General features: G+C 38.4%; 6 protein-coding genes across 6 annotated transcripts; all 6 read left to right on the top strand.

Annotated features, from left to right (window-relative positions):
* The first annotated feature begins 5,029 nt into the window (after positions 1 to 5,029).
* LOC110866057 (miraculin) lies at positions 5,030 to 5,647 on the top strand. Its single transcript, XM_022115410.1, has one exon. The coding sequence runs from the start codon at positions 5,030 to 5,032 to the stop codon at positions 5,645 to 5,647; it is 618 nt and encodes a 205-aa protein (XP_021971102.1).
* A 6,820-nt stretch (positions 5,648 to 12,467) lies between these two features.
* Positions 12,468 to 13,200, top strand: LOC110866058 (miraculin). The gene has a single exon (XM_022115411.2). The coding sequence runs from the start codon at positions 12,468 to 12,470 to the stop codon at positions 13,059 to 13,061; it is 594 nt and encodes a 197-aa protein (XP_021971103.1). The 3' UTR covers positions 13,062 to 13,200.
* A 7,545-nt stretch (positions 13,201 to 20,745) lies between these two features.
* On the top strand, positions 20,746 to 21,348 carry LOC110866059 (miraculin). Its single transcript, XM_022115412.1, has one exon. The coding sequence runs from the start codon at positions 20,746 to 20,748 to the stop codon at positions 21,346 to 21,348; it is 603 nt and encodes a 200-aa protein (XP_021971104.1).
* Positions 21,349 to 35,734: 14,386 nt separating this feature from the next.
* On the top strand, positions 35,735 to 36,504 carry LOC110864346 (miraculin-like). Its single transcript, XM_022113392.2, has one exon. The coding sequence runs from the start codon at positions 35,735 to 35,737 to the stop codon at positions 36,323 to 36,325; it is 591 nt and encodes a 196-aa protein (XP_021969084.1). The 3' UTR covers positions 36,326 to 36,504.
* A 1,958-nt stretch (positions 36,505 to 38,462) lies between these two features.
* Positions 38,463 to 39,204, top strand: LOC110945136 (miraculin-like). Its single transcript, XM_022186763.2, has one exon. The coding sequence runs from the start codon at positions 38,494 to 38,496 to the stop codon at positions 39,082 to 39,084; it is 591 nt and encodes a 196-aa protein (XP_022042455.1). The 5' UTR covers positions 38,463 to 38,493; the 3' UTR covers positions 39,085 to 39,204.
* A 20,761-nt stretch (positions 39,205 to 59,965) lies between these two features.
* LOC110864347 (miraculin-like) lies at positions 59,966 to 60,586 on the top strand. Its single transcript, XM_022113393.2, has one exon. It carries the CDS (start codon positions 59,966 to 59,968, stop codon positions 60,584 to 60,586), a length of 621 nt encoding a protein of 206 aa, XP_021969085.1.
* The last annotated feature ends 11,503 nt before the right edge of the window (positions 60,587 to 72,089 follow it).

Raw genomic sequence — 72,089 nt, 5'->3', positions numbered from 1 at the left:
CTTTGAGCTTCTTCAGAAACGGAAACCAGATTTGTCCTATCTAGAACCGTTTGGAGCTCCATGCACAATCATCGATCCTAATGGAAAGTTTGGGGCAAGAGCAATTGATGGATACTTTCTTGGGTATGCCACCCCTAACTTACGAGTCTGGAATCTAGAGACTAAAAGGGTTGAGGAATGGTCTGAGGTCAGAGTACAAAGGCACACCTTGCCAGTCAAAAATCCGGGTCAACCTTGGATGTTTGAGTACGATGACTTTTTCAATTCGATCAATGTTGAAGCCGTTGAAGAAAATGCTGCGGCTAGGATGTTTTTCGAGAGTGACAATGCAACAGTTTCACCGGTGGTTCGTCCAATTCTTGTTAATCAAGAACCATCTTCTTCGGTGAACAATAATACTCTCAACAATGAGGATTTTCATGATGCAAACGAATTGAACGAATCTTCAGAGGATGATGAATTTCTAGATGCAGATCAAGAAGCTCCTACAACAGCAGTTCATGGTACTTCAGAGGGTACTCCTCCAGTGGATACACATAGAACAGCTGAGACTACTGCATCATCCTCTTCGTCAATTCCGGGTCTTGAATTGGTCGTTGATCTTAATCTTAACAACCTGGGTATAAATGTTCCAGTTCCAGATAATCCAGAAACAAGGATTCATAATACCCATCCTCAACAAAACATCATTGGAAATGTGCAAAGTGGCGTACAAACAAGAAACATGTTGCGAAACAACAACAATGCAGGCTTGTATGCAGCTATTCGAGAATCCGGGCAACAAAACGACTGGTCCTTCGCGTGTTATGTCTCACAAGAAGAACCAAGAACGTGGAAAGAAGCCTTGAAAGATAACGCTTGGGTTGAAGCAATGCAGGAAGAACTGCAACAATTCCAGAAGCTGGGTGTCTGGAAATTAGTAGAGAAACCTGCTGGATACAAGAAGATTGGTACCCGTTGGGTTTTCAAATGCAAAAAGGATGACCGCGGAGTTGTTATCCGAAACAAAGCACGTTTAGTCGTTCAGGGTTTTCGTCAGATTGAAGGGATCGACTACAACGAAGTCTATGCACCAGTGGCACGTCTCGAAGCAATTCGAATCTTTCTAGCCTATGCGTCCTTCAAAGGATTCAAGGTTTATCAGATGGACGTGAAAAGTGCATTTTTACATGGTGTGGTTGAAGAAGAGGTGTACGTCGAACAGCCTCCAGGTTTTGAAGATCCTATCCATCCCGATCGGGTTTGGTTGCTCAACAAAGCTCTTTATGGTCTTCATCAAGCACCACGAGCTTGGTATGCAACCTTATCTCACTATCTGCTGGAGAACGGTTTTCGTAGAGGTCTTATCGACTGTACTCTTTTCATCAAGGAACAAGATGGAGATCTTCTTCTGGTACAGGTATACGTTGATGACATTATTTTTGGTTCTACTAATGATGTCTTGTGTAGGGAATTCGAGCGCATTATGCAGGATAAATTCGAGATGAGTGCTATGGGGGAAATGACCTTCTTCTTGGGCCTACAAGTACAACAAACGGAGTCTGGGATATTCATCCATCAGACTAAATATGTTGGTGACATCTTGAGCCGGTTCCAGATGTCTGATGCAACGCCCATTGGTACCCCATTGCCAACTAATCACGGAATTACTCCAGACTTGAAGGGAGAAGCTGTTAGCCCTTCTATCTATCGCGCCATGATCGGATCTCTCATGTACCTCACAGCATCAAGGCCAGACATAATGTACCCGACGTGCCTGCTTGCCAGATATCAAGTTAACCCGAAGGCCTCACATCTTGCTGCTGTTAAAAGGATTTTTCGTTATTTGAAGGCTTACCCGGACACCGGTCTGTGGTATCCTAGGGATAATAACTTTGAATTGGTAGCATTCAGTGATTCTGATTTTGGCGGATGCAAAATCGACGGCAAATCCACAACGGCTGGATGTCAGTTTTTAGGAAATCGCCTAGTCACATGGCAGTGCAAGAAGCAGACGTGTGTCGCTACATCAACATGTGAAGCTGAATACATTGCTGCCTCAAGTTGTTGCTCCCAAGTTCTTTGGATCCAACAACAGATGCGGGACTACGGTTTTGAATTCCTAACTACTCCTATTTACGTTGATAATTCTGCTGCTTTAGATATCACTAGAAATCCTGTGCAGCATTCAAAGACCAAACACATCGAAATCAAATATCACTTCATACGTGATTGCTTTGAGAAAAGGCTAATCGATGTTGTTAAGGTCCACACCGATGACCAACGTGCCGACTTATTTACCAAAGCATTTGACAAATCAAGATTTGACTTTTTATTATTGGTAAACGGCATTAAGGTCAAGCAAGAGTAAAACCAACATCGGAAAATCATTTTTGTAAATATCTTTGTGTGTTTTTAAATTTATCTTAGTTTATTGATTTTAGGGGGAGTAAATCCAAAAATCTGAAAATCCAAAAACATCGAAAAATTTCAAAAACACAAAAACAATAGAAAAACAAAAATGAGTTTCCTGGCGAGCAAAAGAGAAAATGATAGTACATCAGTGGTCTACCCAAACCTCTTTAAACCTTAAATGAAAAACGATAAGCAGCTCTATATAAGATGTATCGGTAGGCTCACAATCATTTTAAAGTGTGCAGGGTGATATAAATCTTAATCGACTGAAGATCAGGTGGGAACCATTCATTGGCATATGGTCTTAGTACCGAAATTTCGTTTGATAGATTGCCGAGGTTCTGAGATATTCGGTCTTTATGCTGCTTATCATCTGGGTATCATGGTTGTATCTTTTACCGAAAAATAACGGGGACGCAAGTCTAGATCTTCCATGATACTATACATACGTGTACATATTGCATACTGCATTCGACCTCAATAAGTGATAAACAATCACATGTCCAAATCAAATAAGTGATAAAATATCACATTTTTCCGGGTGTCAAGTTCGTCTCTCTGCTGTACGAAAGTACTGACCTGTTCACGGACTTGCACCTGTGCCCTCATGCATACGAAAATCAAGTTCCTCATCAATAAGTGATTATATCACATAGGGCTTGTTTTCAATTCAAAATAAGTGAGTATCTCACAATTTATACGGTCAAACAGATGATAATCGGTATACTCACCGGTAAGATGAACTCTCGTGCATACCTTGATACGGGAATGTGTCGTGATGTGGATGAACACCGGTCGGTAAGTATAAATCACACATTAACGTATCCTCTAAACATGATTACATCTGATAAGTTGAGCTTAAGTGGACAACAATACCGATAATTGTTATAGGATGCTTATCTTAATGTTAACTAACTGAACAACAAGAGTGTTTTGGCATGACTGTACACTGATATGATTCTTTTACCCTCGAAACTCACAAAAAGAATGTTTGTATATATTTATTCATTTACTGCTTAACCTTTATTATTTCTTTTAAACAGTTTCATCGTTTGGTGCATATCAGCACGACATTAGCGGTGATGTCGTTTGATAACACTCAAAGGATTTTAAATTGTTGTCTTTTAATTTCAAAAATACCAAAAAGATTTTAGGCTTGTTTTAATATAAACTTTATAAAAGCCAAAAAGATTTTATTTCTGCTTTATTTTCGATCGTACGATGTTGGAGCTCAAGTCTTCGTTACCTGAAACCGGACTGAAAACCGAACTGACGAAATCTTCATAAACGGTCGAAATTTGCATGTTTTGAAAGTTAAAATTTAAAATTGATAAATTTATTAAACTTTCAAACTGTCGGACGGTGTTTGATTATGACATGGTCATTCGTGTGTCATTTGTTTATGCTAACTATATTCCAAGCAGTTGTTCTCATTACGCGTTTAGATTTCTTGCATGTGCAGATTCTAAAGGCTAGGAGAACATGGTCGATGACGAGCTTTGGAATGAAGACACGACGAGAAGGCGCTCAAGTGATGAAAATGATCTAGTTGCCGTTGGCCATCATCAACACCACAAGGATCTCACTTCATAAAGATAAAGTCTTTTCACGAGCATAACTCAAGGGGGAGCTTATGTTAAGGGGGAGTTTGTCAACACACTTCCTACATGATACGGGTAGTTTGTTGATACACTCTCTACTTTCAAGACGTGAAGACTTTGAAGATCCTCCGGCATTGAAGACATGATAGGACATCAGAGTCTTGAAGACCTGAAGACCAAAGACTGTCGAAGTTCCAGACAAGTCTACACTTTTAGAAGAACAAGACAAAGCTTAGAGATCAAAGACAAAGCTACAGCCAAGGGGGAGTTTGTTGGTGCACTTGTGTCTGTACTTTGTCTGTATTCGGTCTGATATAAACGATGTCCTGATTTGTGTTGTAAGTTGACCAAGTCAACCATCCTCCGGTTTGACTTGGACAACATTTGAAAGATGTTCTGATCGAAGGATAGCCTCGAAGGATACACCTGATCCTTCGAGGTGATCGAAAGATATGGTTCGACCATGGTTCGACCATTAGACCTCGAAGGATGATCCTTCGAGGTCCATGCTGATCTTTCGTGTAACATGTGGTCGACAGATGATCCTTCGGACCATCTGTCGAATCCTTCGGACATAGCATCTTGAGCTGGGTATAAATACCCATGCATGTGTTGAGTTTCAGTAGACACACAGACAGAAAGACAACCGAGAGATAGAGAGTTTCTTTGAGAGCATTCTGTCGGAACTCACACACACACTTGAGAGTTTACATGTTAGATCTGTAAACATTGAGCTTGTAACCGAACCCTCATTGCATTAATACAAGTTGTGTTAATCGGTGAACTTGTGTGTTTGTTTCTCTACTTGCTACTAACTCGGTTTGCTTGCTAGCTTGGATTCCGCACTCGCTAGTAGGTTTGTATAACAAGGTTTAGGTTCGTAATCCTCCGCGAAAAGGGACCTACAAAACCAACAATATGATAGTTTTTTTAATTTAAAACTAGCACACTTCCCACCATCTATAAATATGTTTTTGTCCATCCACCATCTATAAGTACCTTTTAATTTATATCATTCAACAATACTTTAAAAAATGAAAACAATCATCTTATTCTCACTTGCACTCATCTTCACAGCCTATTCAGCTCCTGCTCCTGCTCCTGTGCTCGATATCGATGGAAACTACCTCCGCACAGGGGCCTTATATTACATTATGCCAGCGGCTCGAGATGGTGAAGATGGCGGACTCTATGTGACAGACTACTGGCTTCATTGTCCAGCTGGAGTTGCACAATCCCGAAGTGATGAGACAGGCCTCTCGTTGAGTTTTGGTCCGGTCAACCCCAAGAAAGGCGTGATCCGTCTTTCAACAGATGTTAACATAAAGTTCTCAGGCTCCAACAAATGTAATGAGTCAAATGTATGGAGGGTGAAATATGATAAAGGTATGAAGCAATATGCTGTGATGGTGGGAGGTGTAGAAGGAAACCCGGGACCAAAAACATTGAAAAGCTGGTTTAAGATTGAGAAAACGAATGACGGTTATAAGTTTGTTTTCTGCCCGAGTGTCTGCAGCTACTGTGAGGTGAGGTGCAGGGATGTTGGAATAGCTATAGACGAAGGTGGTGCGAAACGTTTGGTACTCGGCGATGGTCCTTCGTCTTTCGTCTTCTTTCGAGCTAATAGTTCCCCCAGTTTTAGTATTCCATAATAAATTAAACATGTAACTAGCAACCATAATTACTTACTGTTTTATATATGAAACAGTATGCAATAAATAAAGTTCTTGACAGTTTGATGATCCTTTCCCTATTGACAAATAATTGTTGGATTAAGAAGCCTTTTATTAATGATAATAAATCTTTATGAAATTTGCACAATCAGTGACGCGTGAGAAGTATGAACAAGAAACACGAAAGTATCTTCTTGTGTTAAATGACCAATAATCGTAGAACATTTATTACACATATATTCATTACTTCTGATCACTTACAATCTTTCCTTTATATATAGTCATATACTACACCAATAGCCACCATGAATCATCACAAGTTCGCAATGTTTGGAATGATCACGGTAGTTGTGTTACCTATTTTGAAAGAAAATGTTCCTTACTAATGGATTCGGGTCCATAACCATGGGTTCCAGTGCACGAGATCTTAGCATCAATATCGTCACTAGCATCAAGATCATCAATATCGATATCATCAACACCTTGAGATTTGTTGTCCAGGAAAACGTGTTCAGAAATAACGTAATGAGACCCATTCTTAACTAACTTATTAATTTTGTCACATAATCTTTTGTGACATATACTTGTAATAATAACCTTACAACAAGTCTAGATTATAATATACCTTCAACAATAACAAATCCTAAAATGCCACAAAACTAAGATAAAAAAGTTCTCAATGACAAGTACACTAACCAAGACGGCACGACCTGTACCAACCTGTGCGTGTGGGCGTGGTGCACCAGCTTTATTGTTGGTGATGGGGGTTCTAAATAATGGATAAAGAGAGTTCCCATAACTAAAAACTCTCTGACATAATATGTATGTTTATAAGTATATACAAATTCAACCTTAATCCACATTATTTGTTGGTTCAGGTCCCTCCTTACACTCTCAATACACACAAGCTAATGCTCTCTTAAGAACTATGCGAGAATGTGTAATTAGTAGAAGAAAAACAACTACAACCTACTATTTATAATAAAATAATAACATCACATGCAAATAACTCAGTCCACGTCTCCTTAAAATCAGCCTCAAATTGCAACGTTTACTTCCATTTTACTCGGTCAATCACTCCCTATTCAACCGAGACCCATGACCCATGTGTATTCCGACTCATGACCCGTGACCCGTGAATGAACCCGATTAACCCAACAGCATTGTTATGCTTGTTGGTTAGTGTTTGACCAGATAAAAGGGAAGACCAGTTCAGAAAATAAACGTTGGAGAAAAAGAAAATAATAAACGTTTGCAGCAAGTGGGTCCCAGATTTTTATGGTGAACGTTGATGACCAATTCTTCAGCATATTCAGTTTCGTTTTCTAGTATTTATAGCAGCAGACATCTTGTTTTTTATTATTCAGTTTTCCTCAATTTCAATCAGTCGAAAAAGCTTGTAAAATCTGTGATGATTATTGTTCCAGTTATTCAATAAAGTTATAAGCTTTCGGCTCAATCATACCCTGTATTTCTGTTCTTTTGATCTGCATTTAGATACCAAATTCTAACATTTGGTATCAGAGCCAATACGAACCCTAATTTGTATGCCCAAAATTCTCCGATTAGATACCATGTCAGTGATCAATACGAACCCTAACCCTCCCAAAGATAACCCAATCACTTTTCAATCCCCAATCCTTACAGCCACAAATTACAACACCTGGGCAATAAAGATGGAGGCAATAATGGATGCCCACGGGTTGTGGGATGCCGTCGAGCCACCGACCGGTGTGGTCGTGGATGAGAAGAAATCTAAGCAAGCTCGTGCCTTCATCTTTCAGTCCATACCAGAAGAAATTCTATCGCAGGCAGCGAAGAAGAAAACGGCTAAAGAGGTCTGGGATTCCTTGAAATCCAGGTATGTTGGTGCTGAGCGGGTTAAAAAGGCCAGATTACGGATTTTAAAGAGTGAATTCGAAGGGCTATACATGAAAGATGGGGAGTCAATTGATGATTATACTGCAAAGTTATCTGGCATGATCTCAAGGTATTCCAGTGTTGGTGCAACACTGAGTGATGAGGAGTTGGTTCGAAAGCTATTCGACACTGTGCCGGAGAAATTTATCAACCTGGTGGCTTCAATTGAACAAAGCTCGGATGTAGAAAGTATGCTTTTTGAAGAAGCAATTGGGCATCTAAAAGCATACGAAGACAGATTAAAGCTTCGGAAAGGGAACTGTGGTGGAGAGAGCACTCTTTTACTCACCAAATCGGATAGTGTGGGAAGTCAAAAAGGCTCAAGTAAAACACATCCGACAGCTGGTCGTGGCAGAGGTGGGTATAACCAAAGTAGAGGCAGCAGAAGCGGATCAAGGGGCAGAGGTGCATCTAGAGGCAGGGGTGGACGCTGGGGTGGCGGGTCACGCCAAGATTTTGGAAACACAAACCGAAGACCAAAAGATAAGAGCCATATAAAATGTTTTGAATGCAATAACCTTGGTCATTATGCCTCTGAATGTAAACAGGGAAAGAAACATGATGAGGAGGTGAACTTGGCTCAAGAGCAAGAAGATGAAGCCACATTGTTACTGTCCGTGTGTGGCGAAGAAACTCTGAATATGGTTTTGCTGAATGAAGAAAAGGTGGTACCAAGTAGGTATCAAGAACCAAACACAAGCAAACACATGTGGTACTTGGATAACGGGGCAAGTAACCACATGACGGGCCTTAACGAAGTGTTTGCCGAACTGGATGAAAAGATAACAGGTCAAGTCAGATTTGGAGACGGTTCAAAGGTTGAAATAAAAGGCAGAGGTACAATTCTTTTTAATTGCAAGAATGGTGACCAATTCATTTTGCCAAATGTGTACTATATTCCAGCACTGCATAGCAATGTCATTAGCCTAGGGCAGATGACAGAAGACGGGTACAATGTGGGAATGAGGCAAAACTATCTAAGGATGTACGATGCCAAAGGAAGATTGGTCATGAAGGTGGAAAGATCTGCAAACAGATTGTACAAAATTTTGTTAACACCAGGAAAACCAATTTGTTTGGCTATGAATTTGGACCAAGAAGAATGGGTGTGGCATGCTCGAATGGGACATGCTAACTTTGGAGTCTTGCAAAGCATGGCGAGAAAGGAAATGGTAGACGGAATGCCTTATATCGACCATCCATCAAAAGTTTGTGAAGGGTGTTTGATAGGCAAGCAGGTGAGGCAAAGTTTTCCAGCAGAGTCAACATGGAGGGCAAAGGAACCTCTGCAGCTCATTCATGCGGACCTCTGTGGACCAATTACACCTTGCTCAAAGGGAGGTAATAAGTATTTCTTTTTGTTGGTTGATGATTATTCTCGATTCATGTGGGTTTACTTATTAAAGTCCAAAGACGAAGCCTTGATGAGATTTAAAAAATTCAAAGCTAAAGTTGAAAAAGAGAGTTCATTCAGGATTAAGATGTTACGAACTGACCGTGGTGGTGAATTTAATTCACACAAATTCAGTGAGTTTTGTAGTGAAGCAGGGATTAGAAGACAGTTGACGGCTCCGTATACGCCGCAACAAAACGGCGTAGTGGAGCGTCGGAACAGGACGATTGTAGAGATGACAAGAACTATACTGAAGAGTATGAAAGTACCTGATGAACTCTGGGCCGAAGCTGTTCGGCACTCAGTTTTTCTGCTCAATCGGATTGGAACAAAGTCAGTGAGGAATCGAACACCGTATGAGGCCTGGAAGAGCTCTAAACCAACCCTTGAGCATGTTCGAATCTTCGGGTGTGTGGCCTATGTCAAGAAGCTAAACGAAATAACCAAGCTTAGTGATCGAAGCGAGCCTATGGTTCATTTGGGTATAGAAGAAGGGAGTAAGGCGTACCGGTTATTGAACCCTAAAACGAACAAGATAGTGGTTGCAAGGGATGTGGTGTTTGATGAGGTTGAACATTGGAATTGGGACCCGGTCCCTCAACAAGAACCACCAGGTCTGGCAGCTAAATGGACTGGTGTATCTTTTGTTGTAGATGGAGAAGAATCGGGTTCAACACCACATTTAAACACTGATAACTTTTCTAGCCCAAGTTCCCAGTACAACAACGCGAGCCCTAATTCACAAGTTAATAATGAAGATTTTGTGTCACCTGTGTTTAATTCTGCAGGAAATTGTGAAGGCAATAATTCAACCAGGTCTGAAACTGCATCGGCTCCATTTGATGACACACCTCCCCAAGGTTTTCGATCAATGCATGACGTGGAGCAGAGATCAACAGCAATGACTGATGATGAAGTTCGAGATCTGTATGATAGAAACCCAGAGTTGTTATTACTCAACAATGAACCCATGAGTTATGATGAAGCTGCAAAAGACCAGTGCTGGCGAAAAGCAATGGAACAAGAACTGGATTCAATAAACAGAAACAGAACCTGGAGGTTAGTTAATTTACCTGCAGGCCAGAAAGCAATTGGGTTGAAATGGGTTTTTAAGTTGAAAAAGGATCCAAACGGTACAATCACGAAGCATAAAGCTCGATTGGTGGCGAAAGGATATGTTCAGAAGAAAGGGGTGGACTTCGATGAAGCATTCGCACCAGTTGCCAGGTTAGAGACTGTTAGATTGTTGTTGGCTATGGCAGCAAAGGAACGATGGCTTGTACATCACTTAGATGTCAAGTCGGCGTTTTTGAATGGCGATCTCAAGGAAGAAGTGTATGTGCAACAACCAGCTGGATTCGAGATTAAAGGCAAAGAAACTCAGGTATACAGACTGAATAAAGCTCTTTATGGGCTTAGGCAAGCGCCAAGAGCTTGGAACTTGAAGCTGGATCAGTCACTCAAGAAGATGGGGTTCACTAGATGCTCACATGACCAGGCTGTCTATAAGGTACATAACGCTGATTCAGTACTCATAGTTGGTGTTTATGTAGATGACCTTATAGTCACCGGGTCAAACGAAAGTGAAATTCTGGAGTTTAAGGAAAAGATGAAAAGATTGTTTGAAATGAGTGATTTGGGCCTTTTGACGTACTACCTGGGTATTGAAGTATCTCAAAAGGAAAATGAGATAATTATATGTCAAGAAGGGTATGCAAAACGTATTCTTGAAGCTGCTGGAATGCAAAATTGTAACAGTGCAAAATGTCCTATGGAGTTCAAACTGAAATTGTGTAAGGATGATAGTGGCAAGCCGACTGATGCAACTAAGTACAGGAGCATCATTGGAAGTCTTAGGTATTTGATAAATACTCGCCCAGATCTAAGTTATTCTGTGGGTGCATTAAGCAAGTACCTGCAGAATCCAAAAGAAAGCCATTATGCTGCACTTAAACAAGTATTAAGGTATCTAAAAGGAACTGTTAGTCATGGCTTGAAGTACAACAGAGGTGGTGATGGCAAGCTCGTTGGTTACAGTGACAGCAGCCATGGTACAGACTTGGACGATAGAAGGGGAACAACTGGTATGGTGTTCTACTACGCTGGAAAGTTAATAACTTGGGCCTCACAAAAGCAACAAACAGTCGCTTTGAGTTCGTGTGAGGCTGAATTTCTAGCTGCAACATCGGCTGCTTGTCAAGGTTTATGGCTACGAAGCTTAATCAGTGAATTAAGTGGTGAAAAAGCACAAAAAGTAAAGCTCTTAGTGGATAACGAATCTGCAATTGCACTGATGAAAAATTCTGTGTTCCATGGGAGGAGTAAGCATATAGATATTAAGTTCCACTTCATACGCGAATGTGTGGAACGGGATCAGATTGGAGTTGAACATGTTAGTGGAGATCTTCAGAAGGCAGATATGCTTACTAAGGCACTGGCAAAGATCAAATTTGCAGAAATGAGAGAGCTCGTAGGAGTTGAAGACTTGAAGACTGTGGTCAACACGAAAGGGGTGAATGTTGGTTAGTGTTTGACCAGATAAAAGGGAAGACCAGTTCAGAAAATAAACGTTGGAGAAAAAGAAAATAATAAACGTTTGCAGCAAGTGGGTCCCAGATTTTTATGGTGAACGTTGATGACCAATTCTTCAGCATATTCAGTTTCGTTTTCTAGTATTTATAGCAGCAGACATCTTGTTTTTTATTATTCAGTTTTCCTCAATTTCAATCAGTCGAAAAAGCTTGTAAAATCTGTGATGATTATTGTTCCAGTTATTCAATAAAGTTATAAGCTTTCGGCTCAATCATACCCTGTATTTCTGTTCTTTTGATCTGCATTTAGATACCAAATTCTAACAATGCTGATCCTGGGATGATGTGTAAGAATTTAGAAACCTTGAAGAACTTCAGTCACATTCGGATAATAAACTTTTGCTTGAACTTGAAAAACTTGCTGAAAGACCAAGCGTCAAGACAAGGTTCCATCATCGGTGACTATTTATAAGTGGGGTTGATCCCATCCCTGCTCAATCTCAATTTTGTTTTGACAATCCTTTTATGAAAGCATCTGTCAAGTTTTTATTTGATTGTAAGGAACTACCATGCATAATTTACATGATGAATTGTGTCACTATATATTTTGACATATTAATACTTATATATAAAGGTTTAGTTTTATTAATTTCTAACACATATTTGTATTTTAATTGTCTGCTCTAGCTTATTGACATTCCAGCACAGCATGTCAGCATCCATTACAAGTGAAAAACAATATCTAGCTAGATTAATAGATTATAACAGTATTGTAAGCATAGTCCATCGAAATCCATTACAAGTCAAAAACAACATCCAAATTCACCGGTTCGAATTTGCGTCTAAAACTATATAAATCCAAACCAACAACATCATCCTTGTTATCTAAAACTAGCGAACTTCCCACCATCTATAAATAGCTTTTAATATACATCATTCATCAACACTTTTGAAAATGAAAACAATCATTTTATTCTCACTTGCATTCATCTTCACAGCCTATTCAGCCCCTGCTCCTGCTCCCGTGCTCGATTTGAGTGGAAAGCCCCTCCGCACAGGGGCCGGATACATAATAATTCCAGTAGATAACCTTGTAAATGGCGGACTCTATGTGAGGGACTTAGGCAAAAAGTCTTGTAAACCTGGAGTTGTACTATCCTATAACGAGGAGGCTGGCGTACCGATGACTTTCACTCCCGTCAACCCCAAGAAAGGCGTTATCCGTCTTTCCACAGACGTTAACATACAGTTCTCAGGCTCCACTACTTGTGATCAGTCAAACGTATTGAGGTTGAAATATGATAAAGGTATGAAGCAATATACTGTGATGGTGGGAGGTGTTGAAGGAAACCCTGGACCAGAGACATTGGATAACTGGTTTAAGATTGAGAAAAGTACTATTGACGACGCTTATAAGTTTGTTTACTGTCCGACTGTCTGCAGCTACTGTAATGTTACGTGCAGCGACGTTGGAATCGTTGAAGACAAAGATGGTTTCCGACGTTTGGCACTCAGCAATGACCCATTTTCTTTCATCTTCTACCCTTAAGACTGAGAAAACTAATGTTGGTTATAAGTTTGCTTACGATGGAATCCGTGCTCGAATAAATTAAATATGTAACCACCAACCTTAATTACGGTTTATCTCTGATTGAATAAAAGTGCATGGGTTTATATATGTGTGGAACACATAAAGTTCTTTGTCTTCAAGTTGTGTTTTTTATTGAATCATATTCTCGTGATTCTCATTTTATTCATTGCTTTTGTTTGAAACCCATGTGTATATATGTGTAAATATAACAACAAATAAGAGTGAAGATCGAAAATGGTCAAATTAAGAATTGATGAATCTGTAGTTTGCTGGGGTTTGGTCTTGGTTAGAGACTTAAAGTTCGGTTTAGTTTTTCATAAAGGTTGCCTACTTAATTCCAGATTTTTTTTAAATTTTTTTAACAGAAAGGGAGCCAACATTTATAAAATAAAAGGTCCGCTAGCAAGTGGCTAGAAAAAAAAAATAATAATATACATCTCAACCTCAAAATCTACCCATTCTCCCACAGAAATATTTAGGTCTTTAGCTCTATGATTCATCCAAAGTAAAGTGGTTTCTTTGATGTCTTGTAACATCATAGTTTTAAAGATAAAGCTCCCTTTAAATATCTTTTCATTTCTGCAACTCCATATTTTCCATAACACCATCATAACTATTCTTATTATCGCATTCTTGTGTCTCTTTTCTAGTCGTAGATCATAAGCCTTTTCCAAGATCTCCTTGACCTTGTGTTTTTTTTTTTTTTTTTTTTTTGGGTAAAGGGCTTTGCCCGGCAAATGTATAAATTATAAAAAGACTTAAGTTAATTTAATATGGGCTGCAATTTTGGGCCAGAAGGGCTAAACACGAGTCCAAACCATTAGATTAAGTTAATTTAATATAAATCTAATGATTCTAATCCCATGTGGAAAGATACACATGAGCTACATCAAACAAAAACTCTGCAAACTAAAGCCCATCATGCATGTTCTTTTCTTTGGATAAGGATGTCTTTAGTTGTAATTAATTATTATATTCTAATAATTGTCTGTTTTAAATTTGCAGAGCATCAATACAAGTCAAAAACAATATCCAACTTTGACTTTGTGTCTAAAACTACCGAAACTCCAATCCAACAACTAAATGATCGTATTTGAATTTAAAGCAAGCAAACTTCCCACCATCTATAAATAGCTACATGCATCATATCATTCACCAACATGTAAGATTAAATATATTTATTTTATATTTAATCTAGTAGCCATTATAATCATTTACATTATATAGATCAAAATATATAACAATCCTATTAAATAATTAGTTGGTAATTGTTGATGGGCCCAATTACCCTTATTAACTAATTAGGTTTCCTCTTGGGTGCATATATAAGGAGACTTATGTGGAGGTTAAGGGGTTACTCAGTTACACAATCAGACACCCTATTAGCCATAACATCATAATGTTCGACCTCCCTCTCCTACAGCCGATACCCTTTTCGGTTTTCTTAGTCACCATCATTAGATTGCACCCTAAGGAGGAACCAGACCAAACTGACAACTATGTCAAACACTATTACTGCATCTACATCTGGATTCTCTGCTGGCCTGTACCGATGCAATCAAAGGTATGTTTTTTCATGTTTTCCTTTATGCCTAAACCAGAACTGACCAACATGTGGTATCAGAGCATATGTTGATTAGTCAATTCTGTTTTCGTATCCATAATTCTGGGATTGAAACTTGAAAAACGGATTTTTTGTAACTTTAAAACGGTGACAACCGGTTTCGAGTCATGAAGATCGACTCGAGATCTCTGTTTTCGGGAAAAAGGATTAATTATATGTTCACTCGATTTCAACTGGGTTATGTTTTGACCGAAATCTGTTTAGAAAAACTATTAAAATTCAGGTTTCGGGTTCCAGAATTTATGTTTTATGTTTTTTAGGGTTCATCATGTTCTTAGGAAAATTCGAAAATTCTATTATGTTTTGGAATGTTTTAGGATTAATGAGTGTTTTTTCCATGTTTGATCCAATTTTATCTTTTAAGTTTATTCGAAAGCTGTTATTAGATAAACAGTTATAATTTTCGAAAATATGTTGATAAAATTAGATCATCTTAAAACAGGAAATAATATCTCATAATCCCTTAGAATTCGAATTTTCAGTTATGCTTTCACATTCACATCTGTTAACAGGAAGCTTCGAGATCATCAGATTACGACTCGAGACCATCAGTCTCGACTCGAGACCATAAGGTCTCGACTCGAAATCATCAGGTCCTTAAACCTTCACAACTCGAGACCAACAGATCTCGACTCGAGACCATAAGGTCTCGACTCGAAATCATAAGGGCTCAAAGGTCTACAACTCGAGATCATAACGTCATAACTCGAGACCATAAGGTTGCGACTCGAGACCATAACGTCATAACTCGAGACCATAAGGTTGCGACTCGAGACCATAACGTCATAACTCGAGACCATAAGGTTGCGACTTGAGACCATGGTTGCGACTCGAGACCTCATCATGACTCGAGATCTCATAAGATATAGTAGTCGAGACCATGGTTCCGACTCGTGACAACAAGGTTGCGACTCGAGACCTCATAACTGACTCGAGATCTCATAACTCAGTCGAAACCTGACTCGAAACCTCATTATTTTAGGCTGTTTAATGTGAACTAAGATTTAGTTCAGTTCGATCCGCGCTAACGGGTGGTTTGCTATTAAATGATTGGTTTTTGTAATTACTTAGTTAATTAATGAGGATCAAATAATGTTTTACAAAACCAAAATGGCTTAACTTGAATGAGTTTTTGATATATCATTTCTGGCCAAAGCTGACTTGATACATCTACTTATCGTTCAAGTATTACGAAAGCTATGTTAAGTGTGCATCATAAGCATGAATGTTTTAATATCTGGCCAAAGCTGATTTAATTCCTTCATAGATGGCATACTTAACAAGTGCATAACTAAAGCGATTGTCTCAATTTCTGGCCAAAGCTGATTTGTTACAACCACTTTGCACATATGCTTAAATGATTACACTTCTGGCCAAAGCTGTTTTGTCTTCGTTTAAGTAGAACTTTAAGTAGTCTATTATTTTGATGTTAGTAATAGACATATCACAACCTCTTCACATAATGATCCTTATATTAATGATCCTCAATTAATTTTTGTGATCATTTTGTCTGCCTTATTCTTAGTACCCATAATTTTTACTCACTATAATTTTCTTCTATAAATCTATATCTCATCCACTCTAATTCTTTTTGCTTTATTTAAAGTTTCTATAAGAATTAGCTCTTAAATTAAATCCTTGATTATCTCTTAAGACACGATAACCCTATTGCTCTCTTCTGATAAGGCACTACAGAAGAAAAGTAGAGCATGATGATTAGGATAAATCGAACATGATGTCTCTTATGATAATCAAGAACTCTCTAACATAATTGCTATCACTAAAGTTATTCCAGATTAAGTTTTTCCTAAGACTAATCTATAATTGTGGAATAATCACAAGAACTCCTAAGGCGCATGTCTTCATTTAAAATTATAAATTATAAGGTTAAGTGGTATATGTGAATATATTATAATGTACAATACCATGACCCATAAAGTTAAGGGCTTACGCATGGAAATAAATACATTTTTTCCAGTACATTACATACTAAGTTTTCATTTGTACAATCTGATGCATTATAAATCAGCTATAACACTCAAAAGTACCAAAGTATAACGAGTGTGTTGATAAGCAACATATGTACATAGAAATAAATGTTTGAAACTGGAAAATAAGATGTTATTCACCTTACAACCACTAAAACTTTAAAAGAGGATTGTTCTAAGGTCCATAGACAAATTACAAGTGCTAATCCCAACGTTAAGATTCTTCAAGGGAAAATCTCACTGCATAATTATGTCATTAGTTTAGGCATAAGCAACGAGACTATCCATTATTCTAAAGAACAGTTGGATAAATTAATTAGATAGTAACTTACTAATGATATTTAAGTCTGATAATTTTAATATTCCAATTAACACATGATTAGTTGACTCTAGTTCCATACGTCTCCTTACCAGAACTCGACAAATAACTAACATGAGAGTTAGTGACAAAAATTAAATGTTAAGACTATAAGAACCATAATGAACAGTCTTCCAACAACGCTTTTCGATACCTTATATATTCTGACGATTAATCAGAATATAGTATCATAATTAAGCAATGTTATGAAGTTTTTGAGGTTTGCATGGTCATCATAAAGTCACACTTATTTTAAACTCTCCTCTTATTTGTTCTAAATATCTGGATAGAAACATTACTAAGATGAAACTAGATGATACCTTACTTTTTCACAACTTTTGTCATCATGCAAATGAGAATTTGACAAAAGGAAAATGAGACTTATAAATTAAATTTCATCCATTATAACCAAAATTCATGAGAAATCATAACATAGTTAATGAGGATGATTTTTTCATCTAATCTCATTTTAAGTGATTTTAAATCATGACGTTAAAGCCCTAAAATATGACTTGGCTTAAGGAATAAGCATGGGTCCATCATAAGTCATTCATTGACTTTTGTGGAACTTATTCCAAATGGAATATTCAGACATAATTCATTTATCATTTAACAGACTATCAACTTGTATCTAAATTTTGTCACATATGGCCCACGGTCTTAGAAGAAATTTATTCATACATATACTTTATAAGATTTCTATTAAATATGTCCCTAAAGTTTCTTATGATATCTGGAAATTAAAGAAATCAAATAAAGTCTAACGTATATGTGATAGGTTCCCACGTCACGTAGCTCATTGAAACTTTTCTTGTAGCATTTTAGAGATATTAAAGATCAGTGGGAGCATTAAGTGTCTTAATAATAACTTGCAATAGTTGCAAGAGGTGGGGGAGTGAAAATTTTACATTACCTTATAAGTTTGCACCTCTTGTACAAGACACCGCTCCATCATGACACTGTTCTATCATCAATACTTGTCTCCTTAAATCTAATGCTACTCTTACAAAAGTTTCATTGTTGCTTAATTGTGGGCACACTTAGATTTCTTACCTAAACTAACATAATCCTCAACAAGAGAAACTACAACGACTAACGTCATTAACTTGTTTCTCTATTAGAATTTGTTGGTCGTTACACATTGACCCTACGCATGCTGAGTTCCTAAAGATTTCTAAGCTCGGTAGGAGCAGTCAAAGTCCTTATCATGATTTGCAAGGAATACAAGAGGCGGGGGGGGGGGGGGGAGTGTCATTAAATTTCACTCCGAATTTAACTCCGATTACACCTCTTGTATACTATACTGCACCAACCCTTACAAACTTAGAATAAAAATGATAGCAACCTAACCAAGAGCTAATCCATAAAACTGAAACTTCTAATGAACCCAATAATCAACTCAGGAGGTCATCTAAGTTTAAAAGCCTACTAACTTTGATGATTACATACCCTCCCTAATGAAGTTGAAATGGATTTTGGAAATGTTTAATGATCCTATCTCTTAAAATCAAGCCATTAGCGTAAATCAATCATCTGAATGGAATAAAACAGTTTTCTAGTAAAACTGATTTTATGTGTTCGTATAACGTTTGGGATTTGATTGAATTACCTAAGAGTATTCATAACTAAACCAAATCCCGATATAAGCGTTAAGACACTAAGAAGCATGATTGATTGTCAAAGGTTATGCTTAGGAAGAGATAAATTATCAAAGATTTCTTTGAGGATCATCACTGTTCTAGTAGCTTATAATGGTTTAAAGCTACATTAGATGAACATTAAAAACAATTTTTCCTTAACAAATGGCTGACACATTTACATGTTCATTAGATAACAACCTAAAGTTTCAAACTGAAGGTTAAACAACACTTTATTTGTAAGCCAATAATATCCATGTATGGGTTAATGCAAACATCATAATGTGATGAAAAGCTAACGTAATTATTTTCATCAAGAATCAAGTGGATTAATGAACCTACCTCAAAATGAGTGGGAGCAACTAAGATAAACTTGTCTATATAGATGATATTCTTTTGACAAGTATATGTTACATAAGTCAAAGCATTGTTAACACAAACTTTGATATAATAGATCTCAGAGATGTCTCTTATGTAATAGATATCATAACGTACCGAGATAGACCCAATGGGACAATAGTTTCGTTCTATAAGTTTAACGTTAAATGGGTCCTTACATATGTAACAAAATACTGCTCTCCTTTAGAGGATAATAGGATAAATGAGATTATTTCCTTACGCTTCATTAATTGGAAGCCTCATGTAAGTTTAAGTCTATACTCGTTTAGATATTACTCACATTGCAACACACTAGATATGTCTAGATTAATGTGAAGCATCTAATGGAGTATTACAATATCTTTAAAGGAAACGAGAAGCTATAATTTGAAGAAGAAGTGATAATGAAAACCGGTTTATTACTCTAACTTTGAGATATTCAAAGATGACAAAATGTAATTTCGGGTATATCTTTATGTCAGCAGACAAAACCTATTTCATGGAGGAGTCATAATGCACTGATATTAACAACCTAAGTTATAACGACATAATATAGTCACTAAATGTTGTTGGAAATTTATCAGTGGACTCATAAGTTTATTAACTCCATATAATTAATGTTTTGAAGAATTAGTGTGATAAAGTCAGCTACCATAACTCCTTGAACAGTAACAGTTCAAGAGGTGCTGCATTAAGTTTCGATACGCAATTAATTATTCGTTTATGAACGAATTGAGGAAACTAAGTTTTGTATCGAATACATTCATGATATGCTTAAGGATCCTATAACTGAAGGGCTATTACCCATAAGTCTTATTAAGAGAGCTCATAGACGGGTATTAATTAATAGTCGTGCGCAATTGCATATTGTACTATGAATGACTAAGTATTAGTTAATTTTCCTCATCAGTTTGATTTTGTATGTCTCTAAGAATATGTCAAGCTAGCATAATGGCATATAGACAAATATAGTTACAAATCAAACAAAGGGCTTACGCGTATTTTGATCATAACGATTAGGTTTTAAATTAAGGCTATAGTATGATTAATGGGGGTCCTGAGTCGCATAATGATTCAACGGCTGTATTTTTCTGCTATAGTACTTGTTTAAGGCTAAGATGAGTGTTAACTCCTGATCAGGCTTATCTAACACTCATAGTAAATGATTACTCGGCTAAGTGGGAGAATGTAAGATTAAATATATTTATTTTATATTTAATCTAGTAGCCATTATAATCATTTACATTATATAGATCAAAATATATAACAATCCTATTAAATAATTAGTTGGTAATTGTTGATGGGCCCAATTACCCTTATTAACTAATTAGGTTTCCTCTTGGGTGCATATATAAGGAGACTTATGTGGAGGTTAAGGGGTTACTCAGTTACACAATCAGACACCCTATTAGCCATAACATCATAATGTTCGACCTCCCTCTCCTACAGCCGATACCCTTTTCGGTTTTCTTAGTCACCATCATTAGATTGCACCCTAAGGAGGAACCAGACCAAACTGACAACTATGTCAAACACTATTACTGCATCTACATCTGGATTCTCTGCTGGCCTGTACCGATGCAATCAAAGGTATGTTTTTTCATGTTTTCCTTTATGCCTAAACCAGAACTGACCAACACAACACACACTTTTAAAAATGAAAACAATCATCTTATTCTCAGTACTTGCATTGATCATATTAGCAGCCAGTTCAGCTCCTGCTCCCGTCCTCGATGCCCATGGAAAAAGCCTCCGCGCAGGGGTCAAATACCTCGTTAAACCTGCTGATAATGACGGTTATATTGGCGGATTCGGTCTGGTGGAGGTCCTAACCAAGCATTGTCCAGCTGTAGTTGGACAACTCCTAGGTAAGCAAAAGGGCCTGTGGTTGACTTTCACTCCGGCCAACCCCAAGGAACGCTTGATCCGTCTATCCACAGATGTTAACATTAAGTTCTCGGGTTCCAATAGTTGTAATGAGTCAAATGTATGGCAGTTGAAATATAACAAAGCTCTAGAACAATATGGGGTGATGGTGGGAGGTGTTGAGGGAAATCCGGGGCCAAAAACATTGAATAACTGGTTTAAGATTGAGAAAACTACTTCTCACAAATATAAGTTTGTTTTCTGTCCGAGTGTATGCAGCAACTGTAAGGTTATGTGCGGGGACATTACTAAAGGTTTACAAGTTTTTGGACAAGGGATACCTTTGGTATTCACCAAGGATACCGATTCGCCTTTCTCTCCCGTCTTCTATTAACTATGTTAAGGGCTGATGCTTGTTATAGCCTTGTTTGTTTTGCTGTTGTTGTGTAGCTTAATTAGGCTGTTTGTTTGGTTGAATAAAAAAGTTTCATCTTGCCTTTCAAAATAAAATGTAACGAGCCACCTTAATTTATTGCTGGTTATCTATTTTTCAATAAAGTTGTTTATGGTTTTGACATATGTGTGGAGAACAGCAAAACTGTGATTTGCGTATGCGCCATTATGTGGTAGTCAGTCACCCCAAATAACCACCATTTTGAGTAGGATGAGTCTATGCAAAAAAGAAACTAGATCAAGTTGTAAATTAGCTTTATAGGTCAAAGTATCATTGTAAATACTCAACGGCCACCACTTAGGCCAGTTCAGATGCTTATATAGGGGTCGATGTTTGTATTCAAACAAGCAGTGGCGGACCCAGGAATTTTTCCATGGGGATGCGGAACATTTTTAAAAATTTTAGGCCCCAAGGTATATAAGTAAAAAAATTGGTTGGTATCGGGTCGGTTCGGGTCGTGTCGGGTCGAGTCATGAAAAACAAAAGAAATCGCGCCATAACGTCCTTACTCATGGTTCCTAGCTGTTGATGCATATTGTGTGGACACGGATCGTTCCGGGATCGTTCCAGTTCGACTCGGCTACGAAGTGAAGGCCGAAGTCAAGATATCCTCCTATCTTGACTCGGTACGTTGTTTACTTTGTAATGTACGATGTAAATGCAACTGCGTGTGTGCAGTATGCATATTAGTGTGTTAACTGTTAAGTTGTATGCTGTTGTCAAAGTTCCCCATGGTGAAGTTTAAAGTTCCCCATGATGAACTTTAAAGTTCCCCATGAAGAAGTTTAAAGTTCCCCATGATGAACTTTAAAGTTCCCACTGACGTAAGGTTTGTCAACCTGTCAGTATATATACAGCGACAGAAGGCAAACAGAAGAGGCAAGTCTGAATAGATTTGAGAGCGAACACACTGTAACACACACACACACTGAGAGTTTACAGAGACCATTTGTAAACATTGCTTTGTAACCGTTTTCTAGATTAATACAATGGAGTGTTAATCGGTGAATCTCGTGTTTGTCGTTTTTGTGTTCGTAACTTGGTTTAACTTACTCGTTTGGATTCCGCACTTTCGGGTTTGTCCGAAAACAGGGAATAGAGGTTACTCGATCCTTCGGGTGGACCTACAATTGATATCAGAGCATTGGCTCGATTCCTTGTTTAAACCAAGTCGATTTTCTTGTGTTTGAATAGATTTTCATGTTCTTGTCTAGATTTGTTCTTGATTTTTGAAACAAAAAGTTTGCATTTTCTGGAAAATCAGGTTTAAATCTTTGAAAATCTTGTGTTTTTGCTGTTTGTTCTTATAAAAATCTTGCTAGATTTCATTTTTACATGTTAAGAAAGGATTTTTATTGAACATTGTGCAAAACTTGTGTTCGGAAAATTATTCCGGTAAAAATATTGTCCGGAATCACCAAAAACTCATCTAGTTCTTCATGATCTTCAACGAGTTCATAGTGTTCTTGATAAATGTTTGTAGTTTGATCTTTGTTTGGTGAAACATTGGAGTGTTTGTGATTAAAATACTGTTGTTTGAAAAAGGTGACATAACAATGATAAATGTTGAATTTAGTAGCCTTTCAGTAAGGAGTCTTTGACAATTTGGGTTTGTGTCAGGATAAGATTTTAGAGGATAAGATTTTACTGTTTGTGTGAAAATATCTAATTCAGCCTTCCTCACCTCAACCTTCCTCACCTCAACCCTCCTCACCTTTAACCTTCATCACACTCACCTTTAACCTTCCTCACCTCAACCTTCCTCAGCTCAACCTTCCTCACCTCAGCCATACATTCCAACCTTCGCCACTCAATATAACCTTCGTCAAACCCTTTTAACCTTCGTCGATCATACTTAGCGGTTTTAACAGAAGCTTTCTAAATCATATTTAACTGTTTGTTTTGTGTGGTTTAATAAGGTTTTCATCAATAGACATCTAAAATGAATCCGAATTGGTGGGGTACTCCGTCTAATGCGGAAAGCAAGTATAGAAGTACGGGATTATCGCCATCATGGGCCGAATCTCCCACACCACCTCGAATTACGGCAGAACAATGGGCATCGGTTACTAATCAAAAGCAAAGTGAACTGAAAATGACAACAGATTTATATGGCAATCTGATACAAGTTCCTGTAAAGCCAGCTCCAACAACAGACTTGTATGGAAAACCATTACCACAATTTGCTTCACAGCGCCATCGTTCTACTGTAGCACCATCATCTCTTGATCCAAGGAACTGTAGTCAAACAAAAACGATGTTTTATGCTAAAATTGTCAAAGATGCCAGCAATGGTGAATCATCGTGAAACGATGACAGTTCTGAACATGACAGTAGTTCAGTTGAAGACGTTTCAACTTCAATTGAAGATGTTACAACTTCAAGTTCAAGTTCAAGCAAGGATGGATCTGAATGTGAATCATCAATGGAGGTTGTTGATTCTGATGCAGATAGGTCAACATCTGAGAGTGATTCCAGTCAGGTACGTGTCGATGAATCAAAATCTGATAGTTGTGATAGATGTGATATGTGTGTTGGATTAAATGTTAAATTGTCCGATTTGCAAAGCAAATATGACGATTTGCAAAGCAAATATGATGTGACATTTATCCACAATCAACATTTGATCGTGGATCTTTCGAAATGCACAGAGGCCAACATGTTTCGTGAAAATTATGAAAAGGAATTTAAAAAGATAATTGAAACATTAAAAGAAGATAAGACCGAGCTAACGAAAATGGTTTCAAGAAAACAAACTGAAATAAACCTTTACATCAATCGTCTTGAGATCATGCAAAAAGAGTTAGCCTGTGCTAAGTGTGAAAGTGAGGCGATCCAGCTTAAGCTCAATAGTTATTCAAACTCTAGGTATGTGCTGGATCACATCATTGACATACAGAAAAAGAAAAAGGATGTCACGTGCATAGGTTATAAGAAATGTCCACCACCTATTAAACACGATTATACTTCGATGCCTGATGAGGAAAATAAACCTCATTTTGAGCCCTCAGTTTCATTGAGCCTTGAGGAATTCACATCTGGACTAGGTTACAAAAAGGAAGTATCCTCAGATTTGGATGAATCAGCAGATACGAAAGTGTCAACAGCTGAACAAAATCAGGATCCTCTAGTCATTGTTGAGGATGATGATTCTTCAGATGATGAATCCGAGGATACTAACTCTGAACAGTCAGAAACGGTAACAAAAGATGAAAACCTACCTCTCGAAAATTACATTCTTTGTGATCCACCTGCAAAACCGTTTGTGACTGCTAAAGCTAAGTCTGTTGAATCCTCATCTGGAAGCTGTGAAAGGGTGAACTTGCTTTACACGTTGATTGGATCTGATAAAATATACTCAGACAATGATTTTCCAATCAAGAATGTCAATCAATCTTTGATTGATAAAGTTTTCGAAGATTCTACCAGTAAGTTTTTGGGAAAGTCGAGCCCAGGAGTTGTAGTAACTTAGTGTGCTCCTATCCCAAAATCTGAAGTTAGAAAGAAATATGGGAATCAAAATTTGCAACCACAACAAAATCAACGAAAGCAAGGTCACGTTCACCAAGGAAAGGGAAAAGGAAAACAAAGCCAAAACAAGAAAACGATTCAGAAGGTGAACTTCGTGAAATCCAGAGGGACTGATAAAATTGAAACTTTCAAAAACAAATCCAACACGGATTTTGTTAAACAAAGTAAAATTTTGAAAAGAAACAGTCAAAACAATTACACACAACACACAAACGGTTGTGATGTAGGACCAAGTACCTCAAGATCACGAAGTTCATCATCAAGTTCTTACAGTTATGATACTCCGTGGTTTGTTGAGCAGAGATCATGTTTTGAATGCTGTGAGTATGGGTACATTGTCAGAAACTGTCCATATCTCACTAAAGGAAAGGCAAAGGTTGATGCCCCCCATGGTAACAATTACCATAAAAGATCTGTTTCACCAAGACAGGACCACCGTCTTGTTAAATAACAAGAAGTGAAACAGATAAAGAAACAACGGAAAAATGTTGAAAAGGTTTTAAAACCGGAGGTTGTCCAAAAAAATCTGTTAAATCAAATGTTAAACATGAAAAACAAAAACAGATTTGGAAACCAAAACCGATAACTGTTTCAGGGGGAGATACATCACAATTTCCAACACATCGAGAAGTTGAAGTAACTTTTGTCGATGAAAATGGAAGACCCAAGACCACGAAGGCTTGGGTCCCCCTCTCCAACTAATCTCTGAATGAGTGTGCAGGATGTTCCAGGAGGAACTATTGATAGCCTTAGGATTGTTGATAGTGGAGCGTCCATGCACAAGATCGGGGACATAAGGCTCCGAAACATTGTTACATCTAGGAGAATATTGTTGCCATTGATGGAGAGAAAAGAAAATTTGAATGAAGTTGAAAAATTCGACAAGATGAAAAATGTGCCAAAATTTGGTTGTTATGGTTTTTGATCGGGTCAACATGATAGATTCAAATGAAAAGTACGCGCCTGCAGCACCTCTGAAGCATTTTTAAGATCCATGGATTTTTCTTCCACAAGAAGTTCAAAGTCCACAAGATGAACGTGTAGGGTACTTTTCTCTACGGTGTGATTGAAGAAAATGTGTTCGTTGATCAAACCAAACCCTGTGTGCGGATGCCTTGGCGTGGATTGAACAATCGCACACTACTTCTCAAAGAGAAAGACAAAGACCTTCGCTGACCCAGAGGTTTCTGATCTTGTTGCTGTGAAGAGATTTCTCAGTAGCTACAAAATCGACATTGAAATCCACACCTGGTGGATATCCAGTTTGGGAGAGCACTCAGATTCCTGGCAATGCACGAAGTAGTTGCAGGATACGGTTTTGAACTTCTAATCTCTCCTATACTTGTCGATATTTAAGCTGCTTTATGAATTATTATCATCTCGTACAACACTCTTTGACTTGACACGTTGAACTCAAATATCACTTCACACGTGATTGTTTCACTATGAAACTCGTCAATCTTGTCATGGTCCACACCGATTACCGACATGCCAACTGATTCTCCAAAATTCGATAAATCATTTCTGATTAACTTAATTTTAGTAAACGGCATTGAGGTAAAACATGAGTTAACCGACATCGGAAAATCGTTTTTGTAAATATCTTTGTGTTTTTAAAATTATTTTTAGTTTGTTGATTTTAGGGGGAGTAAATCCAAATTTGAAAAATTCAAAAACATCGAAAAATTTCAAAACTCAAAAACAATAGAAAAACAAAAATGAGTTTCCTGGCGAGCAAAAGAGAAAATGATAGTACATCAGTGGTCTGTCTAAACCTCTTTAAACTGAAATGCAAAATGCAAAATGAAAAATGTTAAGCAGCTCTATATAGGATGTATCGGTAGGCTCACAATCATTTTAAAGTGTGCAGGGTGATATAAACTTAAATCGACTAAAGACTCTGTGGGAACCACTCATTGGCATATGGTCTTAGTACCGAAATTTCGTTTGAGAGATTGCCGAGATTCTAAGATATGTGGTCTTTATGCTGTTTATCATCTGGGTATCATGATTGTTTCTTTTACCAAAACAAAACGGAGACGAAGTCTAGATCTTCCATGATATCATACATACATGTACATATTGCATATGACGTCAATAAGTGATCAACAATCACATGTCCACAAAATAAGTGATAATATATCACATTTATCCGGGAGTCAAGTTCGTCTCTTTGCTGTACGAAAGTACTGACCTGTTCACGGACTTGCTCTTGTGCCCTTCATGCATCTGAAAATCAAGTTCTTCATCAATAAGTGATTCTATCACATAGGGCTTGTTTTCAATCAAAATAAGTGAGAATCTCACATCATATACGGTCAAACAGATGATAAATGGTATACTCACCGGTAAGATGTGCATACCTTGATACGGGAATGTGTCGTGTGTGGATGAACACCGGTCGGTAAGTATAAATCATACCTTAACGTATCCCCTCACCATGATTACATTTGATAAGTTTCGCTTATGTGGATAACAATACCGATAATTGTTATAGGATGCTTATCTAAATGTTAATTAATTGAACAACAAGAGCGTTTTGGCATGACCATACACAACTGATATGATTCTCTTATCCTCGAAACTCGCAAAAAGAATGTTTGTATATATTTATTTTTCTTGGTTTCTGCAACTCTGTATATATTTATTTACTGCTTTCAGTCTTTAAGTTTAAAATATTCAAAATGCCAAAAAGATTTTAGGTATGTTTTAATATAAACTTTATAAAAGTCAAAAAGAATTTATTTCTGCTTTAGTTTTGATTAACCGATTTTGGAACTCAAGTCTTCGTTGCCTGAAATCTGATGAAAACCAAAATGACTGAATCTTCATAAACGGTCAGAGTTTGCAAGTTTTGGAAGTTAATAATCAAAATTGAAAAATCTGTTAACTTTTCAAACAAATTGTCGGACGATAGTTGAATGAGAATTGGTCTCATATGTGTAATTTGTTTAAATGTTAATTATATTCCAAGCGGTTGTTCTCATTACGCGTTTAGCTTTCTTGTATGTGCAGATGCGACATCCAAGCAGTTAAAGGCGAAGAGAACGTGTTAGATGAAAAGCTTCGGAATGAAGACACGACGTGAAGGCACTCAAATGATAAAGATGATCGAGTTGCCGCTGGCTACTCATCTTTAACACAAGGATCTAAAGTGCTGGAAATCAAAAGATTCACAAGCATAACTAACGGGAGAGTTTGTCTTAAGGGAGACTTTGTTGATGCACTTCCTAAATGAAAAGGGAAGTTTGTTGATACACTTTCTACTTGCGACATGTGAAGACTTAGAAGATCCTACGACAAAGATGAATGAACCATCACGGGATGGAGAACGAAACGAGTAGAAGAACGAGCAGCGTCCAAGGGGGAAGTTTGATGTTACACTTCCTATTTGAGATGTGTTCGAAACGATCAGCGTCCAAGGGGGAGTTTGTTGATGCATATTGTGTGGACACGGATCGTTCTGGGATCGTTCCAGTTCGACTCGGCTACGAAGTGAAGGCCGAAGTCAAGATATCCTCCTATCTTGACTCGGTACGTTGTTTACTTTGTAATGTATGATGTAAATGCAACTGCGTGTGTGCAATATGCATATTAGTGTTTTAACTGTTAAGTTGTATGCTGTTGTCAAAGTTCCCCATGGTAAACTTTAAAGTTCCCCATGACGAAGTTTAAAGTCCCCCATGATGAACTTTAAAGTTCCCCATGAAGAAGTTTAAAGTTCCCCATGATGAACTTTAAAGTTCCCACTAACGTAAGGTTTGTCAACCTGTTAGTATATATACAGCGACAGAAGGCAAATAGAAGAGGCAAGTCTGAATAGATTTGAGAGCGAACACACTGTAACACACACACACTGACAGAGACCATTTGTAAACATTGCTTTGTAACCGTTTTCTAGATTAATACAATGGAGTGTTAATCGGTGAAACTCGTGTTTGTCATTTTTGTGTTCGTAACTTGGTTTAACCTACCCGTTTGGATTCCGCACTTTCGGGTTTGTCGAAAAACAGGGAATAGAGGTTACTCGATCCTCCGGGTGGACCTACACTATCACAAACAAATTAATCCATAAGTTCATCGCTCCATAACATAATGTTTCAATTTTAATTTTCAACCGTAGAAATCGTGTGATGACCCTAAAAATCATCTAAACAACCATAAACAACGTCAAAACACATGAAATTTCAAACTTATTTAAGAATTTCGTTACCCTTTGGTGTCGGACGACGGTGGTTTGCAGCTGCTAATGACATGCTGTTGTGGTTGCTATTGTGTTCGATGATCGCTGGCAGGAGATGACCCAAGAGAGGGAGGGCGGGAGGAATTCTAAGGGACTATTGGGCTTATTTTAATTATTATAGTTTGAACTTAGACCGTGGGGTATGGTGGGACGGGGGTTTGGGGCATGAGTTGACACGTGGCTTGGGGGGGCTTCGCTGGGCTGACCCACATTGAAGACGGTATGGTTGGGCAGGGGTTTGGGGTTTGGCGAACCCAAATGGCTATTTTATTTTTTTTAAAACACAAAATTTAAATTTTTTAATGTTTTTTAAATAAAGAATATTACATAAAAAAATTCTTGGTGCTTATATTTTTTTCTTTATCTCTTCTCTCGTCTCCAACATTAGTTCCAACTCTTCACCTGATAGGTGATAGGTGATCGATGGGCTGGACTAGAAATTTCATATCATCTCTTCTTTGTTTCAAGGCATCCCTAGGTTCTTTTTTTTTTACACATAGTCGTTGGCCAACGGCTAGCCCAACGGCTAGTTGGTTTGGCCATTGAGAGCCCGCCATGTCATATTGATAGACCCGCCCCACGCCCGGTCTTAAACTCCCGCCCCTTGGGCCACGCCCAAACCCAAGCCCACCCGGGGTGGTGGCTTGGGCGTTTTCAGCCAACCCACGCGCCAACCCCCGCCCTATACCCCACAATCTTAGGTTGAGTTTGGTTAATGGGCTAGTAATTAGTGGGCTAATTATGTTTAATGAAATAGTGGGTTAAGGTATTGGGTATTTGGGTATTTGGGTTAAGTTGGGTAGTATAAGTTTATATAATTTAGGTAGTTTTTTTTAATTAGAGTTTACTAAAAAAATTTAAAATATAAATCGATAACATTTTTTACCTAAGGTGTGTGGACGAAAAATTTCAAGGGGTGCGGACGGGATTTTCAATGGAAAATAGCATTATTTTTTTTTTCCCGGGGGTGCGTCCGTCCACCTTGGGCTAGGGGTAAGTCCGCCCCTGCAAACAAGAACAAAAATCTTTAATTGCAAAATCAAAGTTTGTGTTTCTTCATCACTACTCATCTTGTTCTTTCAATTTGATATCTGATTTCAACAGATCATGTTCTATCTAGGGCCAAATAAAGTTTTCAATGACAAGTACACTATAATCAAGACTTCATGTTAGATCATGTGTAGCAGAAAGGTGAAGTGGGCCTGAAGTTGCTCCATAATGCCTCATAATGCCCCGTACACTGCCTTCAGGGGGTGATCTTCATTTTTTTGTCCAAGGCGTGTTTGTGAAAACGCCCTATCTGAATTGAATGGACCAATAGAATTTTTTGCTTTTATTTTTCTAAAAATAATAATAATTGGGTAATCATTATAGGGGCATTATACTACTACACCTCTTTTTAACTTCACATTCCATAATGCCCCCATATTGCACGTGTCATTCCCAAGGGAGGGGCACTATGATAATGCCCCACTACACATGGTCTTAATGCACCTTGTAAGATCTTGCCACGTGACCGATAATTAAATTTTTTAATACTATTCTGATGCATATCATAAGTGTTTGCAGCGGAATCATGTGAATCCATTTGATCGATATTAACACGAAAGATAAATGAGTAAACAATGGACAATCTTATGTAAAGGAATTGTCTTGGTACCGAACAAAGATTGCCGGTAACCCTTATATATACATATTACAAAAACGGTTATGTTGGCAGTTAGGATTGGCGGGAATAACCGTCATGTTTTGTATCCCCTACTAACCGACATACCCGTTTATCTAAAAACGTTTCATAACATACACATACATCTAATAGGTTCTAAGCTTAAATACAGATAATCATAATAATTATGTTTATAACACTAATACTCTCCCCTAAACATAATTCGGTTTATGGGAGTTCTTGAGTACACTGATGTTTGCTTCGTTAATAGCTTTCTTTGCCCTTGAGAAGTCGAACCTTTTCCTTTGAAGTTTCTTGAGACCATGCCAATCACTACCACCATAGAAAACATACTGTTCTTCGGCCATATCCTGAATCGTTTCAGTTTTTCTTTGTAACCAGTCGCCTCCACCTGTTTGATCTACATATAACGCATAATGACTGACTTCTTTCTCTCCTGCTCCTGCACTCGACGAACATTCTACTGCCTGTGTTAGAACCTTGTTTTTCATCACTTCTTTATCTTCGTCACTCCTACATTCTCTGGGATCTTCTATTTTCTTATCCTCCTTTCGGTTTGCCATTTCTTGTGTTATTTTGAACTTGTAGTAGTATACAAGTACATCCAGATACATTGCATAAATCAACCGCATATATTCCCCATCTTCAAATTCGAAGCCCGTATCTTTTGCTATCATTGCCCATGTACCACTTTCAGTAACATTCCGGTGACCACCTTCTCTCTTTACAGCCATATAGAGATCCAACAAACATACTCTCCGATTGTTTGAGATCACAGCAGGAAGCGGTCTTGATTGTATTTCTAGTTTATCTTTAATAAACCATTCTATCATCTTCTCAAATGTGATTTCAAGATAATGTTTGTATTTCAGAAAATACTCAACATCATCAAGCATATCCAACAGGGCTTTACAATCACTAAAATCATTAAACTTCATTGCTTGTAAGATTAGAATATTCCAATCCGGTTCACTTGCAGATATGTTTAATTTCTCAAAATAATCATTCAGAAAATTTGTCTTAAACTTCTCATGATCATGCCCTTTATCTATCACACTTTGCTTTTCTAATTCACCCACTTCTTCTTCTCTTGTCATACCGGAATGGTTATTCCTTTTATTGTTTATGGGAACACTGAAAGTTGGATATAATTTGCACTTATCTCCCATAAATTTTACCGTATATCCCTGAGTAATTAACTGATCATAACTTAATATGTTTCTGTCAATGTCCGTAGTGTATAATACACTTTGAATACGTATTTTTTCAGATCCGGACACAACATCTACTACCCCAACGCCTCGTATAAAGAAGAAATGATTTTCCCCAGTCTTAGTTTCAACATGAGACATATTTTTGATTCTTTTAAACATGTCTATGTTATTACAGAAATGACGTTTGAGAGATTTGCTAACATACCACATATCGGACCAATATCCTCCATCGGTTCCATCCAGAATGAACTCTAGTCGTTCTTCAACTTGATGATTGTTGTCTTTCGCAGACCCTTCTTGAATTCCAGCGTTAACTGCTTGACGTAGTAATTGATTCTCTTCATCTTTTTCTTTTTCTTGACATGAAGATATTTGATGACCAGGCATATTGCAGTAGTAACAGCGACGTTCCATCCTTCTGCGATCTCGTCTTTCTTCTGAACAGTGGGCGCATGGCATCATTGAAGATGTTGGCCTGAGATTGTCGCTAATTGAAATACTGGCTCTGATACCACTTTGATGCATATCATAAGTGTTTGCAGCGGAATCATGTGAATCCATTTGATCGATATTAACACGAAAGATAAATGAGTAAACAATGGACAATCTTATGTAAAGGAATTGTCTTGGTACCGAACAAAGATTGCCGGTAGCCCTTATATATACATATTACAAAAACGGTTATGTTGGCAGTTAGGATTGGCGGGAATAACCGTCATGTTTTGTATCCCCTACTAACCGACATACCCGTTTATCTAAAAACGTTTCATAACATACACATACATCTAATAGGTTCTAAGCTTAAATACAGATAATCATAATAATTATGTTTATAACACTAATATATTCAAATAGGAGAGAATCAGGGGAAATCTATATATCTTAGAGACCAGTTATTAGTTTTCTATAGCAAACATACATACATTCTAAGAGAGATAGAGGAATCCTAGACGAAACAATTTAATCCTAGGATGAAAGAAATTTTATACAAACAAACACTTCACTCACCGTGGTCTATATTTTATACAAACTACTTGTCCAAGAATATATTGTAATTCCGGGAATCAAGGAACCCAGGAGTTCTAGGGGTAGCGCCGCGCCCCCTTGGTGGGGGTTTCGCTGGCCTGTTAGCGAGCGGCGCACACAGTCATTGAATATGCATCGGATTTGCATGGATGGCTGAAAGTTGCATAGAAAATTGATCTTCACAACTGACCCAATATTAGTGGCAACCTAGTCTAAGCAAGCAGTGGCAAAATGGTGGTAAGTGGGAACTTCCAGTAGAGAGTGATCGTTTAGTGGCAACTGGGCAGGTATTTGTTACTGTAGAAAGACTTTTTGTCTTATCCGATGTGTTGGATAATCATGACGGGTACGGGTATGGATCGGATCTGAACTGGGTCAGATATAAATGGGTCAACGGTTTTGAGAGTGTTGGAGATTTAGGTAGGGATGTTGGTTACAGGCCCCTCAACACACACTCTATACACACTCAAACTCACGTATACATGTGGTATGTTGATGCGATACAATGCAGAGGAAAAGTATGGAGTGATAAAAGAAAAAAGGTTACAATATTCACTAAACAAATGTGGCTTTTATAGCCTTACAGTGACCGGTGATGCGAATAAAAATGGAATAAAAAAAGATGCTCTCCTAATCTCCTAAAGAACCGGTATTCACGATGACCAGCTCTTATTCCAATGTGCATGGACTCATGGACTCAAATATCACATGCAAGAATATTAGTTGACCCATTACACTAAAACCACTGCTGACCCGTTCGAACTCCTAACCAGTTGACCCGTACCCGTGATCCGATAACGCACCGACCCGTGACCCGTAAACAAACCCGAATAATCCAACAAGGGATTGATCGAGTTTGATGAAAGTGAACGTTGGGGTAGTTGCTTGAAATCAGGAGGAGTACCTGGTATGGGTATTATGCATGTGGTTTTATGTGTTTCTTTAAATATAAAGGCCCTAACTATCTGCACACCCAGTTTGCCTATCTGCACACTTAGGGTTTACCTACGCAGCATATTGGTCAATACGCAGCGTATAGGGTTAACCCAATACGCTGCGTATTGACCCATACTCAGCGTATATAAACCATGGATCTCAGTGCCTAATTACCAATCATTGCACAGAAAACAAGGTTTATATACGCTGTGTATAGCTCTCTACGCAGCGTATATAAACCATTAGACTTTTTTGGGTCATTTTGGTAGGTTTGAGGGATCATTTTTTCACAAAGTTTATATACGCTGCGTATTGACCTATACTCAGCGTATATAAAGGTCTGAAAATGTCATTTATACCCTTGTATTGAGGCTATACCAAGCCAAATACAAGGGTAGTAGTGTCATTTTTATCTTATATGCTGCGTAGTGATCTATACGAGACTTATATATTATACACTATACGATACGATACGATGCAATACGATACGATGCAATACGATAAGATAATTTTATTTAAACGATAACAATATAATATATGTGTATTATTTACGAATAATATTGTTTTTTATAAATAATTTTCTTTTTTTATAAATAAACAAAGGAATACGATAATTTAATTTAAACGATAACAAAACAATATATTTGTATTATTTACCAATAATATTGTTTTTTTTATAAATAGTTTTCTTTTTTAATTTTTATAATTCATAATATTTATATTATTGTTTATTTTTTTAATTTATATTTGTATTATTTTCCAAAAATATTGTTTTTTTATAAATAATTTTCTTTTTTTTATAAATAAACAAAGGAATACACAATAAAAAAATACAAAAATGGAGCTTTATATACGCTCCTTAGAGGTCCCTACGCAGCGTATGAGACGAAAATGACACAACTACCCTTGTATTTGGCTTCGTATAGCCTCAAAACAAGGGTATAAAAGACATTTTCAGACCTTTATATACGCTCCTTAGAGGTCAATACGCAACGTATTTAAACTTTGTGAAAAAATATCCCTCAAACCTACCAAAATGACCCAAAAAATCTAATGGTTTATATACGCTGCGTATTGACCAATACGCAGCGTATATAACCCTTGTTTTCTGTGCAATGATTGGTTGTCAGGCACTGAAATCCATGGTTTATATACGCTGAGTATTGGTCAATACGCAGCGTAGAGGGTTAACCCTATACGCTGCGTATTGACCAATACGCTGCGTAGATAAACCCTAAATTTGCTAGGGTTTGGTGTGCCAATAGGCACTTTAGTGTGCCAATAGGCACACCCAATATAAATAGGGAATAGTGGTAGATCTTTTAGTTGTACTCTCAATTTTATATAATAAAAAAGTTTATCAAACATTCTTCTTTATTCTTCTTTAACTTAAACAGATAAGATAACACGAATAATAAAGCTCTCCAGGACATCGATCTAATTAAAACACGTCACCCACATAGTTTGGTAAGCATATATAAATTATTGATGGTAATTTACATACTAGCTCAACATGGTATCCATTACAGGTCAAAAACAATATCCAAATTCACTAGTTTAAGTTTGAGTCTAAAACCCACATAGTTTGGTAAGCATATATAAATTATTGATGGTAATTTACCAAACTTCCGCCATCTATAAATAGCAATTTAAGCTTTTTAATCATCTTATTCACCAATAACTTTAAAAATGAAAACAATCATCTTATTCTCACTTGCATTCATCTTCGCAGTCAATTCAGCTCCTGCTCCTGCTCCCGTGCTCGATACGCATGGAAAATACCTCCGCGCAGGGGTCGGATACATACTTATTCCACTAGATGGTCTAGTTGGCGGACTCTATGTGAGGGACTTAGGGAAAAAGTCTTGCTCACCTGGAGTTGTACTATCCTATAACCACGAGGATAGCCTCCCAATGACTTTCGCTCCAGTCAACCCCAAGAAAGGCGCGATCCGTCTTTCCACAGACGTTAACATACAGTTCTCAGGCTCCACAACTTGTGACGAGTCAAACATATTGAGGTTGAAATATGATAAAGGTATGAAGCAATATGCTGTGATGGCGGGAGGTGTTGAAGGAAATCCAGGACCAGAAACATTGGATAACTGGTTTAAGATTGAGAAAACGAATGACGGTTATAAGTTTGTTTACTGCCCGAGTGTCTGCAGCTACTGTAATGTTACGTGCAGCGATGTTGGAATCGTTGAAGACAAAGATGGTTGGCGACGTTTGGCACTCAGCAATAAGCCGTTGTCTTTTGGCTTTTTCAAAACTTACTAGTCCGACACCAGTCTTACTGTTTCATGGATGCTTGAATAAATTAAACATATGCAACCATGTATATGTTTGAAACCCATGTATACATATAACAAGATATAATAGCGAAGACCGAAAATGGTCTATTAAGAACTGATGAATCTGTACTTTGTCTTTATTATCTTTTAAGATTTTGTGATCCAGTATTAACTTGTCAACCACAATTTAACAACTTACAATCATAATATATCCTGTGCAGATCGCGTTAGCAAGTTTTTTGACGGGGACCAGCACGAAAAGATTGAAGACCCCAACTGAATATGTTAACACCTTCACCTCTACACAGGGGTCAAATACTACGTGAAACCAGCAGTTGGAGACGGTTATATTGGTGGGCTCATTCTGGCTCAGATCGAAAACTCCAGCTGTTGTTGCATAATCTCGTTGACATTCAATGGCGAAAGTGTGATTTGTTATGAGTGTATGCAAAAAAGAAACTAGATCAAGTTTTAAATTAGGTTTATGGGTCAAAGTATCATTGTAAATACTCAGGGATCTAGATTGTAAAGGTTATTAACCGGTTATTTACCACCTAGGCCAGTTCAGATGCTTATATAGGGGTCGATGTATGTATTCAGACAAGAAGAAAAAAATATTTAATTGCAAAATCAAAGTTTGTGTTTTTTAATCACAACTCATCTTGTTCTTTCAATTTGATATCTGATTTCAACAGATCATGTTCTATCTAGGGTCAAATAAAGTTTTCAATGACAAGTATACACTAACCAAATGCACCTTGTAAGCTCTTGCCATGTGACGGGTAACTAAAAAAAATCAAATTAATACTATTCAAATTCAGGGGAAATCTATATATCTTAGAGACCAGTTATTAGTCATCTATAGCAAATATATATACATTCTAAGAGAGATAAAGGAATCCTAGACCAAACAATTTAATCCTAAGATGAAAGGGTTGGTATCAAAGTTACAGGGTTCCCAGGACCATGATTGAGGAATAGAGGGATGATAACATTAATGAATTCGAATAACTTGCAACAATGAAAATACTAACCGAATATGAATACAGAATTGATAACTTCGAATACAATGAAACCGTATGTTCAACAATTGGATTACAAGACTGGAAATCAAAACCTATTTAAAGATGATGAAGCGTTGCGTTTCTTGGGGACGCGGTCATAAGCCGACTTAGTTATTCTTTTCTAGGTTTTACTTTTTCAGTCTAATTGATGTAGCGTGTGTTATGATAACGAAGAACAAATCATGTTGATTCTGCGAATACCCGTGATGATCTTCCCCAAACCCCCAAAATTCAACCCAAAGGGCAGAGAATTTGAAGTGAAAAATGAGTAAATTCGAAATTGATTTCTGACCATCCAAATTACAAGAGCAACATATAAATAAAGATAGAAATTCGAAACAGGCCACAAAAAGGCCATGGGCCAAACACAAGCCCGAAAACAAAATGCATAAACACCGAAAAAAACATAAAAACATAAATAACTCATAGAAATAAGCGTTTTTGGGCCCAAACAATGAACCAAACCGCTGTAGGCATTTGCAGCAAGATGGAGTTCGTTCTCACGATCGTTTCGCCTGGTCACACACCCAAAACGGACCCCCATAACCCAAGTTAGAACCATTTTAGTGAAACCCCTTTTGTCACACGATTTTGGGCCTCCAAATACAAGATGGCCCGCTCCTCCACACTTGGGCCCGCATCACTAATTTTTGCGAGTTAACACACCATAACGTGTGTGCATGATTTACCATTTTTACGTTTACATTTTGTTCGGCTTAACGGTCTCGCTGTAAAGCGCGGGTCATAGAAACAAGTTATATAAAAATAACACTAAATAAACTTTGGATATCTTGATTAATAAACTTTCCAACATAAATATAATGCAACATGGTCTTTGTGTTTTCTTTTGTTTGGATGGTGGATGTTGATTGTAATTGTCTGCTTTAAAATTATTGATGGTAATTTACATTCTAGCTCAACATGGTATCCATTACAGGTCAAAAACAATATCCTAATTCATTAGTTTAAGTTTTGGTCAAAAACTATCGAATTCCACCAAACCAACATCATCTAAAATTACCAAACTTCCGCCATCTATATATAGCAATTTAAGCTTTCTAATCTACATCATCCACCAATACTCTTAAAAATGAAAACAATCATCTTATTCTCGCTTGCATTCATCTTCGCAGTCAATTCAGCTCCTTCTCCTGCTCCCGTGCTCGATACGCATGGAAACTACCTCCGCACAGGGGGTGGATACCTACTTATTCCACTAGATGGTCTGGTTGGCGGACCCTATGTGAGGGACTTAGGAAAAAAGTCTTGTGTACCTGGCGTTGTACTATCCTATAACGACAATGATGGCATCCCCATGACGTTCGCTCCTGTCAACCCCAAGAAAGGCGTGATTCGTCTTTCCACAGACGTTAACATAAAGTTCTCATACTCTGACAGTTGTAGTGAGTCAAATGTATGGAGGGTGCAATATGATAAAGGTATGAAGCAATATGCTGTGATGGTGGGAGGTGTTGAAGGAAACCCGGGACCAGAAACATTGGATAACTGGTTTAAGATTGAGAAAACGAATGACGGTTATAAGTTTGTTTACTGCCCGAGTGTCTGTAGCTACTGTAATGTTACGTGCAGCAATGTTGGAATTGTTGAAGACAAAGAGGGTTTGCGACGTTTGGCACTCAGCGATAAGCCGTTGTCTTTTGTCTTTTTCAGAACTTACTAGTTCCATTGTTTCATGGATGCTCGAATAAACTATATATGCAACCATGTATTTATTTGTTTGAAACCCATGTATACATATAACAAGAAATAAGAGTGAAGACTGAAAATGGTCAATTAAGAACTGATGAATCTATACTTTGTCCTTATTATTATTTTTAAGATTTTGTGTTGCAGGACTAACTTGTCAATGATTATTAACAACTTACAGTCGTAATATATCCTGTCCAGATTGTGTTAGACCATCCGTAGTGGGGCGGTATATACCGCTGGAATCCGCCATGGCGTCCCATAGCGCCCGGCCACACTACTACGGCCGGCGCTATGGGTTAAACTTTTTTATGCCGGTGAAAATTATAACGCGACAATTGTGGAAAGTTTCTGAACAATTCATTGAGGCAAACCTAATTTACTAACAGCAAGCTCACCATCACCACCACCACAACCATCTTCATCAAATTCAACTTCAGACTCATCATCATCATACAAATTGTAACAAACCCAGAAGCACCACCTATGGCGGCGGTGTTATGGTGGGGTCTAGAGGCAGATTTTAGGGAAGTGAAATGGGGAAGATGATGGGGACAAGGTGAGTGAGAATTTTGTTTATAAATTTAGAAATTAATTAAAAAAAATAAAAAAAATTAATAATTGAGTAATGATAGGGTATGGGGTTATGACTACACCCTCTCTTGTGATATAAGACCGAGGGGTATGGGCCTCGTCTCCCCCCGTCACCTCCTTCCCGGGTCGTCGCCTCCATCCCCGGTTGCTCCGTCACGGCGCCTCCGTCCTCTCCAAGACGATGGAGACGGACCAAATGGTGGGCCCCCTCTCCTCTTTCCCCTCTGACTTCTCTCTCTCTCTCCTTTAATATATTGATTTTTTTATTAAAAATGGGTAGTCCTCCACACTCTTGGGTAGTCCCCAAGAGGATGGTCCTCCTCCCGTGATGACGTGGCGCCTACGTGGCGGGTAGTCTCCAAAGAGACTATCCATTCCATACTGTTGATGCATTTTTGTGTCTGTCACTAGTCTTGTACGTTATGTTGTATTTTGTACGGTCTTTTATCAATTATCGAGTCTGTATTCGCAGTCGACCAAGTCGGATATCCTCCTATCCGCTTGTGTCTGACTTATTTGTCTCCTTTGTTATGTAATGGTCGTAAAACAATGCATGTTGCATGTTAAGGGTAATTCTGTCATTATGTAAATGTTGTTTGTGCCTTTCTGTTTGCTGTCTGTTTGCAGCAAACAGATCATCTTTTGCAGCCTTCGACGAAACAGGTCTGTTTCATCGAACTCATGTCGACGAAACAGACCTTTGATAGTTTGTTTGTGTTTCGTCAAAGTCAACGACGAATCACATGTGATTCGTCGACTGTTGGGCTTTGTTTTGGGCTTAGATGCGTTTCGTCGGCCCATCTTCTGTTTCGTCAAGATAATCAGCCCAGCTGCTATAAATAGGCACATATAGTCACAGTTAGAAAGAAGAGATGAGAGAATACCCTGCAAGTTTGTAAACTGTGTTTGTATCAGTTGTGCATTCTCATCCAGTTAATCAAACGAGTGTGTTTCTTTGGTTAACCATTGTGTGTACTTTGTTCTATGTTTGATTTGGCTTAGTTAAGTGGATTCCGCACACTTAACTTTGTTTGTTATAAACAAGGCTTTGGTAGTGAAAATCGATCCTTCGATTTCGGGACCTACAAGTGGTATCAGAGCATTGGCTCTTATCCTTGTTTAAAATCAAACATAGTTCGGTTGGTTGACAAGTGCTTGTGTGTTTTTCATAGAAATTTGTTCTTAAAACTTAGTATTTTCTGGAAAAAGGACTTTAAAAATCAGTGGATGTTGTTTGTTTGTTAAGAGTTTTACCGAAAACCATGCTTGTTTAAGTGTTTACATGCAAACAGTTGGTTTTTGTTGAAAGTTTTAGACAAAAGTTTGTATTCGGAAATTATCAAGTTCACCGGTTGTTCAAGTGTTCTTCAAAACTTCAAACCATATTCAAAGTGTTCTTGAAAAAGTACACTTTTTGATCTTATCATTCAAACAGATAAGGTTGTTTGTTGCTTTGAAAATTGTAAAGGTTTAAGCTTTTATCCACCATACCTTAAGTTGGTAAAAGCATGGGTTAAAAGTCGTGTGTGAGTTGACAGCTTGGGTATAAACAATTCACCTACTTTACCAACCCCTGACAACCTTTTTGACGAATCAGACCTCGACGAATCGAACATTCAACGAAACAGAACTCAACAAAACAAAAAGTGTTTCGCCAAAGGTCTCTTCGACGAAACAGAAAAGTGTTTCGCCAAAGATCCCTTCGACGAATCAAAAGCATTTCACCAAAGGTCCCTTCGACGAATCAAAGTTTGTTTCGCCAAAGGTCCCTTCGACGAATCAGGAATCTGTTTCGCCATACTACTTCGATGAAACAGAATCTGTTTCGTCATCAGTCGTTTCGTCAAAACAAATCTGTTTCGTAGAAAGTGTTTCGTCGTAAGTGTTGTCATTTTTCAACAGAAGATCTGCAAGTCTATCATAACATTGTGTTTTCAAGTGTTTGATCAGGTATTCTACAAGTATACATCAAAAATGAGTTGCACAAGTCCATGGGACTGGAGTACGGACCCACGACCAGGTCAAAGTTCAAATCAGACATCTATGGCCTCTTACTTAGCAAACTCCGTACCTCAACAACAACCATCCATAAGTGCAAGTCAATGGGCCTTGGTATCAAATCAAAACCAAAGTATTCAAAATCTCTTGTTGAGCGAGAGTGACACGGGTAGCAACAATCGCCCGCCAAAGTTAAATCACATGAATGATTATCCATCATAGAAGGGACGTTTCCATACCTATGTTCAAGGGCAAAGCACCGAACTTTGGACGTGTTTCATTAATGCGGTCAATCCTGCCCTCGAAACAGCAGCATCAACTTCGGCAGGTTATGCTAATATGCTTGAGGATGATAAGAAAGCTTATGACTTGGAGAAAAAGGCGTTTGCCATACTTACACAAGCGCTTCACAAAGAAATCTATCATCAATTTGGGTATTGTAAGACCACGAAAAGCCTATGGGATGCATTGGTGGCGAGAGGAGAAGGGAATGCAGCTTCTAGGAAGACTCGCCATGATCTGTTAAAGAAAGAGTTTGAATCATTTCAGTTCTTGGAAAATGAAACCCTAAATGATATGACTTCACGTTTCTATCATTTGATTAGTGAAATGAGTTCTTACAATGTTAATGCTACCCATCAGAAAATGATTGCTCGGTTTGCTGATGCTCTACCTCCTAAGTGGAGTCCATTCATTGAGCTTCTGAAACATATGGGTGCACCGGATACAACCAATGCCAGTCTCTATGAATTCATTCAGAAGTTAGAATACAAGAATGAAGAAGAGATGAGAGAATACCCTGCAAGTCTGTAAACTGTGTTTGTATCAGTTGTGCATTCTCATCCAGTTAATCAAACGAGTGTGTTTCTTTGGTTAACCATTGTGTGTACTTTGTTCTATGTTTGATTTGGCTTAGTTAAGTGGATTCCGCACACTTAACTTTGTTTGTTATAAACAAGGCTTTGGTAGTGAAAATCGATCCTCCGATTTCGGGACCTACACATACCCCATGGTCTAAAGCCTCATAAAGCCCCTCTCTTGTACTTTTCGCCACTTGTCGCATAACGCCCCCTAGAAGGCTTTATGACTACACATGGCCTTAGCAAGTTTTTTGACGGCCGCCGCCACCACCGACAGACATCAATGTGAGTCTCCATGGATAGTTTAAGAAGGTGATGAGGGTAGTTTGGTAAACCATGGTCTTTTGTTTGGATGTGGATGTCTATTTTTATATTGCAACTGTAGGCAGCATGAAATTATAGACATTCCAGCTCATGAGTCAGCAACCACATGATGGTTTTAAGCTAGCAAACTTCTCACCGTCTATAAATAGCTTTTAATCTGAATCATTCACTAACGCTTTTAAAAATGAAAACAGTCATCTTATTCTCATTACTCACATTGATCATATTAGCAGCGAATTCAACTCCTGCTCCCGTGCTCGATGCCCATGGAAAAGTTCTCCGCGCAGGGGTCAAATACCGCGTTAAGCCAACATATTCAGACGATTACATTGGGGGACTCATTCTGGTGCATGTCGGAAACAAGTCTTGTCCACGTGGAGTTGGACCAGACTTAGGTCTGGACAAGGGCCTCTGGTTGACTTTCACTCAGTCAACCCCAAGGAACGCGTGATCCATGTTTCCACAAATGTCAACATCAAGATCTCAGGTTCCAACAGTTGTAATGAGTCAAACATATGGCAGTTGAAATATAATGAAGTTATGAAAGAACATATTGTGATGGTAGGAGGTGTTGAAGGAAACCCGGGGCCAGAAACATAGTATAGCTGGTTTAAGCTTGAGAACAGTACTTATAGCAGTTATAAGTTTGTTTTCTGCCCGACTGTCTGCAGCCACTGTGAGCTTATGTGCGGGGACCTTTTTTCCGTTTTTAACCGATGATAGTAATGGGCAACCTTTGGTACTATATAATGCTACTTCTTGGCCTTTCTCTGTCATCTTCTACTAAATATGTAACGAGCCACCTTAATTGCTGTTTATCTTTGTGTCAATAAAGTTATTTTATAGCTCTAATGTTAGATATATATATAATCTTAATTATGTTAGTATATGTACGATTATTATATAGTTTAGTGTGATACATATACTCAGTATGTATGATGACTTATTATGGTAGGGATGCGACGGTTGAGGGAACACACTGGTTCAAATGACAGTTGTTCCCTCCATCTTTAACCGCCAAAACCTCTGCATATATATATGTAATGACCGGCAATTATGTCCGGTACCAAGACAATTATTATTATAATTATTATTATCAATTGTCCACTATTTCTTATGGGTTTTGCATACTCTGTTTTATCATCATATACAAACATGAATATGCAATATGTTTCGAGTGATTATGTGAGAGATATGGGTATAATTTCCGCTACGACGAACTCCGAAATTCTACAAAGTGGTATCAGAGCCTCGTTGAAGATTGATCCATCAAGAAGCAACAAAACGAGACCGTAATCAAGAACCAGGATTTCCAGCGAAGAAAAGAAGATCCTGAAAGATCTCAGGAGGATGCAATCGGAACAAGATGTTGTTCCAACAATGAATTACGACTGCAAGAAGAATCGTGGAATAGCGAACAGGATCGATAAGGATTCCCAGAATTTAAAATACGGACAAGTGTCCCAAGTTCCGGCCATGTGAGGGTTGAAGACGACTATGGTGTGGGCCGTAGTATTCACGCAGTAGGAGAATAATTCAACAGTACCAGACGGGGAAAAGATGAAGTACCAAGCATGAATTTTGCAACACGTGCAGATGACAAAGAAGACGTTCGATCGAAGAAGGTAATCAAAGCGAACCTTGCAGGTCTTACAATCGGTGATGACAGGCTGATGTATAAAGACGGTAGAAGGCTAACCAAACAACAGGCCAAACGAGTAAAGATGAAATTCAAAAGGGCCATGATTGCACATTCAAGACGAAGAAACTGTTGATACACTTTTTGTGTGGACGCGACACGTTCGGTTCGACACTTTTACGAAATGAAGACCAAGTCGGATATCCTCCTATCCTACTTGGGTCCGACAAGTTTGTCTCATTTGTTTCGTAATGTATAAATGAACAATGCATGTTGCATACTTGGTTTATGTCTGTTTGTGTGTTTATAACAGTCTGCAGCAAACTGTTAACAGTTTGCAACATATCCATGTTTGGCAGCCCTCGACGAAACTCCCAAGTTTCGTCGAGCACTCATATGGGGAAACTCCCTTGTGATGAAACTCCAAGTTTCGTCATCTAGTGCATGAGGAAACTCCATGATGAAACTCCAGAGTTTCACCAAGCTAAAGGACAAAACCATGATGAAACTATAAGTTTCTCCATGACGAAACTTATGTTGTGATGAAACTCCTAGGAGTTTCACCATACTACAGGACAAAAATCATGGAGTTTCATCAAACCTTGTGTAGTTTCGTCATAAGCCCCCATGTTTCGTCACTGTTGTGTCCAGCTGCCTATATAAACACATATGGTTTCACTTTGAAACTATGAGAATAGAACCCACTGTGAAAGCTTACTTCAAACATTGTTTGTATTTGTTTGATACCGGTTCTCATCTAATCAATTGAGTATGTTTCATTGGTTACTTTGTGTTCGTCATCATTATCTGTGTTTGGTTTGGAATTGTTACGGGGATTCCGCACCTATGACCGTGTTTGTTATAAACAAGGATTCGGTTTCGTATTCGATCCACCGAGAATCGGGACCTACAAGTGGTATCAGAGCAGTGGCTCTTATCCTTGTTTAATATCAAACATAGTTTGGATTTTTATCAAGGGTTAAAACTGTTGTTTATGATTTTCTTAAAATCGTTATCTTGAAGTTCATATTTTTTTTAAAAAGGAAATCTTAAATCAGTTGGATATTGTTGTTTTGCTAAAAGTTTTATCAAAAACCTTGTTAGTGTGCATCATTACATAGTATAACCGGGTTTTTAGTAAAAGTTTGTGCAAATTCGTGTTTCGGAAAAGTTTTTCAGTGGCCGGAATCTTCAAATCTTCATAGAGTTCATGTGTGTTCTTCAAAGTTTCCACTTTTTGATCTTTGGTAAGTTGACTGTTAAGTTGTTGGTAAATTAAAAAAAAGATATTGATTAAAATATTGCAAACATCATGTTGTTTGGTGAGATAGACATGCTCTAAAGTTGAAAATTGGGTCTTGTGTCAGAAGAGATAAGATATACTTTTGAAAAGATCTCACCAACTAAATCTGATCTTATCTTGACTGTAGGAAACTTAGACGAAACAAGAAGACCAAACAAGAAGACGAAACAAGAAGACGAAACAAGAAGAGTTTCGTGGGAAGCTTATTGAGTTTTGTCAAAGATATCAAAGAACTTTCGTCACACAGAAGTCTTATTTAATTAAGGTTTCGTCACACAAAAAGGTTCAAATTTCGTCACACATGTTTCACCTTTGAGTTTCGTCGAACAAAAATCATAAAGAAGTGTCGTGGTTTACCTAAGGTTTCGTCATTCATCATTAAAGGTTTCGTCGAAATATAACAAGTTTCATCAAAAACAATACCAGGTTTCGTCGATCAAAGATTTTCAGCATAGTTTCGTCGATCAGTTGTTTCATAATTAAACTTTCGTCATCAGGAAGTCTCGTCGCACAAAGATTGTCTAGTTTCGCCGCATCATTGTTCCTCCTTGAGTTTCATCACAGAAGTTTTATTAAAGTTTCGTCGATTAGAGTGTGTCACAAACAAGTTTCGCCATACACAAGGTTTTGTCGATCAAGATCAGCATATAGGTCTCGTCGATCAGAACAGGTTTCGTCACACACCAGGTTTCATCATTCAGTAGTTTTGTCTTCACAAATGGTTTCGTCGTGCATTCGCTAATCAGAGTTTCTTCACAAGAGGTTGCATCGCAGAGACAAGGAGAGAGACAGAGTTGATGTTTGGGATTTTTGTGTTTTGAAGGAGAAAAGGGGTTTGACCAAAGGAGTTTGTCTGCTTTTGATTGTTAGGTATCGAAGAGGATAAAGGGATTTGTTTTAAAGTTTGTTTATGTTGACTTTGAAAACCGGTTAATCTCTTAACACCATGATTAGTTAGATAGATAGTTTAAAGTTAGTTAATTAGCGGTTACAAAGTATAGGGGCCGAAATTGACAAGATGGAAGATTATAACCACCACCACCACCGAAGGGGTGTGTCCCCCTCCCTTCTCCTCATACCGATCGGCCAAGAGACACCACCAAAGGAGACGCAACTGTTCGGATAAATGGCTATAAATCGACACAACTCTTCACAAGCAATCTCATCCACAAGATCCAAAAGACGCGACTATTCACGAAGAGACGTGTCCTTTCATTCGCATCCATTCAAGTCTATAAATAGGGCTGAAATTTGTTTCATTTGTCAATTCAATTCTAGTTATTCGATTTGTATATACTCACATTCATACATTTCGGTTATATACAAGTTCGATTATTGTTTATTATTCAAGTTTGTTATCACGCTCGTTAGAGATCAAGATCCAAGTTCGGGCCAACAAATTGGTATCAGAGCATCAGGCTCTAGGCGTGGGAATCGCAAGGCATCGCAGGGAATTCGCGATCAGGTTTCAATTTCGTTTTAAATTCGCAAAGTTTCATTTCAGAGTTTTTATTTTCGGTTCTAGGAAAGTCGGTTGAACCGAACGGTTAGGAATCTAGGGTTCGTTTGCTTTGATTCCGGGGTTATAGTGCGAATTAGATTGATTTGGTTGTTTTGGTTATTACACGATTCGGGTAATCGGGGTTGTTAAGATATATTGAAACCAAAAGGAAAGTTTAGTAAAAGTGAAGATTATTCGACAGGAAGAAATGTCAGGAGCAACCGGGCAAAATCCGATAAATGGAAATTCTCTTTCCCAGTTTCAGTGTCCGATTCTGAAACCAACAAACTATACGGTTTGGGCTATTCGTATCAAGACGATTCTTGAAGCGAATGGTTTGTGGGAAACGATTGAACCGGCAGAAAATGCAACGGTAGACGCTAAGAAAGATAAGTCTACAATTGCATATCTGTTTCAAGCAATACCAGAAGACGTTGTATTGCAAGTTGCAAGTTGTAAAACCGCAAAAGAGATTTGGGAAAATCTAAAGATTAGACACGTTGGCGTAGATCGGGTACAAAAGGCGCGTATGCACACGCTAATGTCAGAATTTGAAATGTTGCAAATGAGGGATGACGACACTATTGATTCGTTCACCGCAAAGATTAATAGTATCGTTACCCGAGCAACAGAAGTAGGATCGACTATGAGTCAATCGACTCTAGTACGCAAACTCTTAAATGGCGTACCAGATAGGTTTACTCAAATCGTTGCCTCTATGGAACAATACTCCGATCTAGAAACTATGACGCTACAAGAAGCGGTCGGAAGACTAAAGACGTATGAAGAACGTCTCAAATTAAAGAAAGGAAACCAAGGAGAAAGCCAAGATAGGCTTATGTTTACACATCAGGATAACAACAGAGGAAGGCAATCTGGAAACCGCGGTCGTGGTAGATTTAACCAGACGCGTGGAAATGGGTGAAACAACGGAAATAGGCAAAGTCCCAGAAACGAAGGATCTACATCTAGATCTAGAAATGGAAATTCTAGAAATTGGAGGAAGTTTGCGAGAACCGACCTAAGTAAGACCCAATGCTTTAAGTGTCAAAAGTTTGGACACTACAAGAAGGACTGTTCTGAGAAAGACGAAGTGCAAGAACATTCAAACCTCGTCGAGGAAGACGAAGCACCCGTATTGTTAATGACAATACAAGAAGAAAATGTTCAAGAAAGGGCTCTGCTAAACGAGGAACATATAAAACCGACAAGTTATGCCTCAGAAAATGAAAATCTATGGTACTTAGACAACGGGGCGAGCAACCACATGACAGGAGTGCGAAGTCACTTCAAGGAGTTAGATGAAACGGTGACAGGACAAGTACGATTCGGTGATGGGTCACACGTAGAAATTAAAGGCAAAGGTTCAATATTACTGGAATGTCTGAACCAAGAACAAAAGATTGTTTCACAAGTATACTACATTCCAAGTCTGAAGACCAATATATTGAGCATCGGACAACTTACAGAAATCGGTTGCAAAGTGGTTATGGACGGAGATCTACTTACTATCCGAGATCGAAATAGAAAGCTACTAATGCGAGTCAAGAAAATGAAGAACAGGCTGTACAAAGTCAAACTGAAAACGGGAAAACCAATCTGCTTACTATCAAAGACCGAAGATACAGCATGGTTATGGCACGCAAGGTTAGGCCATTTACACTTCGACGCTATTAAGGAAATGACTCGTAAGAACTTGGTACATGGAGTTCCCCAAATAAGTCATGCTAGTCAAGTCTGTGACGCATGCTTATTAGGAAAGCATAGTAGGGCACCATTTCCAAATCAGGCAAAGTTCAGATCTTTAAAACCTCTGGACTTAGTCTATGGAGATTTGTGTGGTCCTATAACTCCACCAACACATGCTGGGAAGAAGTATATATTCTTACTTATAGACGACTGTACTCGCTACATGTGGGCATATTTACTGACTTCCAAGGATCAAGCATTCGAAATATTTAAAGAGTTCAAAGAAAAGGTGGAAAAGGAAGCGTAGACCAAGTTAAAGATGCTAAGGACGGATAGAGGAGGTGAATTCACATCGGCTGAATTCAACAAGTATTGCAAAACCAACGGCATAGCAAGACAGCTTACAGCACCATATTCCCCACAGCAAAATGGAGTAGTGGAAAGAAGAAACAGGACGATGTTGTCAACTACTCGCAGTATGCTAAAGGCAATGAACATGCCACAGAACTTTTGGGGTGAAGCAATACGACACGCGATATACGTACTAAACAGGGTTCCGACAAAAGCCCTGGTGAACAAGACACCATATGAAGCATTGAAAGGAAGGAAGCCAAATTTAGAACACTTGAAGGTTTTTTGCTGCACTGCTTACGCTAAGGTACTACCACTTCAACAAAAGAAGTTAGATGATAGAAGCGCACCTATGGTATACCTTGGAATAGAAGAAGGATCAAAGGCGTACAGATTATATGATCCAGCAAAGAACAAGATATGTGTCAGTAGAGATGTAAAGTTCATGGAAGGTCAACCATGGAACTGGAATAGTTATATGGAAACGGTAGATTCAGGGAATCCCGAATGGACTAACTTTGTCATTCAAGAAGATGACATACCACCAGAGTTACAAGAAAATGAACCAAGTAGTCCAGGCAGTAGCGGGCCACATCATGACGACTCAGGAGTAGATCAGACAGAGGAACAAGACTCCTATGTAACCCCGCCAGCACATTCGTACAATCAGAACTCAGCAGGAAGTTCAAGCAGTTTATCAAGTGGAGGTCCATTCACTTCTGAAAGCACAACGGAGAGTATTAGTGACACTCCAGTAAGACTAAGAAGTCTCGAAGACCTGTATGAAGAGACAGAAGAAATACAACTAGATCCACATGAATTATTACTCGCAGAAGAAGAACCAAGGAATTACAAGGAAGCATCTAGTGACAGAAAGTGGATTGAAGCAATGAAGGCTGAGTTAGACTCAATAAACAAGAATAACACTTGGAAGTTGACGGAACTGCCAAGTGGTCACAAAGCAATAGGTTTAAAGTGGGTATTCAAGACTAAGAAAGATGCAAACGGAAATATTGTCAGACACAAGGCAAGGCTAGTTGCAAAGGGATATGTTCAGCAACACAGAATAGACTTTGACGAAGTCTTTGCACCAGTAGCACGTATGGAAACAGTACGACTAATGTTGGCTTTAGCAGCATATCAAGGTTGGGAGGTACATCATCTAGATGTGAAATCTGCATTCTTACACGGAGACCTCAAGGAGGAAGTCTATGTATCACAACCAGAAGGATTTATAAAGCCAGGAAATGAAGGAAAGGTTTACAGACTATCAAAAGCACTGTATGGATTGAGACAAGCACCAAGAGCTTGGAATACGAAGTTAGATCAAACCCTAAAGTCACTTAACTTCAAGAAGTGTACTTTAGAGAACGCAATCTATACAAGAACAAGTGAAGCCTCTACACTAATAGTTGGAGTCTATGTTGATGACTTGATAATCACTGGAACATCAAAGAAGGAAATAGACATCTTCAAATCTCAGATGAAGAACAAATTTGATATGAGCGATCTAGGATTGCTAGCATATTATCTGGGAATAGAAGTAATTCAAACAGGGGGTGAGATAGGCATCAAGCAGACAGGATATATCAACAAGATACTCAAAGACGCTGATATGTTATCCTGCAATGACACAAAGACACCCATGACTCCAGGAACTCAATTAACAAAGACTGAAGAAGGAGATCTAGTAGATGCAACACATTACAGAAGCCTGATAGGTTCTCTCAGGTACTTATTGCATACAAGACCAGATCTATGTTACCCAGTCAGTCTACTTAGTAGATTCATGCAAGAACCAAAAGAGCAACACCTGAAAGCAGTAAAGCAAATACTACGTTACATCAAAGGAACTAAAGAGCATGGAATCATTTACAAAAGACAAGGAGGATGTAAGATCACGGGTTATAGCGACAGTAGTTTTGGAGTTAATACAGACAAAGGAAAAGGAACAACTGGTCTGGTATTCTACTTTGGAGAATCACCTATAACCTGGTGTACACAAAAACAACAAACAGTGGCACTATCATCATGCGAATCAGAATTCATGGCAGCCACTGCAGCAGCATGTCAAGCACTATGGCTTAAAAGATTGTTAAGTGAAATCACAGGCTGGAAGGAAGAGAAGATAACACTCAGAGTAGATAATGTTTCAGCAATAGCACTCATGAAAAATCCAGTCTTTCACGGAAGAAGCAAGCACATTGACACACGCTATCACTTCATAAGAGAATGCGTGGAAAACGAAGATATCAGTGTGGAGCATATAAGTGGAGAACTACAACGGGCAGATATACTAACAAAGGCACTAGCAAGGATCAAGTTTGCTACAATGAGAGAACTGCTCGGAATTCAAGACTTAAAGCAATTCATGGATGTTCGAGATTAAGGGGGTGAATGAAAACCGGTTAATCTCTTAACACCATGATTAGTTAGATAGATAGTTTAAAGTTAGTTAATTAGCGGTTACAAAGTATAGGGGCCGAAATTGACAAGATGGAAGATTATAACCACCACCACCACCGAAGGGGTGTGTCCCCCTCCCTTCTCCTCATACCGATCGGCCAAGAGACACCACCAAAGGAGACGCAACTGTTCGGATAAATGGCTATAAATCGACACAACTCTTCACAAGCAATCTCATCCACAAGATCCAAAAGACGCGACTATTCACGAAGAGACGTGTCCTTTCATTCGCATCCATTCAAGTCTATAAATAGGGCTGAAATTTGTTTCATTTGTCAATTCAATTCTAGTTATTCGATTTGTATATACTCACATTCATACATTTCGGTTATATACAAGTTCGATTATTGTTTATTATTCAAGTTTGTTATCACGCTCGTTAGAGATCAAGATCCAAGTTCGGGCCAACAGACTTTTGGGTTATAAGTGGGCCGAATGAATTAAGTCTTGGGCTACTACTAAGTTTTGAAATATAACTTGCTGGACTTCCATAAAATCCAACATAAAGGTTTCGTCATTAGAAGTTTCATCGAATAGAGTTTCGCTGTTATCAACTTTCGTCGAACATAAAAGTTTTGTAAGTATAGGTTTCGTCAAACTAGAGTTTCGTCGAGAAACTTGTGCATTTTTAACAGAGACTTTGCAAAACTATCATAACAGTTTGTTTTAAAGTGTGTACCCAGGTTTTAAATTGCATTCATCAATCATGAGTTGTACAAGTCCATGGGATTGGAGTACAGACCCAAGACTAGGTGAAGATCAGACATCCGCAGCCGTTTGGCTAAGGAAGGTCATGCCTCAACGATCGATTAGTGAAAATCAATGGGCATTGGTGACGAATCAAAATCAAAGCATTCAAAATCTATTGATAAGTGAAAGCGAAACAGGTACCAACAATCGCCCGCCAAAGTTGAATCACATGAACGAATATCCGACATGGAAAGGTCGTTTTCATACGTACGTTCTAGGGCAAAACACCGAGTTGTGGACGTGTTTCATTTCGCCGTATAATCAAGCTCTTGAAGAAGCAGGATCAAATGCGGCAACTTTCAATAATATGCAAGAAGCCGGCAAGAAGGCATATGATCTAGAGAAGAAGGCATTTGCTATTCTCACTCAAGCATTCCACAAAGATATCTATCATCAGTTCGGTTACGGGATGCCTTGGTAGCAAGGGGTGAAGGAAATGCGGCTACAAGAAAGACGCGACATGATCTGTTGAAGAAGGAATTTGAATCATTTCAATTCTTGGAAAATGAAACACTAAATGATATGACAACTCGTTTTTATCATTTGATTAGTGAAATGTATTCTTATGGTGTTCTTGCAACTCAACAGGAAATGGTTGCAAGGTTTGCTGATGCTCTACCCCCGAAATGGAGTTCTTTCATTGAATTGCTGAAGCATACGGGTAGTCTAGATACTGTCAATATCTATGAATTCATTCAGAAGAAGCTGGAGCACAAGAATGATGAAGAAATCCGGAAAGCTAAACGAATTCCTATTCCTCAAAATACTGAAATGTACCTTCCAGGTTTCGACTCTTTAGCTAGATCCAGTGCAGCTCAGCAACCAAAACTACAAACAGCGTTTATGTCCAATACAAGTTCCTTTCCGTTTCCCAGTCAGCTCCTCCTCCGATTTTCGATCCAAGTGCATATCTTCCACCAGCGCATGTTTTTGCTCAAGCTCACGCTTTTTCAAAACCTCGATATAATCCAAATCCTTATATTCCAACCCAACCACAACCTCAGCAAGCAAATTACAGTGACACCTTTCATTCCCAAAACCCCAACACCGTCAGAGTTGATACTACCAATATTTCAAAAGTCAGTGTAGAAGTTGCAAAGGAACATATGGAACTTCTCAACACAATGTTTAGTGCCTACTGTGGATTGGTAGCAGGTCAAATTGGAAACATTAATTTGGCCAATGAAGATTATCAACAGATAGACCGTGATGAAATGGAGTTGATGGATATCAAGTGGGCGTTTGCGAGTGCTGTTCGTAGGGCAAAGGGTTTTATGAAACGAACTGGAAGAACTTCTTTGGAAGGCAAAAATGATACGAAGTACGATTTTGATAAGGATGCGGTAACTTGTTTTAATTGCGGCGAAAAGGGTCACTTAAAACTTGAGTGCACCCGACCAAGCAGACAAGGCAATCAAAGTCCCTTCCGAAGTCAGACAAGTACTTCCAACGCAAATCAAGGTAACCGGGAAAGAGGAATAGTAGTTGTGAACAACACCATCAACCGAGACCAGTCTGGGCCATCAAACACCAATCGGGCTCTAGTCGTTCAAGCTGATGAAGGATGTAACTGGTCAGTAGTACAGTTTGGAGATGGTGATCAAGAAAGAGGAGGAACCGCATGTTATGCAAGATCATCAATCACATCAAGCATGTTACAAATAAGAATTTTTCTGACAGTGATGATAGTTCTGGTTATAGCGGGAGTTCGGATGAAGAAAGCTCAAATTCGGGTGGTTATAATTCTGATGTTGATGATTTATTGAAGGGAGCTGAGGAGTTAAAGTGTCAGAAATCTATTCTGATCAAGAAGGCTGCTGTCGCATCAAAGGAAATGGAGAAGTTATTTTCTGAAGACGGATCTTTTTCTTATCAGACGGCCTTTATGGCAAATGTCTCAGCCTCGACGAGTCAGGTAAATTCTGATCCTCCTACTCCTAGTGTTTGTAATATGTGTGCAGATTTGAAACGGGAATCCGAACAGGTTCATAGTCACAATCAAAGTTTAGTTATTGAGCTGTCTAAATGCAAAGAGGCAAACATGGCTTTAGCTCGAAATGAAAAGGATTTCAAAGAAGTAATCGAAACTTTAAAGAAAAGTGTTTCTGAATTGACAAAAACTGTTTTTAACAAACAAATTGGTATTAACAACTACATTAATATCATTGAGGAAACAAAGAAAGAGCTAGCCGTGGAAAAATGCGAGCATGATGCAATCAAGCTCAAATTGGAGAGTTATTCTAACTCCCGATATGTGCTTGATCACATCATAGAAGCTCAACAGCTCATAGGGAACAAGAGAAGCGTTGGGTATAAGGCGTGTCCACCCCCTTTGAGACACAACTATACTCGAATGCCCGATGAAGAAGAAATGCCACATTTTGAACCCAGCGTGCCTCTTGATTATGAGGAAGTTACTACTGGCTTAGGGTTCAAACCGGACAATTCCTCGAGTGACTCATCTGTAGAAACAGGAAATTCAGCATCGATAAATCAAAGTCCTCCAATCGTTAAGAACTATGATTCGTCTGATAATGAATCAGATGTGAGTGATCAGGATACATCACTTGATAAGATGAAGGGAGTAGAAATTCCAATTGAGAATCATATTCTGTGTGATCCTCCTACTCCTACTATGCAACCTGTTGCCAAGCAAGTGATAGAACCTGTCAAGGATGTCAAGGAATCTTGTCTGCCGTTAAGAGCAGTAATGTGTTGTATACCTTGGTCGGTGATGCTAAAATTTATTCGGACAACGATTTTCAAATTAAAAATGTCAATCCATCTTTGATTGATTAAGTTTTTGAATATAACACGAGCAAGTTTTTGGGAAAGACGATCCCAGAGTTGTTGTAACTCAATGTGATCGTATTCCAAAAACTGAGATTAGAAAACAGTTTGGAAATCAAAAACAACCAACAAAGCAACAACCTATTGCTTCTAAGGGTAAACAACCAAAAATGTATGCTCAAAATCCCAAAGCTTCTGAATCAAAGTTTGAAACAAAAGGAGCTCGTTACCAGAAGAAAAACAGTGATGTCAAATTTGTAGCATCAAAGGGTACTGACAAAATTGAGACTTTTGAAAACAAATCAAACATCGATTTTTTGCAACAAGTCAAAATTTTAAAACGTAATAGTCAAAACAATTACACTCAACATATAAACGGGTGTGATGAAAGAGCAAGTACCTCAGGTTCTACAGGTTCTACATCTGTTAGTCGATCAAATTCTCCTAAGTTTGTTGAAAGGAGAACATGTTTTAAGTGTGGGGAGTTTGGACATATCATTAAAAATTGTACAAATACTCCCAAAGAGAAATTTGTTGAAAGAGCACCACCTGAAAAGGTTCATCCACAACGTCGTCCTGTTTCACCAAAACATGATAAAAGAACTGTTAAAGAACAAGAAACAAAACAACGACGTCAAAACGTCAAACCAGTTGAAAAAGCTTTAAAATCTGAAGTCAAATCTGTTAATAGGGAACCAAGTTCATCACAATTTTTAAAACCAAAAATTTCAAAATCTTTTTAATAAGAATCAAACTGGTAAGCAAAAACAAACTTGGAAACCTAAATCAGGTGAAAGTTTAAGGGAAGTGTTGTGTTTGAAAATCATCAGGAAAGTCGGGTGTGACGAAGTGTAGTGTTTCGTTAACTTGCAGATCTTCTAGAGGAACGTACAAATCATGCTCAGCCAGGCACTTTCTGAGGTTTGACACATGGAAAGTCGGGTGGACGTTATTAAGTTCCTCCGGTAGTTCGAGTCTGTAAGCCACTTTTCTGATCCTTTCCAGAATCTTAAAGGGTCCAACATATCGAGGCGCGAGCTTTCCTTTCTTGTCGAATCTGACCACACCCTTCAGGTGATACCTTTAGGAGTACGTGATTGCCAACAGCAAATTCAAGGGGCTTGCGTCGTCTATCGGCGTAACTTTTCTGACGACTCCGAGCTTTCAGTAGGTTGTCTCTTATTTGGAGGATCTTGTCAGTCGTTTCTTGCAGCAAGATGGAGCTCATTCTCACGTTCGTTTCGCCTGGTTGTACGCCCAAAACGGACCCCCGTAGCCAAAGTTAGAGCCATTTTAATGAAGCTCCTTTTGTTACACGATCTTGAGCCTCCAAATACAAGATGGCCCGCTCATCCACACTTGGGCACGCATCACTTTACCATTTCCAGAAGGACTTTGTACTAGGTATTTGAGATTTATAGAGTGTCTAGGTGGGTGAGTCATGACTTATGACTGAACACTTGCTTTGACTATCTATAGCATTTTTGCTCGTTGCTATGAAACAATTACATGTTGATACCATATCCTCTTCAAATCAGCATGTTGCACTTGAGTCTTGACTCATGGTTTTATTATTATTAATAATATTAAGCGCTCCAGTAAGTGTTTAAATTGTTCAACTAATAATGTATATTTAATTTTGTAGGATTATCTTGACGAATTGTTTGAAGACCCGAGATTTATGGAACAATTCTACCATGCCATGGATAAGAAGGAATCAAGAAAAGGCAACAAAAATGACACTGATGAGGAGGGAGAATGGTGTATTTTGTATTGAAATTAGGGGTTTCAAAACTTTAACTTAATCAAACAAAATACTTTTGTTGTAGTTTTATGTTTAAAACTTGGTTTGTTTGAACTATTGTTTACGTATGGAAAATTAAAAGAAACGGCAGGGATTATTTGCAACAGCAGGTTACGGTTATTTGCAAAAACAGGGATTAAAATAATTGTTTGAATTATTGTTTAGGTATGGAAAGTACTTTTGTCGTCGCTAATGATATTTGCTGACGTGTCATGTACGACTTTAGCGACCATATAAATCGTCGCTAAAAACAAAAGTCGTCGCTAAAAAGTTAACAGAATTCGCAGCAACATATACTATTAGCGGCGACATGACAAGCATTAGCGACGGTTCATTAGCGGCGACTTGTCGCCACTAATACTTTTAGCGACGAAGTATTAGCGGAGACAAAAGTCGTCACTATTGCGAGAATTCTTTGTAGTGAGATCTATACGCTGCGTATATAAAACTAGGGTTTGGTTTGCAAATAGTCAACTTGGTGTGAATGTGTAAACTCATCTAATGATTCTAATCCCATGTGGAAAGATGCACATGAGCTACACCAAATAAAAACTCTATAAACTAAAGGGATTATTACAGATATCCCCTCCTAAGTGTCTTTATTACATATTTACCCACCCTATAAAATCAATTACACATTCCCCTTTTATTAAGAAATTACCCATTTACCCTTTTGTAATTCCTTTTTTATATATTACTACATGGGTCAAACTTGTTAGGCTAAACACACATGAGATAACCTAATCGTTTCTTTCATTTTCACTGTTTCATGGTCTTCGGTTCACTTTCATTTTGTCCAACAACAATTGACTATCTAATTAACTTTTTTCACCTTCCCTCTTGATATTTAAACACGATCAAGCCAGGTTGATGTTGCTCAATTTCTTCTTTTGAATTTCTTCTGCCAAATCTTTTTCCGATGATCTAGTTACAATCTCTATTTTTAATACGAATTTTAATTTCTTACATAATACTGTAGGGTTATAAATTGAACTTAAAAATATATAAACTGTACGTTTATAAATTATTTATAGTTCTATAAATAAATTTCATTACTTTCAACATATAAACCTTTGCAAATGAGGATATTCCAAATGGATTGGACATAGGTTGTACTTCAATATATACTAGTTATTTTCCGCCCGCGCGTTGCAGCGATACCCAATGACTACAAAAGGTGTGTCAGCAACGGCAAACAGATACCGAATATCAAAACATAAATAAAATGACGTGGTAAGGATAGTCACTCCGTCATAAAAAAACTATTTTAAATAACCTAATATATAATAATAGGACTCAAGCGTCCTACACGTTGGAAATTCGGTTGTTTTCAGTTCAGTTATTACAGTTATTACAGTGCTAACACGTTAAAATATAGATGAGCTCAGTACCGGTAATGACAGCGAAAGTACCGATCTGAAAAATCATCGAAATTAGGTACTGGCACCGAAAATGCTGGGTACAATACGGTATGGTATTTGAAGGTAAAAATCAATAAATACAGGTAAGGTGCTAGACCGATGTCGAACCGAAAGTAACGATTCTGAAAACGCCAAAAGGTGGGTACCAAATTGGTACCGAAAATGATTTGGTATAGTAAATTTGGTACCGATACGATACCGGTTCGTTTACAGGATTTGATATGATTTGCTCATCAATATTCTAAATATTCAAGTTAATTTTACATGCTATAATTCATTTATTATAGAAAAAGAGAGAAAAGAAAGCAAAATAAGTTGTTGTGTATATAAAACCTCATTCAAATGAAATACAGTTTACTTACTGTGTGTATGAAAAGTAATCTAAACGGTGCAATTACTTGCATTGCTGCGTTGCTACAGGATTTGATGAGCTCGGTACCAACCGGTACCAAAAATACCGTTACCGAAATCCCCAAAAGTGGGTACCGGTACCGAATATACCTAGTATGGTACGGTTCGGTACCTGTGCAGAACCGGTACCGAAAATACACCGGTTTAGTAAATTTGAGACCGGTACCTATACCCGATACCATTTGCTCATCTCTTAATGATGTTACTATTCATTCCATTCTAATTTTAAATAATTCTAATTCTAATTCTAATTCTAATTTTAATTTAATAAAATAAATCACTGTTCATTCAGTTTCCTTTTTTTCATATATTTTAATTTAATTTAATATAATAAAATAAATCACTGTTCATTCGGTTTCCTTTTTATCATATATAGATTTCACGTAATCAGCATGAGATATTATGGTATGGATTTGGAACAATTAATTAGTTAAGAAATTAGGGAAATTGGTAATTGATAGTATTAGAAATGAGAAATGAGAAATGGTCATTCAATAAGGTTATTAAGGGTAAAATAGTAATTTAAAAAAATAATTTTAATGAAAAGGGAAAATATGTAATATGCATGGTTTAGGAAGGGGAAATATGTAATATACATGTTTTAGGAAGGGGAAATATGTAATTAAATTTTATAATTGGGTAAATATGTAATAAGCTCACTTAGTAGGAGGAAATATGTAAAAAACCTTAAACTAAAGCCGATCATGCATACTCTTTTCTTTTTGATGGATTTCTATAGTTGTAATTAATTATTATATTTTAAGAATTGTCTGTTTTAAATTAGCGGAGCATCAATCACAAGTCAAAAACAATATCCAACTTTAACTTTGTGTCTAAAACTATTGAAACTCCAAAATCAACAACTATATGATGGTATTTGAATCTAAAGCTAGCAGACTTCCCACCATCTATAAATAGCTACATCTTATCATTCATCAACGCACACTTTTAACAATGAAAATAATCATCATATTCTCAGTACTTGCATTTATCATCTTAGCAGCCAGTTCAGCTCCTGCTCCCGTGGTGCTCGATTTCTATGGACAAAGCCTCCGCGCAAGGGCCAAATACTACATTAAACCAGCAGATGATGACTATTTTGTTGGCGGATTCGGTCTGGTGGGGGTCCTAAACAAGTCTTGTCCAGCTGTAGTTGGACAAATGACAGATAATATGGGCCTCTGGTTAACTTTCCATCCGGTCGACCCCAAGGAACGCGTGATCCGTCTTTCCACAGATGTTAACATTAAGTTTTCAGGTTCCAACAGCTGTCATGAGTCCAATGTATGGCAGTTGAAATATCATAAAGCTCTGGAAGAGTATGTTGTGATGGTGGGAGGTGTTGAAGGAAACCCGGGGCCAAAAACGGTGAATAACTGGTTTAAGATCGAACAAGGTAACTACTATGGCAGTTATAGGCTTGTTTTCTGCCCGAGCGTCTGCAGTGACTGTAAGGTTATTTGCGGGGACATTACTACCGATACGTATGTCGATAATGAAAAAGATATAGGGCCACCTTTGAGAATCTCTAATAGTACTAATCAGTGGCATTTCTCTTTCTACTTCAAATATTAATTATGTTAAGGGCTGATGCTTGTTATAGCCTTTTTTGTTTGTCTGTTGTTGTTTCTTTTTGCAGTTTGTTTTTCTATCTTTTTTGGCTGTAGCCCTCTTAGTTCCTTGCTGAGAGGGATTTTGTTTGGTTGAATATATAAAAAAGTTTCATCTTGCCTTTCAAAATAAAATGTAACGAGCCACCTTAATTTATTGCTGTTTATCTATTTTTCAATAAAGTTGTTTATGGTTTTGACATGTGTGGAGAACAGCAAAACTGTGATTTGCGTATAATTACGACAAGAAAAAACAATCCATTAGAAACCAATTTTTTTAATGTTGTGGGGAGGACATTTCGTCCCTGTAGGTATTTTAACCCTATAAAGACGACATATGGTATCCACAACTTTTGTTTCTACAGGTCCCTCCCTACATGTGTTCCAGAGTTAAGTTAAGGAGAGAAAAGAAAGGATTCTCTCATTTTCTTTTCTTTCTCATTTACCCCCCACCTTCCTCTCTTTTTCTTCTCTCTACCCCTGCAACTCCATCATCCCATCTGCATCGATGACAAGACGAAAAAGATCTCCAGTGTTGCCTGATAATCTTCTACAAGATGTACACGACATCTTGGAAAACTTCCCACCGAAACTTCAACAACCCACGACAGTCCTCCGTCTGCAGAAGATTCCCCAATGCTTTCGGAATGGAATTAGTAATTCTGTTATCCGAAAGCAAAAGCACAACGAGGGACGAAAGGAAACCATACTCCGCCGGTATCTCGCCTGAAAACGCGTTGGATGACAGATTCAAATGTTGCAAACTTGTCAAACAACTAAACCCTTCAGGAACATCACCGGAAAACTCAATTTCTTCCAAAGCAACAACTTTCAAATTCAGTAAACCAAAAAGCTCAACTGGTAATTCACCGGATAACCTTTGCTTACTTAAATCAAGGACAACGAAACTTCTCAAATTCACTACAGCGGGTGGAAACTCACCCGAGAACCGACAACCTTCAAAGAAGTTAAGTTCCTAAGCTGTGCTAGTTCACTTGGCAAAGCTCCCTTTAACTTATTATTGCTTAAATTTAACGATGCCAGCTCCGAGAGGCTTGCAATACTCGGCGGTATACTTCCATTGAACCGATTTCTTCCAAGTTAGAGGAACTGTAAGTTTGTTGGCCCGAAATGATCTTTGATCTCTAGAATGAGCGTGATTAAACAAACTTGAATAAACAATAACTTGAATGTATGTACAAATCGAATGAGAGTATGTGATATATACAAATGAAAACATGCGATCCTATTTATAGTTTTCAAAGGGTACGAGTGAAGAGTTGTGTCTCTTTGCGAATAGACGCATCCCTTGAATGTGTGGCTGTGATTAATCATGAAGAGACACGTCGTTTCCTGTCCATACATTCCAACCGGTGCGTCCTTCTTCTCCTTTTGCCTTGGCCGATCGGAATAGGTGTGAGGGAGGGGACACACCTTTTCGGTAAAGGGTGGTGGTTACCACCTTTCATTCTTGACAACATTGGTCCTTGTAGTTCATAACCGCTATATAACTATGTATTCTAACTATCTAACTAAGTGTTTGATGTTAAGAGATTAACCGGGTTTCATTCACCCCCTAATCTCGAACATTCGTAAGTTGCTTCAAATCTTGAATCCCGAGCAGTTCCCTCATTGTAGCAAACTTGATCCTTGCTAGTGCCTTTGTTAGTATATCTGCTCGTTGTAGTTCTCCACTTATGTGTTCCACAGTGATATCTTTGTTCTCTACACATTCTCTTATGAAATGATAGCGTGTGTCAATGTGCTTGCTTCTTCCATGAAAGACCGGATTTCTCATGAGTGCTATTGCTGAAACATTATCTACTCTGAGTGTTATCTTTTCTTCCTTCCAACCTGTAATTTCACTTAACAATCTTTTAAGCCATAGTGCTTGGCATGCTGCTGCAGTGGCTGCCATGAATTCTGATTCACATGATGATAGTGCCACTGTCTGTTGCTTCTGTGTACACCAGGTTATAGGTGATTCTCCAAAGTAGAATACCAGACCAGTTGTTCCTTTTCCTTTGTCTGTATTAACTCCAAAACTACTATCACTATAACCTGTGATCTTACATCCTCCTTGCTTTTTGTAGATGATTCCATGCTCTTTAGTTCCTTTGATGTAACGTAGTATTTGCTTTACTGCTTTCAAGTGTTGTTCCTTTGGTTCTTGCATGAATCTACTAAGCAGACTGACTGGGTAACATAGATCTGGCCTTTTATGCAATAAGTACCTGAGAGAACCTATCAGGCTTCTGTAATGTGTTGCATCTACTAGATCTCCTTCTTCAGTCTTTGTTAATTGAGTTCCTGGAGTCATGGGAGTCTTTGTGTCATTGCAGGATAACATATCGGCGTCTTTGAGTATCTTGTTGATATAGCCTGTCTGTTTGATGGCTATCTCACCCCTTGCTTGAATGACTTCTATTCCCAGATAATATGCTAGCAATCCTAGATCGCTCATATCAAACTTGTTCTTCATCTGAGATTTGAAAACATCTATCTCCTTCCTTGATGTTCCAGTGACTATCAAATCATCAACATAGACTCCAACTATCAGCGTAGAAGTCTCACTCGTCCTTTTATAGATTGCATTCTCTAAAGTGCACTTTTTGAAGTTAAGTGACTTTAGCGTTTGATCTAACTTCGTATTCCAAGCTCTTGGTGCTTGTCTCAATCCATACAGTGCTTTTGATAGTCTATAAACCTTTCCTTCATCTCTTGGCTTTACAAATCCTTCTGGTTGTGATACATAGACCTCCGCCTTGAGATCTCTATGTAAGAATGCAGACTTTACGTCTAAATGATGTACCTCCCAACCTTGATATGCTGCTAAAGCCAACATTAGTCGGACTGTCTCTATGCGTGCTACTGGTGCAAAGACTTCGTCAAAGTCTATTCCGTGTTGCTGAACATATCCTTTTGCAACCAACCTTGCCTTGTGTCTGACAATGTTTCCGTTTGCATCTTTCTTAGTCTTGAATACCCACTTTAAACCTATTGCCTTGTGATCTCCTGGCAACTCCGTCAAACTCCAAGTGTTATTCTTGTTTATTGAGTCTAACTCAGCCTTCATTGCTTCAATCCATTTTCTGTCACTAGATGCTTCCTTGTAATTCCTTGGTTCTTCTTCAGCGAGTAATAATTCATGTGGATGTACTTGAATTTCCTCTGTCTCTTCGTATAATTCTTCAAGACTTCTCAGTTTTATTGGAGTGTCACTAATGCTTTCTGTTGTACTTTCAGAGGTGGATGGACCTCCACTTGATAAACTGCTTGAGCTTCCTGCTGAGTTCTGATTGTACGAGTGTGCTGGCGGGGTTTCATAGGAGCCTTGTTCTTCTGTTTGATCTACTCCTGAATCATCATGATGTGGCCCGCTACTGCCAGGACTACTTGGTTCATTTTCTTCTAATTCTGGTGGGTTGTCGTCTTCTTGAATGACAAAGTTTGTCCATTCGGGATTCCCTGAGTCTACCGATTCCATATAACTATTCCAGTTCCATGGTTGACCTTCCATGAACTTTACATCTCTACTGACACATATCTTGTTCTTCGCCGGATCATATAATTTGTATGCCTTTGATCCTTCTTCTATTCCAAGGTAAACCATAGGTGCACTTCTATCATCTAACTTCTTTTGTTGAAGTGGTAGTACCTAGTGTAAGCTGTGCAGCCAAAGACCTTCAAGTGTTCCAGATTTGGCTTCCTTCCTTTCAGTGCTTCATATGGTGTCTTGTTCACCAGGGCTTTAGTTGGAACCCTGTTTAGTACATATATCGTGTGTCGTATTGCTTCACCCCAAAAGTTCTGTGGCATATTCATTGCCTTCAGCATACTGCGAGTAGTGGATAACATCGTCTTGTTTCGCCTTTCTACTACTCCATTTTGCTGTGGGGAATACGGTGCTGTGAGCTATCTAGCTATGCCGTTGGTTTTGCAATACTTGTTGAATTCAGCCGATGTGAATTCACCTCCTCTATCCATCCTTAGCATTTTTAATTTGGTCTGCGCTTCCTTTTCCACTTTTTCTTTGAATTCCTTAAAAGTTTCGAATGCTTGATCCTTGGAAGTTAGTAAATATGCCCACATGTAGCGAGTACAGTCGTCTACAAGTAAGAATATATACTTCTTCCCAGCATGTGTTGGTGGGGATATAGGACCACACAGATCTCCATAGACTAAGTCCAGAGGTTTTAAAGATCTGAACTTCGCCTGATTTGGAAATGGTGCCCTACTATGCTTTCCTAATAAGCATGCGTCACAGATTTGACTAGCATGACTTATTTGAGGAACTCCATGTACCAAGTTCTTACGAGTCATTTCCTTAATAGCATCAAAGTGTAAATGGCCTAACCTTGCGTGCCATAACCATGCTATGTCTTCGGTTTTTGAGAGCAGGCAGATTGGTCTTCCAGTCTTCAGTTTGACTTTGTATAGCCTGTTCTTCATTCTCTTGACTCGCATTAGTAACTTTCTATTTCTGTCGCGGACTGTTAATAAGTTTCCATCCATTACTACTTTGCAACCGATTTCTGTAAGTTGTCCGAGGCTCAATATGTTGCTTTTCAGACTTGGAATGTAGTATACTTGAGAAACAATCTTTTGTTCTTGGTTCAGACATTCCAGCAGTATTGAACCTTTGCCTTTAATTTCTACGTGCGACCCGTCACCGAACCGTACTTGCCCTGTCACTGTTTCATCTAACTCTCTGAAGTGACTTCGCACTCCTGTCATGTAGTTGCTGGCCCCGTTGTCTAAGTACCATAGACTTTCATCTTCTGAGGCGTAACTTGCTGGTTCCATGCGTTCTTCATTCAGTAGAATCCTTTCTTGAACAATGTTTTCTTCTTGTATTGCCATTAGTAATACGGGTGCTTCGTCTTCCTCGACGAGATTTGAATGTTCTTGTATTTCGTCTTTCTCAGAACAGTCCTTCTTGAAGTGTCCAAACTTCTGACACTTAAAACATTGGATCTTACTTAAGTCGGTTCTTGCAAATTTCCTCCAATTTCTAGAATTTCCATTTCTAGATCTAGATGTAGTTCCTTCGTTTCTGGGACTTTGCCTATTTCCGTTGTTTCGCCAATTTCCACGCGTTTGGTTAAATCTACCACGACCGCGGTTTCCAGACTGTCTTCCTCTGGTGTTATCATGATGTGTGAACATAAGCCTATCTTGGCTTTCTCCTTGATTTCCTTTCTTTAACCTGAGCCGTTCTTCATATGTCTTTAATCTTCCGACTACTTCTTCTAGCGTCATAGTTTCTAGATCGGAGTATTGTTCCATGGAGGCAACGACTTGAGTAAACTTATCCGGTACGCCATTTAGAAGTTTGCGTACTAGAGTCGGTTGACTCAATGTCGTTCCTACTTCAGTTGCCCGGGTAACGATACTATTAATCTTTGCGGTAAATGAATCAATAGTGTCGTCATCCTTCATTTGCAATAATTCAAATTCTGATAATAACGTGTGCATACGCGCCTTTTGTACCCGATCAACACCAACGTGTCTTACTTTAAGATTTTCCCAAATTTCCTTTGCAGTCTTACAACTTGCAACTTGCAATACAACATCTTCTGGTATTGCTTGAAACAAATATGCAATTGCAGACTTATCTTTCTTAGTGTCTACCGTTGCATTTTCTGCCGGTTCGATCGTTTCCCACAAACCATTCGCTTCAAGAATCGTCTTGATACAAATAGCCCAAATTGTATAGTTTGTTGGTTTCAGAATTGGACATTGAAACTGAGAAAGAGAATTTCCTTCCTTCTGTATTATTATCGGATTTTGTCCGGATGTTCCTGACATGTCTTCTTGTCGAACAATCTTCACCTTTACTATGCTTTTACTTTCTTGGTTTCAATAGATCTCAAACCCGCGATTACCCGAATCGTGTAATAATCAAACAATCAAACAATCTAATTCGCACTAAACCCCGGAATCAAACAAACCCTAGATTCCTAACCAACTCTTCGGTTCAACCGATCACCCTAGAACCGAAACTCTAAAAAAAATTCTGAATTGAACTTGCGAATTGAAAACGAAAAATGAAACCTGATCGCGAATTCCCTGCGATGCCTTGTGATTCCCACGCCTAGAGCCTGATGCTCTGATACCAATTTATTGGCCCGAAATGATCTTTGATCTCTAGAATGAGCGTGATTAAACAAACTTGAATAAACAATAACTTGAATGTATGTACAAATCGAATGAGAGTATGTGATATATACAAATGAAAACATGCGATCCTATTTATAGTTTTCAACGGGTACGAGTGAAGAGTTGTGTCTCTTTGCGAATAGACGCATCCCTTGAATGTGTGGCTGTGATTAATCATGAAGAGACACGTCGTTTCCTGTCCATACATTCCAACCGGTGCGTCCTTCTTCTCCTTTTGCCTTGGCCGATCGGAATAGGTGTGAGGGAGGGGACACACCTTTTCGGTAAAGGGTGGTGGTTACCACCTTTCATTCTTGACAACATTGGTCCTTGTAGTTCATAACCGCTATATAACTATGTATTCTAACTATCTAACTAAGTGTTTGATGTTAAGAGATTAACCGGGTTTCAAAGTTAGTTAATCCCCCAAAAAAATCAAGAACTGGACCTCAAAGCTTATTTCCTTCAATATCAAGTACATTTAACAAGCTACATTTCTCAATTTCTTTTGGAATTTAACCAGATATCAAATTGTTAGCCACTTTAAGCTGCACTAAATTCAACAAATTTCCAATTTCAGTTGGCAAGTTACCTGAAATTAAATTTCCAAATAGATGCAAACGTGTAAGCGTGTGCAAATTAGTTTAATTATAAAGGAAACATTTCATTAATGTGATTCTCGTGAATAGACCTAGAGAATGTTGCTGAATTTGGGGGTTTTACTAACCTCATGAACGCATTAAACCCAAGCTTCACAATTTTAACAGAATCAGAATCGGGATGCAGATGTGATGATAGAGTTGCAGGGGGGAAAGGGGAAAGAGAGAAGAAAGAGAGAGAAATGTGGGGGTGGGGTTGTTATTTTGTTTTTATAAAGGAGTGGGTCCCACATATAAACAAATCTATTAAATGTGTTAAGTTATTTTGTTTTATAGTAAGGGTATTTTTGTCATTTCTCACCCTCTTAACTAAAAAAACTAACTGATGTTAGGCCTATTGACTATCAGGGAACAAAATTGCAAAAGTTGGGGATTATATATCACTACTAGAAAATGCACTCCTCTTGACACGCGAACAATGACATGCACATATTTTATGACATTTAAAAGCGTATGTCAAGAAAAAAATGTCACGGTTTACAAAATTTAATAAATCCATGACATTATTTTTTGTGTCTCATGTTTCTTGGGTCATAAAAAAACAAGATTATCTTGACATGCAAACAATGACACACGCTCATTTTATGACATTCGAAAGTGCCTATTTATGACACACTTTTTTGTATGCCATCCTTTTTGCGTCATAAAAAACAGGATCTATCTTGACACGAGAAAATGGGAGCAGATTGCTATGGATTTTGTCACAGGGCTACCGAGAACTCAGGCCGGAAACGATACTATTTGGGTGATTGTCGACCATCTCAAGAAGTCAGCGCATTTTCTAGCGATTAAAGAAACAGATAAGTTCTCTCAATTAGATGTTGTTTATCTAAAGGAAGTGGTTTCTAGGCATGGAGTGCCAACTTCTATTATCTCTGATCGTGATCCGCGTTTCATATCTGATTTATGGCAGTCGATGCATAAATCGTTCAGCTCACGTCTTGATATGAGTACTGCTTATCACCCATAAATGGATGCTCAGAGCGAGCGAACCATCCAGACACTTGAAGACATGTTGCGAGCATGTGTGATTGATTTTGGTAAGGGCTGGGAGAAACATCTGCCGTTGATCGAGTTCTCCTACAACAACAGTTACCACCCTAGCATCCAGGCAACTCCGTTTGAAGCCTTGTATGGCCGGAAATGCCGTTCTCTTCTTTGTTGGGCTGAGGTGGGTGACAGCCAGATCACAGGTCCTGAGCTTGTACTAGAAACTTCAGAAAAGATTGTTGAAGTCGGGAATCGTATGGCGGCAGCGCGTGATCGTCAGAAAAGCTACGCCGACAAGCGTAGAAAACCATTGGACTTCGAAGTTAATGATCGTGTCATGCTGAAGGTCTCACCCTGGAAGGGTATGGTGCATTTTGGGAAACGCGGCAAGCTTAATCCACGTTACGTTGGGCCATTCAAAATCATGGAGCGGATCGGTAAGGTGGCTTACAAGCTCGAGTTACCTCCTGAGTTGGGTAATGTTCACGATGTCTTCCATGTCTCGCAGTTGAAGAAGCGTTTGTCTGATGAAACACTAGTTGTGCCATTCCAAGAGCTAAAGATCAACGACAAGTTGCAGTTTGTCGAAGAACCTATCGAGATTATGGATCGGGAGGTCAAGGTGCAAAAACATAGTCGTATTCCGATTGTGAGAGTTCGTTGGAACTCAAGGCGTGGACCGGAGTTCACGTGGGAGCGTGAGGATCAGATGAAGCTCAAATATCCTCAACTTTTCCTTAATGACAAGTCTAATTCTGGTAAAACTGTTGAATTTCGGGACGAAATTCCTCTTCAAGTTGGGGATGATGTGGCACCTAGGGAAAACGTGCAAGAATCTTGATTATCACTTCACTTCTTCTTCTTCTGTGCTTACTTATCAAATTTCGGGACGAAATTTCTTTCAAGTTGGGGATGATGTGACAACCTGAATATTCAGGTTAGCATTACATAAATTCCACAACCCTTCAACGTGCATCCTTACGTTTGATTCATAAAATGTTTGTGTGCGTGTAATCATTCATGAAACCATTTATACTTGAACCCTTTAGGGGTATTGGTAGTCTTTTGGTAGTCTTTTGGACTAGGCCACCACCGCACGTAAATATCACTTGGCCCAATCCCTTAATTAATTAATTAATTTGGCCCAATCCCTTGCCTACTTCTTGATCCATTGAATTAGTTATGGTCCATTGAATTGTTTAGTGGCTCAACCGGCCACACTTAATTGAATTGAGCCCATTACTTCGGCCTATAGGTGAACCAACCCCAAGTCCTTTGTTACAAATATTATGTATTAGTAACATGGTCAATGTTTTAGCACAAAATGTTGGTGCACTTGTGTCTGTACTTTGTCTGTATTTCGGTCTGTATGTAAACGATGTCCTAAATCAGTCTGTAAGTTGACCAAGTCAACTATCCTCCTAGTTTGACTTGGACAACATGATGTTTGTCTGGATCGAAGGATAGCCTCGAAGGATACGCATCATCCTTCGAGGTGCTCGAAAGATATGGTTCGACCATTAGACATCGAAGGATGATCCTTCGATGTCCATGCTGATCGTTCGAGCTCCCTGTCATCGATAGATGATCCTTCGGACCATCTATCAATCCTTCGACCAAGACCTGCTGTGTATGGGTATTTATATCCATGCAGTGTGTTGTGGTTAAGTAAGACACTTAGAGATGCACACATAGAGAGTTAGAGAAACTCTGCTGGAAAACACACACACACACACTTTAGAGAGTTTGCAAACAGATTGTAAACCTTGTGCTTGTAACCGTAAACCTTCATACGTATTAATACAGTGGTGTTAATCGGTGAAATCTTGTGTGCTTGTTTCTCTACTTGCTTCATCCCGGTTTGCCTACTAGCTTGGATTCCGCACTCGCTAGTGGGTTAGTATAACAAGGTTTAGGTTTGTTCTCGATCCTCCGAGAAAAGGGACCTACAAGTGGTATCAGAGCCTCGCTCTTTACCTTGTTTAAAACCGGTTTGTTCAAGTTCTTTGGTGTGTTTGGACACTAGGTTTAGCACCCGTTTTGGTGGTTTTTCTTGCTTCTCTAAACTGAAAAACGGCTTCTAAACCTTCGGGAGTGTTCGGGGTCGGTTTGGGTAACATAAAAATCGTTTTTGTGAAACTTTGATTTTTCCGGCCGTGTTCCGATCATTTTTCCGGTGACTGGACTTGGGGATAAGGTTGCTTGTTTTGGCAAACTTTTTGAAAGTCAAAAAGTTGGTGAAGATTTGTGTGCAGAACATACTTTCTGCCGAAAGCAACTTCACCTACCCATCAACTTTTCACCAACCTGTCCTTTCGTGTCAGGTGTGTCAGAGGATTCGAAAGATATCCTTCGACATCGAAAGATATCCTTCGACATCTTTCGATTGGAGACAGCTCGAAAGATTAGCATCCTTCGAGTAGTCTTTCGAAGTCTAAGGGTTATCCTTCGTTGTTGGAATCTTTTCGAAAGTTGGTTGTCCGAAAGATAAGGACTCATCTCGAAAGATAAGGATCTTTCATTGTGAATCTTTCGAGATCAGTATTCGAAAGATATAGATCTTTCGAACTGTGAATCTTCCGTGATAATCAGTCGAAAGATAAGGATCTTTCATTGAGAATCTTTCGAAGGCTTTGCTCGAAACTCAACAGTAATCTTTCGATCACTGTTGATCCTTCGAACAAGTCTTGATCTTTCGATCAGATTGTATCTTTCAATTGTTGTCTGTTTGTTGTTAACAGTTTGTGGTGTGTAGGTTATTTATTAATTTTTGATCACAATGAGTTGCACAAGTCCTTGGGATTGGAGTACGGATCCACAACCAGATCTGAAACAGATGTCGATGGCTGAATATATGACGAGTGCCATTCCAAAACAACAACAATCAATAAGTTCGTGTCAATGGGCTTTGGTATCCAATCAAAGTCAAAGTCTTCAGAATCTTCTGATTAGTGAAAGTGAAACAGGCAGTAACAATCGTCCACCAAAGCTGAACCACATGAACGATTTTCCGTCATGGAAAGGCCGCTTTCACACATATGTTCAAGGACAAAGCACCGACCTTTGGATGTGTTTTGTCAATGCATTCAATGAAAGTCTTGAAAGTAGAGCATCCACTTCAGAAGGTTACGCCAACATGCTTGAAAATGACAAGAAGGCTTATGAATTGGAGAAAAAGGCCTATGCCATACTTACTCAAGCACTCAACAAAGACATCTACCATCAGTTTTCATATTGCAAGACCACGAAAGCATTGTGGGATGCCTTAGTTGCTAGAGGAGAAGGCAATGCAGCTGCTCGAAAGTCTAGGCATGATTTGTTGAAGAAAGAATTTGAATCTTTTCAGTTTTTGGAAAACGAGACTCTGAATGATATGACCACACGTTTCTATCATTTGATTAGTGAAATGTGTGCTTATGGGGTGGCAGCTACTCAACAAGACATGGTGAATAGGTTTGCTGACGCCCTACCCCCAAAATGGAGTTCGTTTATTGAGTTGTTGAAGCATACTAAAGCTCTAGATGAGATTAACATCTATGAGTTCATTCAGAAGCTGGAACATAAAAATGATGAAGAAATTAGGAAAGCAAGGCGTGCTCCAGCTCCTCAGAATACAGAAATGTATTTGCCTGGTTTTGGTCCTTCAGCTAGTTCTGT

The sequence above is a fragment of the Helianthus annuus genome, chromosome 6 (genome assembly GCF_002127325.2).
Source record: "Helianthus annuus cultivar XRQ/B chromosome 6, HanXRQr2.0-SUNRISE, whole genome shotgun sequence".
NCBI lineage: Eukaryota > Viridiplantae > Streptophyta > Magnoliopsida > Asterales > Asteraceae > Helianthus > Helianthus annuus.
This window is presented reverse-complemented; position numbering and strand designations above follow the sequence as displayed.

Excerpts from the sequence above, each read along its gene's own strand:
- LOC110866057 (XM_022115410.1), top strand. The coding sequence starts at position 5,030 with ATGAAAACAATCATCTTATTCTCACTTGCACTCATCTTCACAGCCTAT.
- LOC110866058 (XM_022115411.2), top strand. The coding sequence starts at position 12,468 with ATGAAAACAATCATTTTATTCTCACTTGCATTCATCTTCACAGCCTAT.
- LOC110866059 (XM_022115412.1), top strand. The coding sequence starts at position 20,746 with ATGAAAACAATCATCTTATTCTCAGTACTTGCATTGATCATATTAGCA.
- LOC110864346 (XM_022113392.2), top strand. The coding sequence starts at position 35,735 with ATGAAAACAATCATCTTATTCTCACTTGCATTCATCTTCGCAGTCAAT.
- LOC110945136 (XM_022186763.2), top strand. The coding sequence starts at position 38,494 with ATGAAAACAATCATCTTATTCTCGCTTGCATTCATCTTCGCAGTCAAT.
- LOC110864347 (XM_022113393.2), top strand. The coding sequence starts at position 59,966 with ATGAAAATAATCATCATATTCTCAGTACTTGCATTTATCATCTTAGCA.